Source organism: Aethalodelphis obliquidens, unplaced genomic scaffold, assembly GCF_003676395.1.
Source record: "Aethalodelphis obliquidens isolate GAN/ISIS:26980383/991018 unplaced genomic scaffold, ASM367639v1 scaffold50, whole genome shotgun sequence".
Lineage (NCBI taxonomy): Eukaryota > Metazoa > Chordata > Mammalia > Artiodactyla > Delphinidae > Aethalodelphis > Aethalodelphis obliquidens.
This window is the reverse complement of record NW_020837994.1, coordinates 653,179-723,621: the sequence shown is the minus strand read 5'-3', so window position 1 is coordinate 723,621 and position 70,443 is coordinate 653,179. Positions and strand designations below refer to the sequence as shown.

The 70,443-nt window shown below is 51.8% G+C and overlaps 2 protein-coding genes and 1 non-coding gene across 7 annotated transcripts in view; 1 reads left to right on the top strand and 2 right to left on the bottom strand.

The window, feature by feature from the left end:
- ARHGEF17 (Rho guanine nucleotide exchange factor 17) overlaps window positions 1-9,244 on the bottom strand; it is a 58,109-nt gene extending 48,865 nt beyond the window's left edge. For both annotated transcript variants that reach the window (XM_027083323.1, XM_027083324.1), the window contains exon 1: window positions 5,600-9,244. In XM_027083323.1, coding sequence (XP_026939124.1) covers window positions 5,600-8,803 — 3,204 coding nt within the window. In that variant the 5' untranslated portion in view covers window positions 8,804-9,244. The remainder of the gene's footprint in view (window positions 1-5,599) is intronic.
- Window positions 9,245-11,980: 2,736 nt separating this feature from the next.
- On the bottom strand, window positions 11,981-67,001 carry P2RY6 (pyrimidinergic receptor P2Y6). 4 transcript variants are annotated; one of them, XM_027083329.1, is made up of 3 exons: window positions 65,936-67,001; window positions 65,558-65,628; window positions 11,981-17,772 (listed from the first exon to the last, which is right to left on the bottom strand). In XM_027083329.1, the coding sequence occupies exon 3, from the start codon at window positions 17,736-17,738 to the stop codon at window positions 16,752-16,754; it is 987 nt and encodes a 328-aa protein (XP_026939130.1). In that variant the 5' UTR covers window positions 17,739-17,772; window positions 65,558-65,628; window positions 65,936-67,001; the 3' UTR covers window positions 11,981-16,751. The 4 variants fall into 4 exon arrangements, with proteins under 4 accessions (XP_026939130.1, XP_026939131.1, XP_026939132.1 ...); XM_027083330.1 differs by lacking the exons at window positions 65,558-65,628; window positions 65,936-67,001 and adding an exon at window positions 43,608-45,254; XM_027083331.1 differs by lacking the exons at window positions 65,558-65,628; window positions 65,936-67,001 and adding an exon at window positions 21,441-23,960.
- Window positions 54,319-54,391, top strand: TRNAW-CCA (transfer RNA tryptophan (anticodon CCA)). Its single transcript has one exon. It is a non-coding gene; the product is annotated as a tRNA-Trp (tRNA).
- Window positions 67,002-70,443: the final 3,442 nt, after the last annotated feature.

Sequence of the window (70,443 nt, the reverse complement as noted above, 5' to 3'; positions counted from 1 at the left end):
GGTTTTGTCAATCTCCCCTCCTCACTCTCAGTGACCCCTCACACACTGCCCAGGCATAGGAGCTGGAGTAGCTCTTTGTTCACCTTGAATGCTGGAGTCCAGGCCCTCACAAAGCCCTCTGGGCTGCAGCAGAAACCCACCACCCTACTGCCTCTGCCCCAGCCCAAGCCACCATCATCTCTTGTCCAGATTATTCCAGTGGCCTCCTGATCAGCCTCCCTGATCCACCCGCGCCCCCCGCCATGGCCTCTGCAATCTACCCCCACAGAGTAGCCCGAGCAGACTTGTGAAAGCCTAAGTCAGATTAGGTCACTGCTCTACTCAGAACCTTGCAACAGTGCCTGCCCCAACTCACCTCAAGTAAACACGGGAGACCTCCTATTGGTCTGCGAAATCTACCTCATCTGGCCCCAACCCACTTCCACCCTCCCTTAATTCTGACCTCATCGCCTACTTAACTCCATCCACAGAGTCCTCTTGACTTCTACCTCAAGGCCTTTGCACTTGCTGTTCCTCTCTTCACCTCCCAGATAGCCACCTGTCTTGCTCCCTCCAGGCCTCTGGTCCAATCTCACGTCCTCAGAGAGACTTTCTCAGATCTCTTAATCTAACAGAGTACCCCTCCCTGTCATTCTCTAGTCCCTTATCCTGGGTTCTTTTGTTCCCCAGCCCCCATCTCTCCCTGTAGCACAATGTATCCATTTACAGATAGGTCTCCTCACTAGTCTGGAAGCTCCATGAGGTCAGGCCTTTGTTTTGCTTGCTGTTGTATCCCAGGGTCTCGGAGAGTGCCTGAGTGTCTAGGGGTTCAGTAAGTATTTGCTAAATGGACGAATGCATTGCCTTATCAAGGCTCACCCAAGTCTCTGAAACAAACTCCTAGGGCACACAACTTAACATATTCTTTCCCACCTACCAGCCTCTGCCCATGCTATGCTCTCCTCCTAGAACCCCTCCCTCTCTTCCCTGGATGTTCAAATTCTCCCAGTTTTCAAAGCCAAGCTCCAGACAGAGGCTCCTTCAGGAAGCCTCTCCTGCCAGCCCCCAGGCCACTCCCTCAACATCCTACAGCCCCTTCCAGGCTGCTACTAGATCCTGAATTCTCTTGAGTGTTTCGGCTCCCCAGGCAGCCTGGGGATGCCTCCACCCCACTGCGGGGCAGCATGTGTAGCCTGAAAGATCACAGATGGGCGGGAAGGAAGCAGGAGGGGCAAGTTCCTACACTGGGAGCCCCCTGGGGACAGGATTAGCAGCAGTCTCCCAGCCTCCCAAACCCAGCTGGTCCTGGAAATGTGGGGCTGGAAAATGTCAGGCTCAACTCTGGTCCGTCCCCCAACTCTTCCCTGTGGTGAGGGGAGGACAACCCATTCCTGGGCCACACTCCCCCAGTAGCCCAGGGCGCTTAGGAAGGAGTGGGTGGGGGCAGGGAATAAACAGAGGAAAGGGACAGCCCTGTGCCTGTCCTCCCCCTCCCACCCTCCTCCTGCTGGTGACAAGACATTTAATTATAGATATTTGGTACCACTCATAATTCCAAATGTCCTAATCGCCTCCTCTCCCAGAACCAGTTTCCATGGAAAAATCATAGCAAAGAGCCAAGGAGGGAAAGGAGAGAATCCCCACCCCTGTGGGTTCCCTGCCAAGGAGACAGAGTGAAGAAAGGTGACAAAGAGCTGCAGCCTGGCGTTCCTCTGCAAGGCAGGGAGCTGGCTGGGCAAGCTGGGGATGGGGGCCATGTCTGCTGGGGGCAGGGGGTGGTGCATGGACCTCGCTGTGCCCTGCCACACTATGGGACCTTAAAGTCGGCATTCTCCTTTCTGAGTCTTGAAGTTCTTCCCACCGCAAACATGGGCTCCAGTGAATTAAATAACTACCATGAAAGTGTTCAGACAGGGGTGTGCAGGTGATGCCCCCAATGCCCCCTGCCCCTGCCCCATTACTCAGATGGTAGGCCAATTCCACCAAGAAACAGGGACCCTTCGGGCCTCTTCGCCTCTAAAACAATGACATTCTAGGATTCAGTGGGAATCTGAGTCTGCAGTTCTAAGAATTCAGTCTTGTGAGATTCTCACAGCTTTCTTTTTTTTTTTGCAGTACACAGGCCTCTCACTGTTGTGGCCTCTCCCGTTGCAGAGCACAGGCTCTGGACGCGCAGGCTCAGCGGCCATGGCTCACAGGCCTAGCCGCTCCGCGGCATGTGGGATCTTCCCGGACCGGGGCACGAACCCATGTCCCCTGCATCGGCAGGCGGACTCTCAACCACTGCGCTACCAGGGAAGCCCATAGCTTTCATTTTTGAAGAATGAAACATTCAGAGTGTCTGGCATATAGTAAGCACTTAATAAATGTTAGCCACTCTTACTGCTATTTCAATATGCTAAAGTTCTCTGAGTCCATCCATCTGATTCTGAGACTTAAGTCACTTCCTATTTCTGGACTAGAGTTGTCACTTCTGTCAAACGGGTATCAGGTACCTGAGGGCAGAAGGTTAGATCATGAGACTGTACTTTAGGGCAGGATGGGAAGCCTTGGGATGAAGAGTCGCTGATCATCCAGGCCACCGTGGGCCTAAGTGGAAATGACAAGGGCTGTGGGAGGGAGCAGGGCAGGGAGGCTCCACAACTGGGTCTCCTCCCCCTAGCACATCCGTTCATGGAAAGCAACCATGAGTTATCCCTCATTCCCTGGGCTCCTAGGTTCTTACAGCTGATGCATAGAGCTGCCTTTCTCTCCCTTCTGGCCATACCCCGACTCCTCCTGTTTCCCTTGACCACCCTGCAGGCTGAGTCTCTGCTACAGAGCTTCAATGACCAGGCAAAGACCACCCACTGTACAGATGGGAAAACCGAGGCCCAAGATGACTCTGTCCAGATCTCAGGGCAAGTCAGAGGCTAAGCCAGGTCTGGAACCAGGCTTCCTGCTCCCAACAGAGAGGCAGCACCACACAGAGTGCAAATACAGATTTTGGGGTGGGAGAGACCTGACTTTGAGGGACTTCCTGCAGCCCAGGGGTGGGTCAGGGACTCCCTCTGTCCCCGGGGCCTTTCCTGCCAGCCCCCTGGCTGGGCTCACACTGGCTTCTGCCTCATCAGCAAAGCGTGACAGACTCTTCCCTTCTTATTCTGGAGCCCACACCACACCATCTCCACCCACAGGCCAGGGAGCGTGACTGGAGCCCTGGGCCCGAAACAAGGGAACACTGTCTCCTCCGGGAAGGCCAGAAGGAGGGCTGGACAGCTGCTCCCCATCCTCCTGGAGCCAGAAAGAAAGGGACAGACAGCAGGAGGGATTCAGGCTAGCAGAAGGAGGAACTTCCAGGCTTTATGAGTGGGTGGGGAATTAGGGGATGGGGAATCTCTTCTGAGCTGACTGAAGTCCACCAGGTTATACTGAGGCCCAGAATGCCCAGCCCTGTGCTCAGAAATCAGTAGGGGGCAGGGAGGAGGGGCCAAGGCTGCTCCCTGAGAAGCAGCTGAGGCAGTGGACCCTGTTTTTTTCCCTCTCCTGCCCCCAGGGAGGGCATGATCACACCACCCACTCACAGTACACAAGCCTGCCAGGCAGAGACCATTAACCTCATTTTGCAGAAGGGGAAGGTGAGGCATAAAGCAGGGATGTGACTGACCCTAGGCCACACAAGGATCTGGAGCCAGGGCTCAGACCCTGTTCTTCCAATGACAGACTCACCAGTTCTCTCCCCTAAGGGGTAAGAGGGGATAGCGAGCTGGGCCTGGACAGATAGGAGGACTGGAGCGAGCAAAGGCTTGGAGGCTGGAGAGAGCCTCCACTGAGGGCAGGGAGAAACCTGTGTTATGGGCAGGTATGTCCCACCTCACAACCCCTAGGGGCAGCTGGGGTGGCAGGGCTGAGATCCCTGTTCCACATGATCCCTGAGGATCACGTGGGACGTGGAGACAATATGGTGAGTAGACCAGGAGCCAATTCTGCAAAAACTCCCACCTCCTCTCTGGGTCTCAATGCCGCTTCTTAGGAACAGTCCCCCTCCCCCCAGTCTCCCCGAGTCCCTTGGTTCACCCCTGCTCTCTCCCAGAGGAGATAATTATAAGGGAAAAGCACCTGGGGATGGGGCCCCTGGCAGGAGCTGCCCCTGCTGTCACCCTCCCCCACCCTGACATTCCAAAGACAACTGGCACTGGAGTTAGGGGCACCTGAGCCGCCCTACCAGGCTCTCAGAAAGAAGGACAGGTCCAAAATGTCCCCTCTCCCCACTCCCTGCCTACTGACTCTGCAGCCTCTGTGAGAGACACCAGAGCCAGGACCGGGGAACTAGAGACAGCAGAGAGAAACAAAGAGAGAGAGAGTTTAGAGGGGCCGTGAGGGCACTGAGAACCGGCAGTAACCAAAGTAGTCCAGGGTTTAGGGTTTCCAGGCACCTCACTCTGGCAGGGAACACAGTGGGAGCACAGGCCACGGCTGAAATAACCCCAGGCCATCTCCACTCTAAGCCCAAAATCCAGAGCCTCGAATCTAGCTTCCAGCTGGGATGCCACGGCACCACACTGCCGAGAACCCATCTGAACCCACAGCCCAAACTCCAGGGACAGCTGAAGCCAGAAGGAAGAAGTGGAGGCCGAGAGCCTCTCCCCGAGAGCGAGTCCCCCGGGGCCTGGGGTCTGACAGGGGAAGGAGGAAGCATCTCAGAGTCACCAGGAAAGGGGTGGGGTGGGGAGAAGATGCAAGCCGGCAGGATGGGGGACCAGCGCCCCCATCCTGACCCAGAGAGGCAGCCTTGCCTGTGGGGGCCAGAACCACTCCCAACCTCTCTCAAGGCCCCTCTTTGCTGAACTTCAGCAGCTCCTCCCTGACCCTGCCCTCCCTCAGAGGTACCCATTCTAACTGGAGGAGGCTTTAGCAGATTTCAGGCCCAAAGAGTGTCCCAATTCCAACCCATGGACTCCCCACAAATCTGTACAGCACAGCTGGAAGGAGATAGAGGCACCACCTTGTCCACAACCCCTCTGATTTTACAGATGGGGAGACTGAGTCACATAGAATAGCCAGGGCTGCCAATGTACTTTATGGAGCCCTCTCCACTACTGCATAAAGTAACGCCTTGTACCTCTCCAATTCTCCCAGGCCCAGGCTCAGACCCAGATTTTCATCTGACATGGGAAAGCCACATTAGTAATGGCAAACCCAAGTCAACTGTGGGCCCCTGAGCCAAACATCCTACAAGGGGTTTGGCCAATAAGGCAGCAAGGTTTTTGAGAAAGTTCCATCACCCTCACATCTCCTTATGTATTGATAACAAAGAACCAGATAGGAATCTTTAAAACCAGCCCCTGAAAAACATCTAAAGGACCTGATTAGAACCCTTTGTAATTATCACCCAGAATACCTTAGAGCAGATAAGAACCTCTGACATTAGTACCAGCAGAAGCCTGAAGCCTCTGGGGCCTGAGAAGACAGGAGCCTTGTGTCAGTAACACTCTTAAAACTGCCTGGGCACTTCCAGAACCAGAGAATCTCCCTCAGACCTGGGCACCTGCCCAGTGAGCACACTCAAGAGACTCCTGCATAAGTCACTGTCCCTGGCCCTCCTTCGTCCCCACCCCAAAGGCCCCCCACAAAGACTCACCACTTGTGGCTTGCTGCAGCACTTGCTGGCTGGAGCAGGCTCATCTGGAGCCCGGACCGTCTCAGGGGGCTTGGCCTCGGCAGAGGGCGGTGCAATCGGAGTCAAGCAGGGCATATCCACTGGCACTGGGGCAGGGACCTCACTGGAGTGGAGGGTCAGCACGTACTGCTTAGTGACGTCCTCAAGAGATGGTGCCTGCAACGTGGGGTGGGCTTGGGCAGGGAAGCCCATGGGCTCTGGTACAGCCACGGGGGGGCCAACGGAAGTCGGTGGCTCAGGCACCATGATAGGCGTGAAGGTGGAGGGCACACTGGCATGACGAACATGTTTGGAGGAGGGTCGGGCCCGAGACAGGCTGCCAGCCTGGTCCTGAATGCCCTCCTCTCTCGGTAGCTCCTGATGACTGCTCCGAGCTGGGCGCTTCTTGGAACCACGGCGCATGAGCCGTGGGGACAGAACATCAGCCAGTTTGGGGTCAAGGTGGAAGTCACGGTGGGCAGTGGAGGAAGCAGGCGGGGCCTCAGGTAGGGCCATCTCAGACTGTGCCCGGCCCCTGGCAGGACTGGGCTCTTCTGGTTCTGCCCGCCGCTCTGTGAGGATGGGCTCACTGCTGGCCGGAGGCAGCATGGGCTCGACCTCTCTGATGGGCTCCCCTCCAGGGCCCTCGAATCCAGGCCCAGCCAGCTCCCCACGGCGGCTGGGGTCACTCAGAGATTTCTTCTTGGGGGCTTTGCCAGCAGCCCTGTCATCGACCACACACCCTAAGGCACCAGGGCCCTGAACAATGCTCTGAATAACCTCTTGATATCCTTTGCTCTCTTCACTGCCCACAGACCAGTCACTGTGGCCGCTGGTCAAGCCCTCGTCCACAGCTGGGGCTGCCGGAAGCCCTGTCTTGGGGCTCAGCGAGCCCAGGAGGTTGCTATCCACGGAGAACCCAGAGGGCTCCTCAGAGGGGGCAGCCCGGTGGCGCTGTGGAATTGGGTCACTCAGAGATCGGTAGGCCTCACCTGCCTCCCCATTGCTCAGTTCAGTCCCACCAGGGCCCGAAGGCGGGGCTTTGCGTCTCCGGCGGAGGGCACCTGGTGTGGGAGGGGTATCAGAGGACACCAGGGCCCACCCTCCCAGACTGTCTTCAGCCCCAGGGCCATGGTGGTTGGTCTGGGCTGAGGATGAGGAAAGGGGTCGCCACACCCCTGCGGTATCCAGGCTGCAAAATGCTGAAACAGGAGGCTCAGGGTCTGCCCCAATGCCCTCATCTGTCAGACTAGACTCAGGGCCGGAGAGCTCTTCCTGGGACCGCTGCCCTCGGATCACGTCTCCTGCCCAGTCAGGACTTCCAGGGAGGACATCACTTCCATCATCCTCCTGGGCACCCATGCGCTGGATCTTCTCAAAAACCTGACGGGCCTCTTGAACATACTGATCCTGGACGACGAGGGGCAGTGGATCCTCCTCGGCACCTGGGCCTGCCAGCAGGAGTTCAGATGAGCTGGGCTTCAGGGCACTGGTGCGGAGTAGGCGGCGGGCCATAGGCTTCTCAGAGCAGGTAAATGACTTTGCCCTTCGAAGGGTGGCCGTCAAGTCCTTCAGTGTGGGGCGGGTGCCAGATGATGCTGGGGCTGGGGAGGGCATGGGCTCAAGTTGCCCTACAGAGCCACCTGCTGATGGCGAATCTCTGCCATCTAAAGGGCCGCTCCCAAGGTCCTCATGTCGCCCACCAGGCTTTCGGACCCTCAGCTCTGAAAGGTCTGAACGCAGGAAACTGAGTAGCGTCAGGGTCTCTGAGGCAATATCTGGATTCGACAAGGACTTCCGTTGCCGGCTCTTGTCCAGCTCCAATCCTCCATCCCTCAACGCTCTCGTGGTGCCCACAGGTCCCTTGGTGCGGGTTCGAGCCTGGGGCCTTAGAAGCCCTTCCCCAGCTCCAAAGCTAGGGGAGCGATACACGCCCCAGCTCCCAGAGCTCCGGCTAGCCCACAGGTCCTCTTCTTTGAGAGTTTCTGTGCTGGAATAACGGCTGCTACCACGGGAGCCTGCTGGGCTGGCCAGGTACGTGGGAAAGCTCACCTTGGCCACGCGGAAAGTTCCCCCCACAGTGTCTGACAAGGACCGAAGTCCTTCTTGGGGACCTGGTCCACAAGGAGGAGAGCCAGTACCCCACTCCTGGGGTCCTTCCTCCCTAGGGGCTCTTGGAGATGTTGGGGGATCGGGGCTCCTGGCTCCCCTTGCCGAGTCCATGCTGCCCAGATTTAACCCATAACTGTCTGGCCTACAGTCCTTATCCAAGAGGGAGCTTCTAGGCCTGGGCCCCGGCCTCCCTCCCCAGCAGTGGCCGCCCTCACCGTCTTGGTCCTCGTCACTACCTGAGGAGTGGCCGCCGTGGTAGGCCGGACTCTGCGCCCCGGGCTGCGGCGGCGGCGGGCCCTCCTCTTCCTCCTCGCTGGAGCTGGCAGTCCGACTGCTGCTGACACGATAGGAGGAAACGATGGAGGAGGAGGAGGAGCGGGAGGCCCGGGCCCAGGCCTGCGGTTGGGAGAAGCTATGCCAAGAATGTAAACCATCCGCCGGACGCTGCGCTCTCTCCTGTTGCTGCTGCTGCTGCTGCCGCCGCCTCCTCCCCTCGGTCCCTGGGCCCGGCAGCGGCCGCGCCGAACGCAGGCCCGCCAGGGGGAAGCACGTCCGAGGAGGTGGCGTCGGTGGCTGCCGGGGTTCCCGGGTCGTGGGCTCCCACGCGGCACCGTCGGGGCTGGGCGTCCCCGAAGCCTCAGAGTCGGCACTGGGCCGCCTGGATCCAGGGCCACCAAAGAGCTTGCGCATCTCGGTGACGCTGGGCCAGGCCCCGCGCGCGGCTCCCTCCGCCGCTTCTTCCGCGGCCCCGGGGGAAACGCCCCCGTCTCGGGCCCCAGTGGCGTTGTCGTCCAGATGCTGCGCGTCGAAGCGCCTGGAGAGCTGGCGCACCGACGGCGAGAGGCTACGGAGCGGGCGCGGCTGCGCGGGGGCGGCCGGGGGCCCAGACGCCAGCTTGGACACGCGCCGGGAGGGCTGGCCCGCGACGTCCGAGACCGGCCGGCACGAGGCGCGGCGCCGCAGCCCGGAGGCGTCCGTTGCCTCCTCCCTCGGCCCTGGCCCGCCGCTCCAGCGCTCCAGCAGCTTGAACGAGACGCTGCGATAAAGCTGGGGCCGGGGCGCCCCGTCCGCCATGGTGGCGGCACTCACTCTGGGGGGGCTGGCCTCGGGGAGCCGCGGCCAACCCCCCCTGCGCCCCCGCCCCAAAGGAGCGCAGCGGCCGGCGTCCGAAGGCCTGGGTCCCGCAGCCGCAGTGCGAGGCGGTTAGCGGGGAAAGGGTGCAGGGACCGGAGCACAGGTTTATCTGCTGCGGCTCAAGTTTCTGCGCCAGCGGGCCGCATCGGCTCCATCCCGCGCGACCCCTCCCGCCTCAGAGTCGACTCCCGGGCCCAGCCCCCGCCTCGCCCGGTGCGACCCGGAGCATCGCGGCCCGACCCGGTACTGGCTGGATCCCAGCGCTCCGTTCCTCCGCTCTGCGCCCGCCCGCCAGCCGGCCTGCCTGCCTCCCCTCGCGCTCCCGCTCCGGCTCCCGCTTCCTCCCTCTAGGCTGCCTGCTCCTCGCTCCCTTTTGTTGCAAATAAACTTTCTGGCGGAGGAAAGGGGGTGGGGGGCGGGGCCTCGCGCCCAAAAGAGGGGGTGGGCTCCCGGCGCGCTCTAGTCTGGGAATCGGGAGTGAGGGAGAGGGGAGGGAATCGGGGAGGAGCGGAAGGAGAAATAAGACTGCTTGAGCACAGGCTGACTGAAGCGACCCTCCAGATGAGCCCCTCGGGAGCTCAGCGGGCAGAGCTGACCCCCATCCCCCCAGCACTCGCTGCAACACGCAAACTCTGAGTGTGGTCGGCTCCGCAGGCGTATAGTCGGGGTGGCGCACCCTCTGCATTCGGGCGGAAACGCCTCCTGCCCAAGGGACCCCAACATGGCAACCTCGGACCCACAAACTCTCGTACACAACACCGACACTCAGGTAAAAGCAGAAACACTCTCCCAGCTGAGAGACTCGCCTCCAGGGGGAGCGGTGCGCGCCGCAGACCAACCCGGGCGCTTGCAGCTCCCTGTCCCGCCCCTTCACCCCGCCCAGGCCACGCCTCCTACCAGGTCCTTCGCTGCGAATCCCGCTGTAACTGCGACCGGGTCCAGCCCCTGGCGCCCTCAAACGCCCCGCCCCTCCCACCTCTCCGGCCAGTCCAGCTCTGACTGTCCCCCCACCCTCCCCAAGCCGCTCCAGGGGCCCCCACCCTTTGTGACCACGCCCCCACGTTTCCAGCCGCGCGCCTTGTACCCCGCCCCCTCCTTCTCCAGCTCTCTGGGGTACGCGGCTCTAGCGCCGTCTACCGGCCGGATTCGCCCACCCCCGTGGAGCCTTGGACGACTAAAGCTGCACCCGCCACCAAAAAAAAAACCCGGAGAGTTGGGAAGACTTCACTTCCTTTACTTCCTTCTAGTCGTTAACTAGTCCCTTCAGGAGCCGTTTCAAACCTATTCCCTTCACAAAGTGCACTGCCCTTCCTTCGACTTCACACACAAAAGGCGCTTTGATGGGAACGCCCTCGATTTACCACTGCCGAACCTACACTCCTACCTCCCATCCGCCCTCCTGTCAGGCAAGGTGTGGGTGGCTTCTACTGCTTCACACCACCCTTGGAGGGAGATCTTACTGCCCCTTCTCTGTGGGTCATGAAGAAGAACTTTGACCAGTGTCAAAGTCAGGAAATGGCAGCTCCTGGTATGACTCAAATTCAGATTTCAGGAGCTTCAAACACCATGCTTCTCCAGACAGCCTGTGCTGGTTCCATATCCCTGATGAGCCCCCAGCAGTATCCTCCTCCTCCCTGGGCCTGGGATCAGCCTCCCCAGGAACAGCGGACACTCATGTTACCCTTAGCCCAAGAGGACTGTGGGTGAGCCGCATTAGCTAGGAGGCCCTGGAAGCAGGAGGCCCCGGTCCAGATGAATAGGCAGGGCTGGGCGTAGGGCAGGAAGGTAGACACTCAGGGATTGCCTGACTACCGCATGAGACACGGAGGACTCAGCGAGAACCCCAGGGCCCTGCTTGCTGCTCCCCTTGGGTTGTGGGAAATAACTGTAGGGAGAAAGCTCTTCCTCTTTGAGTTGAGACCAGCCTCCAATAAGTCCCTCAACTCAACCTTACCTCCTCTCTGTCTCAAAGGGGCCAGCGTATCGCTCACTCTTCAATGGGAAATTGATAGCAAGGAAGAAAGCTCTGTCTGGCCTATTGTCTCTCTGCCCTTTCCTTGCTGTGTGACCTTGGGTAAATACCTGCACTTCCCTGGGCCTCAGCTGCCTCATCTGAAAAGTATGGAGTGGATTTAGGTTTCCCCAAGGGTGCCTCTCTCTGACTCTATTTGCAATCAGACTCTTGTCTCTTCTAGGTTGTTTTGGTATGGTGGGGGGGACCCTCATCCTGGAAGTCACTGCCCCCCTCCAATAATAGTGATGGCCCTTGCCATCTGAAATTGGTAATTTTCCAAGCTCTGTCACACCTGGTCATTTTCTGTCTTCACGTCACTGCTGGGAGGATAGAGGTTTTTATTCCCAAATCACAGATGGGGAAGCTGGTGGAGAGGAGCAGAGACAGGTCACAGGCTCCCAGCGCCCTGCAGTTTGGCCTTGAGGTGGGCTCCTCAGGGCCTTTGGACCAGGAATCCCCTTGGTGGGGAGGGAGGGTGTTTAAGGAGCTACGCTGGGCCTCCACCCAATGGGAAGCTCACCCAATCAGAGATCGGCCTGGCTGCTTACAGATGTCATGAGTGCTCCCCGCACCAGCCCCTTCTGATTCAGGATGAGACAAAGTCATCTTCCAGGCACAGAGAGGGCCTGGGTGTTTTTAACCCTCAGAATATTCATCTAGAAGGGGTCTGGAAGCACTGGGTGCCAGGGCGGACAGCAACACTAAGCCGGGCCCAGTGCAGGCACCCTCACAGACGTGACAGGTGGCCCTCAGCATGTTGCTCTTTCCCTTTGGGCCTCAGGCTCCTCACCTGTGAAAGGGGAATGAAAACAATAACCCATCTACCCAGTGAGTTGTGGTGACCCAGCAATATCAGGGCTGTAGAATCCCTTGGGGAAATGAAGATAGAAAGATTGTGATGGTCACAGTCAATGCCAATGATGGGCCTCAGGCACTTACCAGGGAGAAAGATGAGGAGTGAGGGGACTCCAAGAAGCAATGAGCTCTGGACAGGAGCTGTCTTAGGGGGAGTCTGGCTCCTAACTCCGTTCCAAAGTCAAACAGAATTGACCCGAGATGGTCCCCTTTCCTGTATAATTAGGCCTCAAGTGCACAGAATTGGATTATTTGTAACCTTTTATTCATGACACATTCTTACCAGTTATTTGATTCCCATCAAAAAACAAAACAACTAGGGCCTTTACAATGTTCTATATCTCATTATATAGTTCTCCCACCACTCATTCTCCTGCTGCTTTCCCGCCACCCACGGTTACCGTCACCTCCTGTGTTCAGCATTCCCTTGCTTTCCTTTTCATATAGTTTTAGTGCATCTGTGTATTCCTTCAAAGTATATATTTTCATTCTAGTTATTTAAAACTTTATAAAAAGGGCATCTTGCTGTGTATAATTTTTTGGGATTTCTTTGTACTTAATATACTGCTAAGATTTATCCACTTTGCATGTCGGTATAGTACATTCTGGCTGTGTGTTAACATTCCAATGTGTGGATATAGCACAGTGTATTCATCCACTCTCTCATGGATGGGCATTTGGGCGGTTCCAGCTGTTCGTGCCTGTGAACAGTGCAGCTCAGTGTTGTGCGTGACTTCACGTGCACATGCGCAGAAGTGCTGGAGCAACAGCTATGCTGTTGTTCAACGTTGGAGAGGCATTGTCAAGCTGGGGTCGAATACCTCTTCTATGTTTTTTGATGATGTGTTTCCTTTTCAGTGAAGTGCCTGTTTGTGTCTCCTGCCCATTCTTCTCTTGGGTTATAATACTCTTTTGTACTTTATGAAAATTATGCCCTAACTTTTCCACACTCCATACCTCTGGGGGCATAGGGAGGGCTGGTAGTATTAACGTTATTTTACAGGTAAGGAAACAGAGGCTCAGAGAAGTGAAGGGGGCTTGTTCAAAGTCAGAGTCAGAAACAGCCCTTCTGCACTGAGGCCCAAAGTCCTCAGCTAAGAAACCTTCTCTTCACCTCAAGCTGGGTCAAGGCTCCCCTGGTCCTCAGCCTCTATTGGTCCCTGACCATTCCAGGAGCTTTTTATCTCCTTAGTGACACCTTCCTTGTCCCCTGGCCCTCTTTATGTTCTTCTGAGCTCTCCTGCCTGGTTGTAATGATCCAGATATGTATGTGTTTATTTCATTATTGCCATCCTCCATCAGACTAGAGCTCACTGAGGGCAGGGACCCAATGCTCAGCATGATGCTTGGCATACAGTAGGTGCTCAGTAAATGTTGTTTGCTGGATGAACTGTTTCCTTGTCTGCACCCCCAGCCCTTGGATTCTGAGGGTTGGGCTGGGTCTGAGCTGGAGGGAGGAGCCAGCAGCATCCTCGCTAGGACAGATCCAGTGACCCTGGGCTTTTCCTGCTTGGCATGGAAGTCTCCTGAGACAAACGCTGGTTCCTGACTCTCTGGCTCCCCCATCTTGGCCCTGCCCCTCTGACTCCCTGTCATCAACTTCCAGCAGCCAACACTCACGCGTTTCCTGTCTTGGAAGCTCCTTCCCTGGGCCTGGCCTCCTTTGGAATCTTCCTCTCTCTCTTCTTCCCCACCCAGCATCTCCACTTCCTCCCCTCCAGCTGCTCCTTGACTCACCTACCTCCACTGCGCCATCATGCCACCATCATTCCGAAACCCCAGGCTTTGACCCTCTACCTCTCCGGCTCCTCCTCCTTCCCAGCGCCCTGATGCTAGAGTTCCCAGGACTCTATCCAGGGCCTCTCTTCTTACTCTCTTCCTCAGGAAGCCCAACCACTCCCTCAGCTTCAAGCCAAAAGTGGGATGAGCACTCCCCAGGCTTTGCCACTCTTCTAAGAAGCCTTCCTGGTGTCTCCAGACCCTGTTGACTCCTAGCTCCTACTTAGGTGGAGGCCTCAGCCCTCCACACCAGGCTGGACCTTGTCCCCCTTCCAGTCCATGACACTGCCTGGCCTCCACCGAGGTCCACCATCTCAGTAGGCATACTGAGTAAAGGGATTAGTTCTGGCTGTGGGTAACAAAGGCCTCAAAAACTGGTGGCTTAAAAAAGGTAGACATTTATTTCTCTCTCATGCAAAAGTCTGGATTTAGGTGACCCCAAACTGGAATGGTCAGAAACGCAAGCTGCTTTTCATGTTCCAAGATGGTGCTCCAGCTGTGATGTCACAATGTAAGCAACAAGAAGGGAAGGGAGGCCAGACACCACCTGTCTCTTAAAGACATTCCCTCCTCCCATATTAAACTGCCTTAGGGCATTTGGCTTATATCCCATGGACCAGGAGTAATTTATCTGGCCATACCTAGCTGCAAGAGAGGCTAGGAAATGAAGTTTTCATCCTAGGAGACTGTGCCTAACTAAAAGAGAATTGACATTGTGGTTGGCACAACTTCCTAGGGGTCCCCAGTTACTAGGACTGGGTGGGGCAGGTGGGCACTTGGAAGTCAGGTGAAGAAAGGAAAGGGGAGCGAAGGGAGGGTGAAGCAGGGGAGGATCTAGTATCTGGGTTAGAGAAAGGCTGTGTGACCTTGGTAAGTCAGTTCCCACATCCGGGTCTCAGCTTCCCCATTATAAGGTATTATAAGGATTAAATGAGAAAATGAGTATACCACACGTTGCATGGTTCCCAGAATGCACAGAGCCCGGCCTATGGCCACTACTGTCCTTCTGGCTCCCCAGTGCTTTCCTGGCCGGCAGCCTTTTCCTCTCTAGCCCTGTTAACCCTCCAGCTTTATATCAGGCCACAGCCCCGCCTATCCTTCCTCCAGCAGCCTCCATGCCTTTGTTTGTGCTGTTCCCTGCACCAGGGAACACCCTTACCCTTTTTCCTTCAGTGTAATTACATCTATCCTTTAAGACCCAGCTGCACCGCTCCTTCCCCCAGGAAGTCTTCCGCAACCCCTTTGGTTTCTCCTGCCCCTCACTGCACTCCACCCCTGTCTGTGTCGTCTCTGTCCCCATGCCAGCAAACAGACCTTCCCAGAGTAAGCCCCCCACCCCTGCCCTGCCCCTCCATCACTGAGAGTGCTCTGGGTTAAAGTGAGAAGGGAGAAGGGCGGTGAGGAAGAGGAAAAGAACAAAAGGAGGGGAAAGGGAAGGAGGAATTCAAGCCCCTCAAATGGTGCTTGGAATCCCTCCCTGGTCCTGGCATGTAATAAATGATTTTTTTCCTTCTTATAGGAACAGATGGGGCTCATGGATTATGGCTCTTATTCTCAAAAAAGTGTGCTGAATTTTTTTTTCTTAAAAGACTAGCTGCCTCCTAGCTAAAGGAGGAAGAAAAACCCTTGCAATCTCCCCTGCTTAAAGCTCCTTGTTTAGAAACCTCCTACGCCTATTCCTAGAGACAGACCCTAGAGGAACTTGTGTGAGCAAAAGGCGAAACCATTATAACAGTAACATTCATTGCATGCCTACTATGTTCCAGGCGTTGTTCTAAGTGCTTTGCACATATTAGTTAATTTAATCCTCACAACAACTTTACAAAATAGGTACCATTATTACTCCCACTTTACAGTTATGGAAGTTAAGGTATGAAGAGGTTAAATAACTTCCCCAGAGTAACACAGCTAGAAATGATAGACCCAGGATACACACCCAGGTGAACTGGTTCTGGGGTCTGAACCCTTTATGCTATTCTGCCTTGCAAGGGAAGCTGGGAATGGAATTTACCTGCGGCCCACAATTTCCACTCTTGGAAAAGTAACCAAGGGGTCGCAGTTCTTGGCATCCTGCTGGGACAGTCATCTGGGACTGGCTGCCGCGCTCAGCCTGGGCTGTTGGCGGAGGCCCTCTGCCTTCTGCTCCCCCATCTCTTACTCCCCCGTGACAGGCAGCTGAAGAGCCTGGTCTCAGATGCAAGATGGGTAACACCTGGACTGCTTGGCACAGCATTGCACTATATGGGGACTAAGAACTAGTCTGTCTTCTGATGTCCCCACACATCTACCTCGCTGTGACCCAAAGAATCAAACTGCCTTCTGTCCAAATTGTCAGCCTCTCCAGCAAGGACACTTTCAATGGATTCCCAAGATGGGCCGGGGCCTGGTTTTCCCCCTTCCTCTACCAGCTGCAAGCACACCTCAACATTACTGTGGAGTTGAACTCCTGCAGAGCCCTCCTTGGCTGAAGAGCCCTGGAGATTAGGCAGGGCTAAAAGAAAAATGCTGAAGAAGTTGTACAGTCCTTCCCCTCCCTGCCTTGTCCCTCTGCCCTTTCCTCTCTCCGCTCTAACCTTCTAAGGTGGAAGGCTCCCTTTGCCATGGCTGGCTCTGCCAGTACTGGGTCTGTGTGGCATACTAGCAGCCATGGGCTGGCCACATTGTTCCACAGGAGGAAAACTGAGATCTGGGAGGAGGGAATAAGGAATGGAGGAGTAGTGAGCGGGGGTGGGGCGGGAGTGTGTGGAGATGAGGACAAGGAGCAGAGAGGACCAAATGAATGAATGGAACACAGCACATCCCCCAGAGATCTCATATTCATCCCTCAAAACCCAGCTCAAATGGCCCTTCCCAGAAGCTCTCACTTACCCCTCCCATCTTCTCTTACTCCCTTTATTGGTGACTCCAAAGTATGCAGCATACTCCTCAGTTACAGTACATGCCGTACTATATTTTTGTGAGCAGCTTAACTCTCTCCCCAACTCTCCACGGCTTCTTGAGACCTTCTGGAGAACCAGGCCCAGGCTTGTCTCTCTCTGTACCCACAGGGCCTGTTTCAGAAAAAGGGCTTAATAAATAGTTGCTGGTGAAGTTTTGGGGTCGGGGGGGGTCTCACTCTATGCCCAGCTGAGCTAAGCTCTAATTCTCTGCATGGTTTGGGGCTGGTGGAGCTTTTGATGCCCCAGCCACAGTGGCAAACACAATGGTTGTCCAGACTCCACGTGTCCTGCCCCAGTGGACTCAGCAACCCTGTCGCTGCCACTTGGCTGTGAGTTTCTGTAGCAGCTCATGTGGCCGCCGGCGGAACTTCTTCTGGGTAAAGTAGAAGAGGATGGGGTCCAGCACGCTGTTGGCACTGGCGAAGGGCCGTGTTCCCTTGTAGGCGGCCGCGAAGGCCTCCAGCACAGGGCAGGGGAGGCCAGGCGTAGAGCGCACCGCCAGGTAGGCTGTCTTGGTGATGTGGAAAGGCAGGAAGCTGATGGCAAAGGCAGCTGCCACCACCACAGCCATGCGGGCTGCCTTGCTGCGCCGCTCCCGGGCCACAGGCCCTGCTGGGCCGTCCTGGCGGCACAGACGACGGGCCAGGCAGCAGTAGCAGGCCAGCAGGGCAACAAAGGGCAGCAGGAAGCCGATGACTGTGAGGGCCATGCCATAGGGCATGTAGTGGGTGGCCAGGGCAGGTGGGCTCAGGTCATAGCAGACTGTGCGGTTACGCTGGATGCCTGTGGCAGCAAAGAGGGCTGTGGGCAGGCACTGGGTCGTCACGGCCAGCCATACCGCCCCACACACTAGCCAGGCAGCCCGGCGGCCCCCACGCTTGTGCCAGGGGGCCAGAGGGTGGCAGATGCCTAGGTAACGCTGGAAGCTGATGCAGGTAAGAAAGAGGATGCTGCCGTGTAGGTTGGCGTAGAAGAGGAAGCGGACCAGGCGGCAGGCGAGGTCTCCGAAGGGCCAGTGGTCGCCTTGGGCATAGTTGTAGATGAGCAGGGGCAGGGAGCAGGCATACAGCAGGTCCGCCAGGGCCAAGTTCAGGGTGTACACGGCCGTGCGGGTCAGGGCCCGGCGGGATGTGCAAATCTGGGCAATGACGCAGGCGTTCAGTGGCAGGCCGGCTGCCAGCACCACCGAGTACACGGGCGGCAGCAGTAACCGCTTGAAGTTCTCTTGGTAGACGCAGGTGGTGGGCGGCAAGCCCAGGGCCTGGCCTGTGTCATTGTCCCATTCCATGGCTGTTCAACTGGACTTCCTACATTCAGAGATGCTGGGGAAGCAACATACAATCTGTCAGTGGCCACACTCATTGACCACCCAGTAGGCCCCTGTCCCTCTCTGGGCCTTGATCTCCCCACCTGAACCATCTCTGATACTCACCACCCCACGGAAGCCCTCCACAGCCCGCACTTTAAGGAAACCTGGAATACGATAAAGCTCAAGCTTGGGAGAAATCCAATCCACTTTCTTGCTGTAATATTCACTTCCTACCAACCTTCTTGGTGAATTTCTATTCATCCTTCAAAACCCTAGTCAAATGTCTCCTCTGTAAGTGAAGACTGACAGACTTTGGTTTGAATCCCAACTCTGCTACTTACTAGCTGTGTGAACTTGAGCGAGTGATATGATGTATCTTATCTGAGTCTCAGTTTTCCCATCTGAAAAATGGGGGATTGATGTACCCACCTGTCAGGATGCCATGAGGTTAGAGGCACTAAATCATGCTATGCAGGGCTTCCCTGGGCTCCCTGGAGTTTGGAGATTGTGGTCATGGTGGGCCTGCTTGTCTATCTCTTCCCCACAGACTGCGAAGCTCCTGAGGAGAAGTGCCAGGTCTGGTGCCTCTCTGTGTCTGAGAGCCCAAAATTGGGGCCCAGGGCAGGGAAGGCCCTGGTAATTAATCAGCATGAGTAGAATGTCCACACTTCTGAGCTAAGGACAGTGCCCACCTCCTCAGCCTGGACTCCACCTTCCAAAGCCATGGTCATTCTTTTGGCTGCAGTCTTCCTATCTGTAGAATGGGGGAAGGAGGTGATTTAGGAGTTCCCTAAATCCTTCCACGGGACTTTTGGCTACAAAGGCGTGTCTGGCTGAGCCACTAGGGCCACAGCGTCCCCTGGTGGCAAGAGTGAAAACCGCTTCCCCCGAAGGCAAATGGCTGAGGGACCAACCAACTCCACAGCTACTTTACAGAGAGGGAAATCCAGGCACAGTGAGGGGCACTGACCGCTCAATCTTAGTGAGTTAGAAGCAGAGCCAGAACCAGAACCCAACCGACTAAGAGGAGGCAACTTAGTGTGACCCATGGACATGAAGTATAGAGGTTATAAATCTAGCTTCAGAGCTAGGCAGGCCAGGTTCAAATGCCGGCTCCCCTACTTCTATGCTGTTCTACAAAGGGGAGGTTGCTTGCCTTTTCTGGGCCTGTGTCCTTATCAGTAAAACTGTCATAGACCTGATATTCAGTAGGTGCTTAATAAATGCCATGCCATGCCATTGTATCCTACACCTTATCTGTCCACTCATCCCTTCAAGCTAGGTTTTGGGGGAGCCAGCAGCACAAATGCCTCAAGAGTTTCCCTGGTGGGATCAGTCTGACTTATTGATACTCACCTCCCAACTGGCATTTCCATATTTACTGGTGTCCAGAGAGAATTCACAACTTAAATCCAATGGTCCTGGAAGCCTTTGGGATAGTGAGTCAAATCACCCCCTCTCCCTATTTTACAGATGGGAAAAACTGAGGCCCAGAAAAAAACATGAAGTCCTGCAAATGCACTCAGAAGGTGACAGAGGGTTGAAGCTGCGTATAAGGGCTCTGGTCCAGATGCCCATGTTCAAATCCCACGTAAGCTTAGCGGCCTTAGGCCCGTTACCGAACCCCTATGCTCGGCTTCCACACCTATAAAAGGGGATAATATAGTACCTGCCTCATAGGGTTGTTGTGAGGATCAGTGCCTAGCACAGGGTAAGGTGAGCTATTCGTTTTTTCTTTTTTTAAATTGGAGTATAGTTGATTTACAATGTTGTGTTAGTTTCAGGGGTACAGCAAAGCGAATCAGTTGTACATATACATATATCCACTCTTTTTTTAGATTCTATTCCCATATAGGCCATTACAGAGTATTGAGTAGAGTTCCCTGTGCTATACAGTAGGTTCTTATTAGTTATCTATTTTACATGTAGTAGTGTGTATATGTCAATCCCAATCTCGCAATTTATTCCTCCCACACCCCTTACCCCCTGGTACAAGGTGAGCTATTCTTAATGTGAATATACCTGCTAAATAAAGTTATGAGATTTTTAGAAGTTAATTAGAGCAAAACATAACTCCTCAAACTAATTTCTCCCAACTTAAAATTTGATTTTGATGAAAATAGTTTACCCAGATTCGGGGCAACTGCAAAATGATGATGTTTGGAATTTCTAGTCTGTAACCCACATGCTACAACACTTTAATTATCAAAGATTCTTCCTGTCCATGTGCAGGAGTGCTGGGCACCCAGCTAAGCAGTTAAGCATGAGGTAGAGGCCAGAGGAGGAGGCACAGCAGTCCCCCCATTGTCACCAAGAAGCCAAGATTAGTACAGGCAAGAGAAAGTTCATTCATCTCTTCATTTGTTTGTTCCAGCCATTCTTTCATTCATGCATTCACTCTTTGTTTTCACACGCCAAACATTTAATGGGTACTCGCTACTTGCTCATTGCATGTGGCATAGTGTACAGATGTAGATAGATACATATACAGATATATGCATACACATACACACATTCATATACACATACAGATGCTAGTCTGAGGGGGGAGACCAGTGTGAGCCACGGGATGGAAGAAACTTTTCAGAGGAGGATGAAAGATGGAGCAAGTCCCTGGTGGTTGAGGAAGATTTCCATGGATGGAGAGGGGTGTGAGGCCCCCGGGTGGGGGGGGGCCCAGGTGAGGAGGAAGAGGGCGCAGGCAGGGCCTGAGAGGAGAGCAGCGTGCTAGGACAGAAGGTTATGGTGAGGATGGAGAGCAGGTGGAAGGAATTGTGCTGCGCGCCCCCCCCCCTCTTTGGGGAGGTCTGTCGCCCTTGGACACCACCCCGAGAGAGAGCCCTCTGCCTCAGGCGACTGCAGTTTCCAGGTGTTTTCTGCCTCACGCTCCCTGGCGAGAGGGGCCCTCCCGGAAGGAGGCAGGGGCTGCTCTAGGGAATCCAGGCAAGCCTTCAGGTCTGCTCCAGGAAAGGTCACACTGGCTTCCCGATCCACTCGCCTTCTGAGGACCTAGGAGTGGTGAGCTGTTCTCCCACTTCCCGGCAAGAGCTGGTCCCAGGGAGGGCTCGTGTCGTCCCTGCCTCTGGGCAGCAGCTGACACTCCTTCGAGTTCCCACACCTGTCACTCACTCTTGGGCCCTGTGCCCTGGACCAGCTCAGACCCCAGCCTCTTCCTGGGCTCCAGCTGCTCTGCCTGCGGTGGAGGGCTTTCTAGCTGGTGGCTCTGACTACACCCTTCCCTGTATCCCTCTGCCCTTTGAAGAAAAGCTCAAACTCTTGTCCTGACAGTCAAGCTCCCTGCCGAGCCCTCCAGCCTCATCTGAAGTACTCCAGATGAGGTACTTCACTCTGCCCCTTCCTCTCTTGCCACACTGTTCTCAAGACACACGGCCATTCATGGCCAGAGATCCAGACTTCCTCTCGGGTTTCCCCATTTTTGCTGTTCCCGTCACACAAAATGCCATTTAACCCATCTCGCTTTGTCAAAACTCTAAGTGTCCATCAAGCTCCAGATCTAATCTTACTTCTGTCTTTTCTGATCCCCCAGTTGGGTGGAGTCCCTTCCTCTCTGCCCACCTCCCAAATCTGTGGACCTCCTTTAGGTCAGCGCTGGACCCAGCCTGCCTGCCCCCCACCCCCACCCACCCTGGCCCACGGCCCCCGAGATGTGCCAACACTTACATGCAGCCTCCTGTCCCTGAAGCGCCTTGGCGGCCCCAAGTGTGTTAGGTCAAGGGGAGGCCAGACATGCCCTGAGCCCAGGCTGTAACACCTCCGACAGGGCAGCTTCCTCTGTTTCCTGGCAGGGCTGTCTCCGATTGAAATAGCCCCTGCGGGGGCCTCCCCCCGCCGCATCACCCTCAACACCAATGCCTAGCGGAAACTGAATCTAAGGAGCGAGGAGGCAGAGAAAAGATCTTCTTCCTGGAAACATCCCCACCCCAGCAGACGAAAGCGGGTGATGAAGAGGCAGACAGAGGTGGGGGAGGACCAGAGGCTGCTGCTCTAAGGCCAGCCCCACAGACCCAGCAGCTTCCTTTCTCCTCAACCCTCTCTCAGTCTATCCATCTATCAGATGGGTAGTTTGGTGATTAAAGAACTGTTGGTCTCTCTTTAGCTATAATACCCAGAGCCGTTTTCCTAGTCACTCCTCCCTCCATCCCTCCTTTCTTCATCCACTCAGTAGCTCATTCACCGACCTGTCCATTCTTCTCTGTGGCAATCCACTTATGCACTCACTTATTCAGCCACCTTCTCCCTCCCTCCTTCCCTCTCTCCTTTTTTCCACAAGCGTGATCTTCCCACATTTCCCCACTTAGCAGTCACTGTTTCCTTGGACACTGCAGGCCCAGAGCTCCCTGGGAGTGAGGGGCGTGGGTTGTGGGGATAGAGGTGATGCCTGAGAACTCACCTGGGTGCATTCTCCCTGCCTGTGCCAAGCCCCTCCCAGGCCCCTCCGCACCACCGCACCAGGACTCAGAGCTGTTAGGACAACCAGAGGAGGAGATGTGGCTCCTTGCTGTCCCAAGGGGGGCAGCTCCAGTGGTGGAGAGAGTACTCAGGGGCTGACCTGGAGGAGGTGGGCTTTCATTTGGAGTAGCTGAGGCAAATAGGGACAGAATGGTACAGGAAAAGGTCACTGCCCAGGGAGTGTGAGGCCCAGGTTCTTGTTCTACCTTGGTACCTACTCACTTTGTGACTCTGGACAAGCCCCTCCCCCTCTCTGACCCCCGCTCAGTACAATGTGGTCATACTGGCCACCAGTGTGTTGTGAGGGTAACCTGCCAAAGGGAGGGAGGACTCTTTTTACCTTGTAAGGTATAAGCACCAATCTCACCCCAAACCCATTTTACAGGCAAGGGGATTGAGGAACCGAGGTGGGGCCAAAAGTTTGGAACAAACTGAGAAAATTCAGGTTTGAACTGCTGGTAAGCACTTGGTCAGTTGTGCATGGGTTGGTCACCTACTGCTTATTCAAGTCTGTGCTAGGAGGTCGCTTGTGCCTGCTGAGAGTGTGGACCTCCTGGTCTGATTTGCGCTGTGCTAGGGCTCAGGAGGGCAAGGAGGCCTGGCCTTCATCCCAGCAACCAGTTCTCTGCTGGGTTCCCAGGACAACCTCCTGTGGTCACCCCCACCGGGGTGTCTGTCCCAAGAATGGGAGCAGGTCCGAGGACTTGCTGAAGAGGTCAGCCCCAGCGTAGGGCTTGGGTCTCAGTTCCTGCCATCTGGATGGGGCCCTGAAAGGAGAGCTCAGGTCTTAGGGGTCATGGGTACACCTGGAAGGGCTCCTGGAGAAGGCATGTCTGCCGCTGGGCTTTAAAGGGCTGGGGTGACTTGGACACATAAAAAGAATGAAGAGGGCATCCCAGGCAGGAGGCACAGAGGTAGGGAACGAGCCTACCCTGTGCGAGAAATGAAGAATAAATATTGCAGCCAGAGCGTGGGATGAGTTGTGCGAAGAGGGGACAAGATGGGAAGCCTGACGGGGGTGGCCTGTCATAAAACTTCAGGCAGAGCCCAGGTGCCACTGCTTTGCTCCCAAGCCTGCCAGGGCTCCCAGCCCAGCCTCAGCCTTCCCCACCAGGCTTTCCAGCCCTTGGACCTATCACATTGCTGTTTCCTCTGCCTGGGACGCTCTCACTCACCTTCTCTAAATAATCTCACTTATCCTTCCTTGTAGTTTTCTAATCTGTAAAATGAGAGTGATCATTGGTACCCTACTACATAGGCTGTTGTAAGAATTAACTGAAACCATGTATGTGAGAGGCCCTGGTACACAATAAATACTCAATAAATGGTCTTTTGTTTTTTGTTTTTTGCCGCACCGCGCGGCTTGCAGGATCAGGGATTGAACTTGGGCCCTTAGGCAGTGAAAGTGCAGAGTCCTAACCACTAGACAACCAGGGAATTCCCAGACATTTGTTAACTGAATGAATCAATTCCAGGCCCCGCTTTGGGCTCCCTCAGTCCACCCCAGCCTCCACTGATTTCTGAGTCCTCAGCGCCAGGTGTCATTCACTTAAGGACCTTCCCTGTGCCGGATGTTTTATCTGCAGTTCTGGGCTGGTAGTGGTTGAGATTATTCTCTCCATTTTATCGAGGAAGGAAGGCTAGTGAGTTTCCCAAGGTGTGCGAGACTGGTGGCATTTCAACAAGGTCCTCCTCACTCTACAGCCACCTTCCCCATTGTTGCCCCCAAATCCATGCTTTAGATGGTCAAGCCAGAGAATTCCCCGGGGGGTGTCCTCCCTGCACTCAGGGCCTTTGGCCGTGAGATGGCGCCAGGAGACTGCTCAGGATGGCCCGCCTCGCGCCTTCCGACAGCAGCCCTAAGATGAGGGCTGGGGGCAGGTCTCCAGACCGCAGGGTCCTCCCCTCTGTGGCTGGCACTGAGCAACCTCAGGGATGGGTTCCCCACCTCAGTTCCTCCTGACCCACTCCCTAGCCTTTCTCCCATTTATGCCTGGATAAGCTCAAGCCTTGTTCTCAGATCCCTCACCTGGGCTCTCAGGAGCCACTGGGGACATTGGCAGGGCGTAGCGCCAGTGCTGAGCCCTATCTGGCTGAGGGAGAGGCCTGGGGAGTGTCTCCCTGACACCAAGCTTTCACCGTCCATCTCCACTCCAGGCACACCTTCAGCGGAAACACTGAAAGCCCTCACCCCACCTCTGCCATTTCCTTTTTTCAATTCAGGCAACAGCGCATAGGGTTTGTTTCTGCCTATAGCAGAAGCAATTAAGTTTAGACATAAGGAAGAACGGATAGGGGTTGAAGCTCCTTGGGCTGCTTGGATCCTGTGGTCTCAGGATACCCCTTTAGACGACTTGGCAGCCTCACTCCATCCCAAACCCCGCCCCAAGGCCCTCTTATCTGGAAGGGATGAAGAGGCCTGACTACCAGAGGCAGCAGCTGGAAGTCTGAGCCATCGCCTGCCACCTGGCCAGGAACCAACTCAGACCAGGCTGGACGTGGGAAGAGACCTCCTAACCTTGGCCTGACTGCCTTCTGGGTAACAAGACCTGGAAACCCCCTTGTCTGCCCCTTGCTTCTAAGCTTAGCAGCAAGGGCACAGGATGACAGAGACCAAGACCAGGCTTCCTTCCTCTGAGGAGTCAGACAGGCCGGGATGCATCACCGACTTGCTGTGTGACCCAGGGTGAGCCACCTACCCTCTCGGTGCCTGAGGTGCCACCAGAGAAACGGGCTTCCTGAGACCAGTGCCTCCCAGGCACCCAGGGAACAGGGTGCCCCAGGGAGGCACCCAGGGAACTCCTGGAGGAGTTTCGGTCTCACCTGTGGTGTCAGGCTGTCCACTAAAGCAGGCAAACTTGGCAGTAGGAGGGCACAGGGAGACTTGATTTCTCTTTTCTTTTTCCACTTCCCCTTCTTGCCTCCTGCTCAACAGGAAGAAGTTCAAGCTGGAACTGAAACAGTCATTTTGAGTACAAGGAAGGGGAAGCTGCAGCCTTGGGGAATTTGGGGGTTGAGGCCGCAGAGCCCCCAGCCTCCGAGCCTGCACGCCATCACTCCCTTTTTTTTAAAACTTTTTGGCCATGCTGCATGGCATATGGGATCTTAGTTCCCCGACCTGACCAGGGGTCGAATCTGCCAGTTTTTCTCTGGCCTCCACAGGTTGAGCAAAGAGGAAACTTGCATCTCCTGCGGCTCTACTATGCACAGGCCCCAGTTGCCCATCCGTGAGCTCATGTAATCCCCATCACAATCTGGACAGATGTTTTTACTGTGCAAAAATACTTCATATGGGGACTTCCCTGGTGGCGCAGTGGTTAAGCATCCACCTGCCAATGGAGGGGACACGGGTTTGAGCCCTGGTCCGGGAAGATCCCACATGCTGCGGAGCAACTAAGCCCGTGCACCACAACAACTGAGCCTGCGCTCTAGAGCCCGCAGGCCACAACTACTAAGTCCACGTGCCACAACTACTGAAGCCCACATGCCTAGAGCCCATGCTCTGCAACAAGAGAAGCAACCACAATGAGAAGCCCACGCACCGCAATGAAGAGCAGCCCCCACTTGCTGCAACTAGAGAAAGCCCGCGCACAGTGACAAAGACCCAGTGCAGCCAAAAATAAAAATAAAAAATAAATAAATTTATTAAAAAAATATACTTCACATGCCATATCTCATTTACTCTTCACAGTTACAATTCCCACTTTGCAGATGAGGAAGCTGAGGCCTGGCAAAGTTAGCAAGAGGTTCTCTCTTAGGCATGTGTATAAGGAGGTCTGAGATCACGGTGACCTGGTGGGCCCAGGGCTGAGAAGTCACAGGTCAGTCTCGGGGTGAGGAACTGTGGGACAGAGCACAGGGTCCCAGAGAACAGCTGTGACAGGGCAGCCCCTGTCAGCAGGAGAGTCCATAATGGCCAGCTTTCCAAGTCCATGCCCATGGGGCTGTAGCAGCTCCCACCCAGGGTCCTGGGAGATCCCAGGACCTTTCAATAAACCCCCTTCCCTGGAGCTAGTGTGAGAGGGTTCCTTGCCTGGAGCCCCAGGCTGTCCCATTTTTTAAATCTCCCCATGGAGGTGTGCCATTTGGATCCCCCTTCAAGAAAGACCCTGCTGTTTAGTTGCAAGGAGTACAGTTGGCTGACAGCCTCCATTGGTGCCTTCAAAACCCGCCCATCCTCCCAGATAACCAGGCTCCAGTCCGCTGGGGAAGAGATGGCCTGGGTCCAGTTCTCTGTCCTGTCCTGCAGGCCATCATTGTTCCTCTGTCATTTCTCCCACCCAATTCCCAGACCCCCTTCATGATGATGGCCTCCCTTCCTTCCTCTCCTGGAGTCTTTTTTTTTTTTTTTTAACTTTTTGGCCATGTTGCATGGCATATGGGATCTTAGTTCCCTGACCTGACCAGGGGTCGAAACTTCTCCCCCTGCAGTGGAAGCACGGAGTCTTAACCACCTGACCACCAGGGAAGTTCCTCTCCTGGAGTCTTGAGGATCTGGGAGAGGTAGGCCTGTGGTGACCTAGGTCTGCCAATGAGACAAGAGTGGGCTCCTCAAGCCCTGTAACTAGCTCAGGGGTGGATGGGCAACCTTCACTGGGCGCCTCAAATTCTGGAGCTTTTGTTGGAACACTGGGAAGGAGACAGGTTTCCCACTGAGTTTGCAAAGCTGGTAGGACGTAAGTCTGGAGCTGCTGCAGCCAGGCTAACTGTCCTACGAACTGAAGATACTACCACCAGGGAGGAGACTGTCCAAAATAAAGCCAAGAGATGGCAGAGTTGAGAGGTGGGAACACGCAGGTTCCTGAGAACACCATTGAGCACCTGCTTCCGGCTGTACCTGAAGCTTTACCTTTCACTGGACTTTTTGAAGGCATGAGCTAACAAATTCCCTTTTTGCCTCAATCTGTTTGGCCTAGGTTTGTCACTTGAAATCAGGAGTCCTGCCTATAGTCCTGTGCCCCCATTCCTCCCCTTTCCGCTTTCAACAGCCCATCTTTACAGCTTTGGCCTCAGAACCCTAATATCCATGCAGTGGAGGCTGGAACTGGCAATGAACCTGGAGGTCACCAGCAGAGGAGCAGGTAGGGACTGAGGGACTGTCAGGTCAAGCCTGGTTTCCATGGGGCAGCCAGGGAAGCTCCCCAATTCACTTTCCATGGGGAGATCCCCTCTTCCATCAGCTTCCAGGGTAACCACTGTGTCATCCCAGTAGCTCCCGAGAAGGAAACTAGAAAGCTAGAAATCCAGGGTCTAGTCCTAGATCCATCACCCACTTGCTGTGTGATCCTGGGGCAGTCATTTCACCTCCACAAGCCTCATTTTTCTGAACAACTTCACTGCTACAGTTCCTTGGCTACCCAGCCAGTGCCATCCACTGAGCTAAGTGCTTTTGCGGCAGGATCTCTTTCACTCCTAGCCCTGTGTGGTGGCCTGTTTATCCCCGTGTTACAGACAAGGAAATGGGCTTCGGGAAGGCTGGTGTCTTGCCCAAGGCGACACAGTGAGTCAGTGGTGAGCCAGGACTAAGACACGGCTCTGAATAATGATAAAGTTATCATGCTCAGGAAGAGAGATGACATTTCCCTACAGGAAAATTGAGGCCAGAGAGATCAGGAGCTTCCCCAAAGTACACAGTAAATCCACCATGCCACCCTGTGTCTCGGGAACACAGTGTCCTGAGACAGGACAAAGGAATGGGGACTGGGCGTCAGGGCAGAAAAGAACAGCCCAAGGGGCGACGTCAGCCAGACTCCCTCCCTTCTCTTTGTCAGGAATTTGGGACAAGGTCTGCTTTCCCTTTGTGGTCCCAGAGACCAGCACAGGCTCCAGCTCCCAAGAGACACTGGGAAATGTTGAATGAGTGGACCCCGTCTGTAAAGATGAGCCTCAGGGTTCTGTCCTTGGTGCTTGCCTGGCAAAATAAAACAAAATAAAGCAAAGCAAATTTTTGGCTTGGCGGATGACATAGAATACGCGTCAGGGGGAATGAAGGTCACGGCTACAGGAATAGCACCTCTGAGACTTCTTGTGTCCCCCAGCCCCTGACCCTCAGGAAGGGCAGGCCACCAACACTGCCTGAGTGTTCACTGTGGATCACGGTCCTACCCATTTCACAGACAGACACTGAAGCCCCAGAGGTAGGCAACCATGTCCACAGCTCTCACAGGCAAGGTTTAGGTGCAGAGAAAATCTCAGAAGACCCCTCACTGCCCACAGAAGGCAGCCCTCTGCCTTCACCCTGCTCTGACTATCTCTGGTAGCTGAGCCCACCTGGCAGACACAAGAGACTCAACTGGACCCCAGAGTCCCGGGTCAATGACAAGGCTCTGAGATCTGGATCCTCGGGCCGGAGAGGCCTTAAGAGCATCTGACCCAGAGCTCTCCACAACCCCTCAGAGAAGGGAGGCTCCCTGAAGCCTCTTCGATAGGCTTGTCTGGCCCCTGCTCACATATTTCCCATGACAGGGAGCTCACCCCTTCTCTCCCAGGCCACTGAATTCCACCTTGAGAAAGCTCAGTGAGACATATGCTTTGCCATAGCAAGCCCTGAGAGCTGCCCCATCACTGCTTCTGTTCTGTAGTCCAACCTGCCTCTGGGGCCCCAGAACTTGGCTGCCCTCAACCCCCTAGGACATCCTGCAGAGACTGTCCCATTCATCAGCTGGTCTTCATTCCCATGAGCAAGTCCAGTCACGTCCAGGCCCAGGGAACCTAGTAGCGGAGCCCAGAAACCAGGCATGAGGCCAGGAGGCCATAACCATTTCCAAACCTGAGGACAGAGCCCTTTTCCTCCATCCTGTCTCATTCCCTGCCTGGGGGCTGTGAGGGGGGCATGGCCTCTTCCCTCACCTTCAGATGTCAGCCATGTGGCACTGGGGCCCCCATGTGTGGCCAACCCAGTGTGGGAGGAGCAGCACTTTGTGGGCATCTGAGAGGTGGCCTAGGGGGAATAGATCAAAGTCAGGGCAGCTGCCAGGCTCAGGGTGTCATGTGGAGGGGTCAGCGGGTGGCACAGGGGGTCCTGCCACGGAGCACGTTTTTGTGTGTGGAGTGTGTATGAAAAACACAGGACAGACCTCATCCCCTTCAGGTGGTCACTCAAACAGCACCTTCAGGGTGAGGCCCTCCCCCTCCACTCTAGTGAAAATTGCAACCTCCCACTAGCACACACACGCCTCCGCCTCTGCTGTATTTTTCTCCTTAGCACGTATCATCTTTTTCTTTTCTTTCTTTCTATTTTTTTTTTGAGACATCAATGGTTTGTTGGACAGGGAAGCATGCACCATATTTAAATGTATTATTTTATTCGTTTGCTTATTGTCTGCCTCCTCCCACCAGAACATAAACTCCACCAGGGCAGGGGTTTTCATGTTTTCTTCACTACTGCAACCCCAATGCCTAGGATGGTGCCTGACACATAGTAGGTACTCTATAAAGTATTTGTTGGATGGATGGATGGATGGATGGATGGATGGATGGATGGATGGATGGATGGATGGATAGATGAATTTCTAGGGGTAGCTCGAGAACAGAGAAGATACAGGGACAGAAATCTGACTGGGGGCATAGGGGACTTGGCTCAAGGCTGTGTTTTATCGCAAGCTGCAGTTGGTACTTGCAACATGTGTTTATTGGAGATTAGGGGCCGATAGAGACCTGTGGGGCTGCCTCTAACTGGCTGTGTGTGTGAGATTCAGGCTGTGAGCAGTCCCAGCTGAGAAGGGTGAACAGGACATGGCCTGATGGGCCTGGACTGCCTGCCTCTCCCTCCTGCCCTGTCCAAGGTCTCCATCTCCCCAAACCCCTACACTGGCCCTGCTTTCCCCCAAGAGCCTCCAGCCTCCAAGCCTGCACACCATCACTCCCTTTGCACCAGGGCCTCTGATTTGGAGGCCTCCAGCACCCTGGGCCAGCATCTTCTTGGCCCCTCTCCCTTCCTCTGACAGCCTGGACCTCCACGCCAGGACCCCCGACTCCTGAGAACACAGCTCATCCATTTGTATCCCTCATGCCTGGTACCAGCAGCCTGCTCAGCCCTGCACTACAGAGCTGAGTGTGGATGGAGGAATGTGACCCAGCCCAGGGCCCTGAGGCCCCACAAACTGGTTGCCACCCCACTTGGCTGGGCTCCCAAACTTTCACCTGTCCCAGAGCGGCCCCTCTCCCTTCTTGTCCAAGACTTTGCCCTATCTTTCTTGTCAGGCCTACCCTCAATCCCAATAGCCCTCAACTCATACTTCAGAGCAAAGGAAGGCCTTTCCGAGGGGCCTTTCAACTTCCTGGCCATCTAAATAAATCCAAGCCTGCTTCCCTCTCTCCTCATTCCTCCTATGCCTCAGGCCACCTCCTCCTGTGTGGATGCCCACCCTCTGCCAGCTCCACCCCTCAGCCCACAACACTTTCCATCCTCACCTCTCACCTTAGCAGCACCTCCTCCTTGACTCTGTGCCTCTCCAGCTGTGTCTTCTTCCTCCCTTCACAATCAAGCTTCTGAAAGAGTCCTTGCTGCTCTGCCTCTACTTCCTCCCTCCTTGCCCCCATTTCTCACACCCCTACCCGAGAGCAGGGTAGAGCAGGGAGTCTTTGGGCCCAGCTCAGGGGAGAGCATTGGGCACCCTGTCCTTCTAGGTGAGGCTGGGAGCCTGTGACTGTCTGAGCTCCATCATAAGCAAATCTCAATCTCAGAAGTGACCTTGATGCAATAGACGTTTGGAAAAAAACAAGCCACTTCTGTTTGACGTCGCCCCTGCTGAGGCTGGTGCAGGACTGGGGGAGGGGAGCCACCTCTGTGGCTTCCAGAAAAAGGCCTGGACTCTGCTGAGAATTTGGGGTGGAGCTTGGGATAGGCATGGCACCTCCAGAACATCTGTTTAGGTGGGAACTGGGTGATTCTGGAGGGGCTAGGCGAGAGGACTGATACCTCTGCATAGCTCATGATATGGGTTTGAGAAAACATCAATTGTCTGTATCACAGAATAGGATGGGCTGTCGATCATCGGGCAGGTGTGGGTGGGAGGCACAAAGCTCGCCCAACTACCCCCCGGCATCACTCCTGATCATACAAAATACGAGGATCCACTCCCGAATGGGTCTCTCCTCAGAGCTCCCTGGAAAACCCAGAATCCTTCAAGCCCATTAATTCCAATTCTCCAAGTCAGTCCCATACACTCTCCGCAACCTACCCCTACCCCTGGGTGGGGTCCAGGTCAGTGAGAGCCCAATGTCCATTCCTGGCATCCGCACCCCTCTGCCACCCATCACTGCTCCCTCTGCAGATCTCGGTACTTGGCAGACCTGGTTTCCACCCTGGCTCTGCAGCTTATAAGCAGTGACTCTAGCTCTCTGAGCTTTAGTGCCCTTCATTATAAAATAGAGATAACCATACCCATCTCACAGTACTGTTGGGGCTCAAATGCAGGAATGATCTAGAACGCCCAGCCCAGAATCTGGTGCAAGCAGGTATTCACTCAGTGGGGCTTTTATTATCACTCATAATTTTATCACAGACCAGCTTAGAAATGGCCTCACTTTCAGTCTTTGCTTATTTACCCACTCACTCACTCACTTATTCACTCATTCGTTCATTTCCCATGCGTTTGCAGGGAGCCTTAAAATGTGCAGGGACTTCACTGGGCTTTGGACCTCGTCCTTGAAAAGCCTCAGCTGGTGGGAAAGACAGATGAGGGGGTCTCTGGGAAGACAAAGGAGGCCCCTATTCTTGCCTGGGTTATCAAGGAAGGCTCCCTGGAGGAAGTGACTCTTTGATGGACTGTGGACAAAGAAGCGGAGGGTGTTGTTCCCCACAGACAGACCTGCTAGAGATAGGAGGGCACGGGTATCTGCCAGTGTTCGTGTTTGCAGGAGGTGAGGCAGAGAGGTCAACAGAGCTAGGTCCCAACAGGCCTCACCCAAATGCCAGGCTACAAATCTGGCCTCTGCGTGGTGGGCGTCAGCCAAGGAGCCCTCGATGGTTTGTAAAGCAGGGCAGGGGGTGAGCAGAGTTGGGGTTTAGGAGGTTCCTTGTGCTGCTGGATGGAGGATGGATTGGATGTGGTTAGAGTTCAGGTCAGAGACAGTAGCCTGAAGCGGCTGGGACAGGGAGGCTGCAGGGCCAGCTGGTGGTAGGGCCAAATCAGGGGCCTCGAATGCCTGGCTCACGGCAGCCTCTCACCCCTCCTCTGCACACCCCTCCACCAGCCTTGACGGCCATCATGCTAGAAAGACAGATTGGAGGGGTCAGGTTCTCAGAACACAGATGAAAAGCCAAGGCCCAGAGCAGCTGGAAGGCTGGTCTACAGCCTTGGAGAGGCTACAGGGGTCTTCTACCCCTGAACCTGTTCCCAAGCCTGCTGCATTAGTCTGACCCTCCTCTCCAGGGGAAGCAAGGGTGTGGCTTTGGTAGATGGAGACTCAGAGGAGTCTGGAAGGATGACTTGTTCCAACTGCCTGGGCTGCGTAGGCCCTCCCGTCTCAGACTGTGGAGGGGGGCCTTAGAGCTTCCCGAGTTCTCTCCTCTCCTCCTTCATACCCATTTAGCAGCTGAGGAAACTGAGGCCCAGAGAAGAGAGGCATCCGGCTCCTGAGATAAACACAGCTCTCTGGGTCTTGGGATGGATGTCAGGTGTGGGAGACAGAATCCTTGGGTCCTAGCCTCAGCCCTGCTGCTGCGCAATTGGATTCATGATTCCTAAGGACACTCAGCTGGTGAGGGTGGAATGCCTGTGGCACCAGCATCTGGCCCTGGGCCTGCCCTTGTGCCCAGCACCGTTCCCAAGGCGCTTCTCTTCCATTCCAGCCGCTGGAAGGCATGGCTGAGGAGGACAAAACAGGGAGGAACCATCTGCTCCCAGGAACTGAGGGTCTGGGCTGGTCCCTCCTTTGCCAGAGGAGCCCAGGCCCCACCCTGCCTGAGGGGACAAATGATCCCATCAGCACAGCTCAGCCGAGCTGTGCCTCAGCCCCACAAGCTCTCCCAGGGTGGGCTTGGTAAGGATGCCCAGCTCTGGTCCCTGGCGCTTGCAGACTTAACCAAGCCCCCTCAGCGTCTGGCTTGACCTGGACCCTACCCAGGGGAGGGGATGGACTGTGGGGAGGGTATGGGATTGCACGACAGAGACGGGGTTACTAACTGGTTAAAGTGGTCAGTGCTCATCGCATTTCCCCGATGGGAAAACCTGAGGCCCCACTTCAAATTAATTACCAAGCCCTGTTCGTTCTCCATCTTTACACCTGTCAGACTGTCCCCTCCTCTCATCCTGTGGTCCCTGCCTCAACCCAGTCAGCAGCCACTTCATGCTCTGTGTCTTCTATGCAGGCAATGCATCCCCTTTCTGCAGTTAGAGAGGTCCTTGCTCAGCAAAAATCTAACTTCTTCACTCCCCTGCCTAAGCATTTTATGGCTTAGGGCAAGCCGGGGCCCTGACGACCCCTCTGTTCTCAGCACTAAGGCCTGCCCCTCACACATGACCCACTAGGCCCTGAGCTACTTTCACTTCCTGAGACCAGCTGTGCTCTCCTTTGCAGCCCAGTCAGTGCTGTTTTTGCCCCTGGATTGCCCTCTCCCCACACTGCAGCTGGCAGGCTCCTGCTGGGAACTCAATGGCACAGGAGACCCAGGTCCTGCCCTCAGGAGCTCAGCCTAGACAAGGGACATGTACCTGAAGACCCACAGTCTGAGGCAGACATCCTGCTCCAGAGCCCTGTACAGGGAGCCTAGACAGGGAGCGATGGTTCTGCAGGCCGGAAAGGCTCGGTAGAGGAGGTAGCAATGAAATGGCCAAGTGTGCACAGAGGCAAAGGTCATTTCAGGCAGAGAAAACAGCAAGGGCAGAGGCTGGATGAGGCACACTGAAGGATGGTGAACACAGCTGGAGCAGCCAGTATACCAGCAAATGTGGTCAGAAAAGAGGCTCCAACTTATAATAATAATGATACAAGCACTGAACCCTTACTGGGTGCCAGATATACAATACTCCATTTAATCCTCATAATGACCCTGTGAGATTAGACTGGTATTATCTGCATTTTATACCTCAAGTGGGGAAACCAAGGCACAGAGAGGTTAGCTGACTTGCCTGAGGTAGCACAGGTAGAAGGAATGGCTACTGGGCTATGAACCCAGGCAGTCTATATTCCTAGCTCCTACAGTAAGGGCTGGGGTAGGGAGGTTCTCAGGTGGCAGGGAAATCCAGCCCCTCCATTGCTCTGCTCAACCTGCCTGGGACCCAGCTTGCTTAGGCTCACCTGCTCACTAATCACAGGGTCCCATAAACATTGCCTCCTCCAGGAAGTCTTCAGGAACCAACTAAAAGGATTCTCTCTACTTCCAGTAGCCCCCATGGGAAATCTGAGATGAGGCATGTCCTTTCAAACACAGCCTCCCAACCCCAGCTGTCTATCAGATTCCTAGACCCCTTCTGGGGAGGAGTTTGCCTGTCAAGCATCTCTGCCTATAGGGAGCCCTGTCCTCCATTCCACAGTAATCTTGTTCATTCAAGGTGGACACCTGAGCCAGAGCTGATCAATCAGAGCATCCATCCAGACCCCTTACCAGTGACTGGTTCAGGGGGAACCAATTAGCGTCTACCCCAGGATTTTGGTGGAACCAGCGTGAAAGTTTCTCTCCCAGGATTATTAGCCATGAGGGCCATGGAAGCCTGGTGCTTCTGGAAAGAACTTGGATGAGAATGTAGGAAGCCAGTAGAAAATCAGGAGAAATGATACAAAAAGAGAGACTGCTGATGGCATCACTGTAATTGCTGAATCTAACCATGTCTGATCTAGGTCTACTTTTGAATTTTCCTTTACATTCACTAACACCGTTCTTGCCCAGATTAGTTGCATTTGTTGTGTGCAATCGAAACAGACCTGACCAAGATGACACCAAAAGCACAGGCAACAAAAGAAAAAATAAATTGGATTCCAACAAAACTAAAAACTTTTGAGTGTCAAAGGACACCATCAACAGAGTAAAAAGGCAACCCAAAGAATGGGAGAAAAATATTTGTAAATCACACATCTGATATGGGATTAATATCCAGAATATATAAAGAACTCTTACAACTCAACAACAACAAAGAAACCAATTCAAAAATTGGCAAAAGACTTGAACAGACACTCTCCAAAGAATATATCCAAATGGCTAATAAGCACAGGAAAAGATGCTCAACATCACTAATCGGTAGGGAAATGCAAACCAAAACTATCATGAGATACCACCTCACACTCATCAGGATGGCTATTATAAGAAAAAACATTAAATAACAAGTGCTGGTAAGGATGTGGAGATATTGGAACCCTTATGCGTTGCTGCTGGGAATGTAAAATGGTGCAGTTGCTATGAAAAACAGTATGGCAGTTCCTCACAAACAAAACAAACATAGATATACTAAAAGATCCAGCAGCTTCACTTCTAGGTGAAAAGAATTGAAAGCAGAGACTCAAACAGATATTTATATAAATGCCAATGTTCCTAACAGCATTATTTACAATAGCTTAAAGGTAGAAACAACCTAAGTGTCCACGGATGGAAGAATGGATAAACAAATGGTGGTATATATATACAATGGAATATTATTCAGCCTCAAAAAAGGAAGGAAATTCTGACACATGCTATAACATGGATGAACCTTGAAAACATTATGCTAAATGAAATAAGCCAGATACAGAAGGACAAATATTGTATGATGCCACTTATATGAGGTACCTGAAATAGTCAAATTCATAGAGACAGAAAGCAGAATAGTGGTTACCTGGGGTTGGGGAGAGAGAAATGGGGAGTTATTGTTTAATGGGTACAGTGTTTCATTTGGAGATAAAATAGTTCTGGATTTGGATAGTGGTGATGGTTATACAAAAATGTGAATGTGCTTAATGCCACTGAATTGTACATTCAAAAAAGGTTAAAATGTTTTATGTATGGCATAAGAAATATATATTTTATCTTTGCCCCTGGTTCCTCACACAGAGCTCCTAAATCCCTTGGAATTTCCTGAGTGATAGGAGCAACTTTTGTTAACAAGTTGACTCTTGGCAGGCACCTAGAGAATAGAGAACTTCAGGATGGGGGCGGGTTGCCAGAAAGAACAAACCTTGATTAGAAGCTTAGAACTTTCAGCTCCACCCCCTAAACTCCAGGGAGTGGGGAGGGACTAGAGATTGCATTCAATCACCAACGGCCAATGATGTAATCAATCATGCCTCCAAAATGAAGCCTCCATAAAAAAATACCCTAAACAACAGTGTTCTGAGAGCTTCTAGGTTGGTGAACACAACAAGGTGCTGGGAGGATGACCCACCCAGAGAGGGATGGATGTTTCTCGCCTCTTACCTTGCCCTATGCATCTCTTCCATTGGCTGTTCCTGAGTTATATCCTTCATAATAATCTCGTTATAGTTAAAGGGCTTTCCTGGGTCCTGTGGGCCATTCTAGTGAACTATGGAACCTTAGGAGGAGGTCATGGGAACTCCTGATTTATAGCCCGTCGGAAGTACAGGAGGCCTGGGACGTGTGACTGACATCTGAATTGGGGCAGTGGGTGGGGGAGACAACTGAGCCCTTAACCTAACGGGTCCAGGCTTACTCTCAGAGTTGGTGTCAGAATTGGTTGGTGTTACTAATACTACATATAAAATAGATAACTAATAAGGACCTACTGTATTACACAGGGAACTCTACTCAATACTCTGTAATGACCTATATGGGAAAAAAATCTAAAAAAGAGTAGATACATGTATAACTGATTCACTTTGCTGTACAGCAGAAACTAACACAACACTGTAAATCAACTATACTTCAATTAAAAAAAAAAGAATTGGTTGGTGTTAGGAGGAGAAAACTGCACACATTTGGTGTCAGAAGTGTTGTGAGTAAAAACAGTTCATTTTATGTTATATATATTTTCCCACTAAAAAATGATTAAAGGGACTTCCCTGGTGGCGCAGTGGTTAAGAATCCGCCTGACAGTGCAGGGGACGTGGGTTCGAGCCCTTGTCCTGCCACGGAGCAACTAAGCCCCTGCGCCACAACTACCGAGCCTGCGCTCTAGAGCCCGCAAACCACAACTACTGAGTCCACGTGCCACAACTACTGAAGCCCGCACGCCTAGAGCCCGTGCTCTGCAGCAAAGAGAAGCCCGCGCACCCCAAAGAGAAGCCCGCGCACCCCAATGAAGAGTAGCTCCAGCTCGTGGCAACTAGACAAAGCCCGCAAGCAGCGACGAAGACCCAACACAGCCAAAAATAAATAAATAAATAAGTAAATAAATAAATAAAATGATTAAAAGGGTAAATTTTATGTTATGTATATTGTACCACAATAAAACACAAACAAAAACAGCCCTGACCATTACACCTATGTGTCGGGAGATAATTCTCCATGGGTCTCTCAGATTTTGGCAAGTCTATTAAGCAGAGACAGATAGCCTTCGTTCTAGACCATCTTTTCAACGGTGTTTGCATAGCAAACAGACTTGGAAGAGAGTGACAGTGTCTCCCTTTGGAGCACAAGGCAGTTTTGTTGGCTGTCTGGTATGACAAAAATAATGTCTTCCTTTAGGGCAAAGGTCAAGCAGGCTCACTGCCCATTATAAAGGATTTGAGTTGCCTCAGGTCTAGGTTCTTCCCTTGTAATGAAAGGCATTGCATGGGCAGGTATTATCTGGCCTTTACATTACCCTGTGGGAATTGGGGCTTGAGGAACCAGTGCTAACACTGGTATTCTCCCTGCTACTACTGATGTGAGGAACAGAGTTCTTTGTCTCTAACCAGGAGTCTTAGGTCTTCTGCCAGCCTCCATGAAACTGTACTAGGCTAATTTAGTAGCCTGTAAGTGTGGTACAATCTCATGCCCTTCACAGTTCTTGATGCTATCTGCATCAGAATCTCAGGTAGGAGATAAAGGAAATTCCTGTTTTTGACAATTCATTATGATAGCCAACTCAGGCTTGTGGGAATCTTGCCCTAGAGCTACACCCTGGAAGAGCTGGTTTCCCTAAGGTGCTGCACTTTCCTCCTCTTGGAGGCTGCTCCTCCCTGTTCGCTCCAGCTGCCAGGAAGCACACAGTTGAGTTTCCCTGACCTCCTACTGTAGGACCCATGTTAGTTTCAACTTCTTTTTAACTGTATATTCCTGCTCCTGTTGTTTTTTAAATTAAGATGTAATTCAACTACCATAAAATTCACCCTTTCAAAGTGTACAGTTCAAAGGTTTTTAGTATACTTTTTTTTTTTTTTTTTTTTTTTGTGATACGCGGGCCTCTCACTGCTGTGGCCTCTCCCGTTGCGGAGCACAGGCTCCGGACGCGCAGGCTCAGCGGCCATGGCTCACGGGCCCAGCCGCTCCGCAGCATATGGGATCCTCCCAGACCAGGGCACGAACCCATGTCCCCTGCGTCAGCAGGTGGACTCTCAACCACTGCGCCATCAGGGAAGCCCGGTTTTTAGTATACTTTTAAGATCGTGCAACATTAATCCCAACTATTCAATTTCAGAACATTTTCATTACCACGAAAGAAATCCTGTACCCATTAGTAGTTACTCCTCATTCCTCTCTCCTTCCATCTTGTGGAAGTTACTTATCTACTTTCTGTATATATAGATTTGCCCATTCTGGATGTTTCACATAAATGAAATCATATCATAAGCATGAGTTTGTTACTGGCTTACTTCACTTAGCATAATGTCTTCAAGGTTCATTCAGGTTGTAGCATGCATCAGCATTTCATTTTTGTGGCTGAATACTATCCCATTGTATGGATATACCATATTTTGTTTACCCATTCATCAACTGATGAACATTTAGGTAGTTTCCAGTTTTTGGCTATTATGAATAACATGGCTATGAACATCTGCATACAAGTTTTCATGTGGATGTATGCTTTCAATTTTCTTGGGTACATACCTAAGAATAGAACTGCTGAGTCATGTGGTTACTCTATGTTCAACTTTCTGAGGAACTGACAAAGTTTTCCAAAGTGACTGCACTAATTTACATTCCCACCAACGACATATGAGAGTTCCAACTTCTCCAAATCCTCACCAACACTTGTTATTGTCCGTCTTTTTCCTTACTGCCATCCTAATGGGTATAAAGGGGTATCATATTGTGATTTTGATTTACATTTCCCTAATTACTCCTTTTTTATGTTGTCATTTATATTTTACCTTTTTGGTATATGTATTTCTGATCGGAGGCCTGACGTCTTTTGTGGACCAAGTACCCCGTGGAGTAGGACAGCCATGGGTTTCAGGGCCAGACTGTCCTGGTTTTGAATCCTCCCTCAGCTTCTATTAGCTGTATGACCTTGAGCAAGTTATGTAAAACTCTGAGTCTCAGTTTCCCCACTTACTAAATGTGGCTTACAGTATTAACCTTTCATGGTTGTTGCTGTTATTATAAAGATAAATCTGTAATAAAGCCACGGTGTGGGCCTGGCATAAAGTAGGTCCTCGGTGAATCTTAGTAAGTCTGAGAGTCTGACAGGGAGGTTTCCAGCTTGGTCAGGAGACCTAGGCTGGGGACTGTTCAGATTTTAATCTATTATCTCTTTTATTGAAGCAACTTTCTACAGCAGAGGTATTTTAGGCTGCCTCAAACGTCAGCCTCTCTGTGTCTCGATTTCCCTTTTGTGACATGAGAAATGAGGCTGTGCACCATAATGTGAATGTTGGTCAGCCTGGAGGGTTCACTGTAACCCCTTACAAGTTTCGTCTCTTGCCTCAATCATCATACTAGCTGCTGCCTAAAGGAATATCTCCTCCCTCATGAAGGGCTCTCCAGGGTGAGGAGGGAAGTGAACTAAACCTTCCTAAGAACCTACAAGTAATGCGCACTATCTTATTTTATCCGCTCCATGAGCTGGCCAGGCAGGTTCTAGTACCCCATTTCACAAATGGGGAAATTGAGATTCCAAGAAGTTAAATAACTTTTCTGAAATCACACAGCCAGCAAATGCTGGCGCCTGGATTCAAACCCAGCTCTGATTTTAACATCTGATTCCTTTTCCCTGTGCCCTCCACCCCCAGCCTGTCCCCCAACGGAAGGCCCTCCGGGAACTTCTGAATGAATGAGTGGCTGATTCTCCTCCTCCGGGCTCGACAGAGACAATGTCATCCCTTTGAGCTGAGATCTGCCCCTCAGACGCCACAGGTAGGCTCTCTCCTGGGGCCACAGAACAACCCCCAGTCTGTTCCAGGCCACAAAAATCAGCACTGCCCTGGGAGTCAGGATGCCAGGCTCTGCCCCCACTACTACAGACTTAACCCACCCAGGCTTCAGTACTCTGCCCATGAGTTCTCTAAGCGAAGGACTGGATCTACTCGCCTCTAGGTCCCTGGCATCCAGCACAAGGCTGGGCACAGATGCCACTGACCCAGCCTAGGCCATCTCCACAGACCCACAGCTGCATCTCGCACAGGCCTGCCCTCTCATGGGAGCTGTTAATGACAGGGCTGGCCCTGGGGCAGGGGGAACAGGAAGATACCTCCACATGTCCAGGCCAAGGCATTGGCCCTCACCAGATGTGCCAACAGTCAGAAAGGAACAGTCAGAGCTGGGCCAGCAAATCCCCACCCCAGACTGAAATAGAAACCCATTTCAGAGACAAATGGGGAAATGGCCCCAGGACAAGAGGGGTGGGGTGTGGGTGTCATTGGGGAGGGCCCTGGAGACACAGTTTCCTGAGAGCCTTGACTGCTGCAATGGGTGGGCACTGTCGCCAGACTCTGCTAACTCACCCCTCCTCTAGGGAGGACAAGTTAGAATTCCGGGTCCCATCCTGGATAATATGCTTTAACCTCTCTGAACTTCATCTTCCTCAACTGCAAAATGGGCATAATGATAATCTTGGCTGCATTTGCTTTTATGTGAAGCACTTAACACACAGTGGGTGCTCAATAAGTGACAGCCATTGTTATTATCGCTTAACCTTCTCTTTCAGCTCAATATTGACGGAGTGATTTATTCATTTGTTTTTTCATTCATTTACACATTCAGCCAACCAGTCAGCACACCCTCGCTAGGTAGGCCGCAAGAGTTAAGGATAAAGATTTTGGAGTTAGGTAGGAGTTGAAACCCCAGCACTGCCACTAGTTGGGCTGGGTAACGTTGAGAAAGCCATTTCCCCTCACTGAGATTTCACTTCCTTGCCTGTAAAATGGGATTAATAAGAGCACCCGGAGGGTGGGGGTACTGGGATGTTGTGAGGAGCCAGTGGAACAATGATGTGAGAGTGGCTGGCACAGAGCCTTGGAGGGAAAAATGGGTGGCAGGTGGGCTGCGCAGGGGAGCCAAGCAAGCTGCCAGCCCTGCAGACTGGGCAGCCGGGCCTCCAGGGGCCGGATGAGGTGAGGGTGGGCTGGAGGGGAGAAGAGTGGGCGGGCTCAGAGACAATTGCTAGGTTTCTGGACCACAGGTTGCTCCCTTCTGATAAACTAAGGAGCAGTGAGGAAACACGGAAAAAAGACTGGAAGAAGTTTAGAGAAGAGTCCCAGCCAAACAGGGAGCTTTGGACAGCATGGAGTTACTGCCCCAGCCAGGCCAGGGAACGTGAGCACGCACACCACGTGTACACACGCTCACAATCTGCACATTCTCACTCATGCATACACACCCGAGGGCTTGTACACACACACACAGATGCGCCATCAGAGGCACAGCACTTTATAGTTTACGAAGAGCCTTCTCTTTCATCTTCTCATTTGATACTGAGGGATGGAGAGACTGTCCCTGAATTGGTGTAGGACCCATTCTAGAGTTGGCAAGAGATGTGCGTCCCTGGTATCTTCCAGAGGCCAGGGCCCATACCACGGGCTGTGCTGCTCAGTTTTTCCCTTGTGGTGGTGTCGTGGGAGTTGAATGGCAACAGAAACGCCAGAAAAGTTTTAACACAGCTCCCTCAGATATACTCGTTCACCCTGCCGCACTCCCCTTTAGCAGATCGCACCAGGACTCAGAGACTCACTTTCCCCACCAGCCACGTGAAGGCAAGAGCTTTCCTAAGGGCCTCCTCTGTGGACTCCTATCTGGTCCTGATCCTTCCCAGCCTCTTCCCACCACAGGCTCCTGGGGGCACAGCCTCCTCTCTGAGGGGCACTCACCAGCATAGAACACTTAACAGTTTTTCAAAACTCAGGGGGAGATCGTTGTTACCCCCATGTTACAAATTGAGGCCCAGAGAGGGAAAGTGACTCAAACCCAGGCCTGTGTGGCTCCCAGGCCCGCCTGCCCTGTCCCCCTCCTCTACCGTGGCCCAGCCTGGTCCCCAGGTCGCTGTCTCCTCTGCCCTACACGCTGCACAGGCTGCAGCTCTAGGTACAACCAGGCCAAGGAAGGGAGGAGGACCCCAAGTCCGCTCCCACTCTCTCTCCAGCTTGCAGTGAGCCAAAGTGGCTGCAAGCGGTCCATCTGTCAAGATCGCTGAGCTCTGAGGGGAGGTGGGGTCTTAGCACTCTCAGGGCACGGACCCAGAACACTCACCCAGGAGGGAGTGAGCGCCACGCAGCTCTGTCAAGCGCTGGGGGAAATTCTGACTCCTGGAGCAGCCCCTATTCTAACCAGTTCTGGTGCCACAAACTGTCACATGCACATCTCAGAGTCGTCCTGGGAGACAGCCAATGAGGAAACCGAGAAATCCGAGGAGGGGAAGTAACTTGCCTCAGCCCAGAGCTGGCAAGCTGGCAAGCAAGGGCTGAGACCCAAATCCAGAACATTCCAGCTCAAGTCCCTAACACCAAGGCTGACCAGCCACTTCCCAGTCACTTTGCCGTCTGAGTGTGCTCACCCCCAGAATGGGTATCGTCAATTCAGCCCCAAGGGCTGTTGGGAGGATTGAGTGAGGTGGCATTGAAAGACCAGGGCTTGGGCTTCCCTGGTGGTGCAGTGGTTAAGAATCCTCCTGCCAATGCAGGGGACATGGGTTCAAGCCCTGGTCCGGGAAGATCCCACATGCCGCGCAGCAACTAAGCTTGTGTGCCACAACTACTGAGCCTGCGCTCTAGAGCCCGCAAGCCACAACTACTGAGCCCGTGTGCCACAACTACCGAAGCCCGCGCGCCTAGAGCCTGTGCTCCGCAACAAGAGAAGCCACTGCAACGAGAAGCCTGCGCACCACAACGAAGAGTAGCCCTCGCTCTCCGCAACTAGAGAAAGCCCGCGTGCAGCAACACAGCCAAAAAAAGTCCCAATGCAGCCAAAAAAATAAAATTAATTTAAAAAAAAAAAAAAACACAGACAGACCAGGGCTTGGCCCGGGGCCTTGGCACCCAGCGGATGACCGCTTTCTTCCTCATCTCCACCCCACCCCTCAGCCCTCTCCTGGCTTTTCTCAAGTCTGAAGAGAGTCCTGGCACTGCTCATTGCTGCTGCAGGGAATGACTAACCTGGTTTTCTCAGCAGTGCCTGGAAGGTCCATTAAAGGATGCTGAGACTCTGAGATTAATGGTTCTGTTGTCTGGCTCTTGCCCCACGGGTCCAGATGCCTTGCCTTCCACCTGTGGACTGAGTATGGCTCCTGAGATTGAGGGTGATTTGGGGGGAAAAGTCTGAGCCCAGGCCACCATCGCCTTCCCCAGCTCCAATCCATCCTTGAGCTTGGGCTTGATGAGAAGGCAGCCAGGGTGGCTCTGCCTCTGGCCAGTGGTGGGTCTGGGCCAGCCACTCCCCATCCGTGAGATTAGTCCTCTTCCTCTTCCTCCTTTTTCTTTTTTTACAAGTACTTATTGGGCACCTGCTCTGTGCAGGTAATGTTCAATGCACTTGAGAGCACAAAACTCCCTGCCCATGTAGCACCTACATTCTAGCAGGGGAGACTAGTTTATTTTAGTTCATGAGTAAATATATAGCAGGTCAGGTAGTGATAAGAACTATAGAGAAACATAAGGGAGGTTAAGGGGCAGAGATCCACAGGGCTTGGGGGCACTGTCTGGATTTTCTGGGTCCTCTTCTCACAACACCACCTCCCGCCTAGCCTGGAGGAGACCCCAGACCCTGAGCCCCAACGCTGTGCCTGGCCCTGCCTTGGTGGGTCTCAGCAGCAGGCCAGGGGCCAAGGCGAGGGCTCCCTGGGCACAGGCCACAGCTCAGGACCACTAAGGCTGCAGCGCGGAGCATCCTGAGCCTGCCTTCCACTCGCAGCCTGCAGAAGCTTTCCCCAGGCTCGGAGAGGGAGTGCGTCCTCCAACCAACCCTGATGTTTCATTGTAGAGACAGGGTGCTGGGCCCAGAGAGGGGCAGGGACTTGCCTGGATCACACAGCAAGGCAAAGGTGTCTTGTCCCCCTCCTGCCCTCTCCTCTGGCATGTCCACAATGGTGCACTAAGGGCAGAGCACTGGCCTGTGAGGGACTGCCTGTGTCCTCAGCCGGCCCCATCCTCCCAGCTCTGACAGGCCAAACTCGTCTTCTCTCAGCCCCAGCAGGTTGAAGCCACTTCCCCTCAGCCCAACCTCAAGAGGTTAGGATTTTGGTCGACTGCCTCATCTTGCTCAGATGTGATTTCAGGTGGGTCCTACCCCTCTCTGGGCCTCAGTTCCCTCATCTGCCAAATGGAGGAAATGAAGGCACCTGCATCTCGGGTCTGTCAATGAAGAATGAGCACAACACTGGCAAGAGGGCAGTTTGCAGACTTTTAGGTACCACTCCAACGACACAGGTTGTTATATGTTCAACACTCCTGTTTATCTGAAAGCCAGCCTCCTCATGCTTGTGGGGCCCTGAGGCAACCCCCAGAGCAGGGCAATAAGTGAAAATTCCACAGAACCAGTTCTACAGAAAAGACAAAAACACCCCGGCTCCCAACCAGCGGGCCAGCAGCGGACAGGAAAAGCCCTTTCTCTGTCCTTGTGGTGAGAAGGTGAGCAGGGAGACACGGAAAGGGATAGGCCTGGGAGGACTGGGAAAGCTTATTCCGGGAGAAGGCGTAAGCCCGAGGTAACTGTAAGCCTCAAGTCCCAGGCTGGGAGAGGACATACCTACACGAATGGCAGGTACATGCATGTCTACGTGGCGGGGGTGGTGTCAGCTATGAGTGGGTCTGACCTGGAAGAGGCACACGTATTCATAGGGGTGCATGTGTTTGGAATTGCACCCATGTGTATATGGTACACGTGTGTGTCCGTGAGAGTGGCCCTGGAGTGTGTACATTCACACGTGTGTTTGCCTGTGCTTGTGTCTCTGCATGTAATGCACACATGGGCCCACTCCTGGGGTGCCCACAAACCCCCAGTTTAGAGGCCTTGTTTTCCCAGGCTCAGCAATCCTTGCCACAATCCCAGGCAGGCCAGATGCCGTGGAAGATTTGTGGGGTTCCTGGTCACAGCAGGCTCTCAATTTCCCTGGGGAACAAAAGCCATTACACAAGAGGAGGAGGAAGGTTTAGAGGATTAACTTGGCCTGCTCAGCCCTGGATATAGGCTTCTCATAGTGGGGGAGGGGTGTGCCCAAGGCCGAAGCCCTCCTCCTGGGGTCCTCAGCTGCCTGTGGGCACTGACCCCTTCACAGCTATCCTCCTGCCCTCAGTCACTGGCAGGAACCCCTGTCCAGGTACAACAGTCGAGCACTTTACAGTTTACAAGGATTCTATCCACAGTCACGTCCTCACAGAGTAGACTGAAGCATGGACTTTGCACAAAAGCTTTAGCATCCTCTGAGAGCAGGTCAGGAATGTGCCTGGAGGCCTCACCTTGACCAAGTGAATCAGATCCTTAAGGGTTTCAGGCAGACATTGACTTTTGAGAAGCACTGATATAGAAACTCCATACAGAGCCAGCCCCTCATCCCCCAGGTTCTCCCAGGATGGCTAAGACCCATTCAAGCAATCTATACTGGCAAACACAGTGCTTACCACAGTGCTTATACTATCTCATTTAATCCTCATAAACCCACGCAAAGTAGGTACCATTATTATCTTCATATTACAGATGGGAAAGGGAGGCACACTGAGTGGTTAGGTAACTTGCCCAAGGTTCCTGCAGCTAGTAGTAGCAGAGCCAGGATTTGAACACTGCTTCATTCAGCTGCAATGTCTCCATGTCTGGGTGGGAGTCAGTCTGGTGGGAGAGGCAAGAAAAAAAAAGCGAAAAATCCAAGAAGCCAGTGGATGTTCTCATAAGAATCTAGGGAATAGCAGATTTTACTTATGGATTGCTTTAGAATTTCCAAGCCCATAAAAGGCTAGAAGCAGCTCAGACAAAAGCCACATATGCCACATGATCCCATTAGAGGCAGAGCAGTGCAACAGCAGCAGAAACCTAGACTAAGATGGTGATTGAGCTTCCTGGCAGCCAAAGTAAGAGGCGGGAGGTGGGGAGGCTGTGAGGATTCCAGAGCTGGGCCAGAGTCACAGGACTGGAGACAAGGGGACCACTAGAGAGATATTCGGGAGGCAGGTTCAGTGGGGCTTGATAACTGAATGGTGGAAATGGGGAATAAGGAGAAATGAGGAAGAAGCCCAGGATACACCCAAACCCCTCCTTCCTGCCAGGGTGGCTGGAGGACAGAGAGCACACAGGCAAGAACTGGGCACAGTGCCTCACACAGCAGGTGCCTGGTGAGTGTGTGCTACCGGCCCCCCGTTTTCATTCATGCCAACACCTGCTCAGACCTGGGCCACTCCCCCCCTCACCCTGCCTCACATGGCCTGAGGGCTCAGGACCCTTCTGGCTCTACTCTTCCACCAATCTCTTGGGGGCTCCTGCTTACCATCCCAGCCTCCAGAGCCACTGCCCCTGAAGCTACAGTTCCTTCCTTCAATCATCAGCTCGGGGGCTGAGGGGTGATCATGGGGAAATAATCAGGGAGAGCATCGTGAATCAGCAGGCCTGCTGCCGAAGGCTCAGGGCAGGGCTGGCAGTGGAAATGCTGCAGGGCAAACGGTGACACCCAAGGAGTTCCCACCGCCCAATCTCTTAAACTCTCCACCAATCCAGGTCTGTGCCACAGGAAACCGCCCCCACCCCTCCACCGCACCCCCCAGTTCTTTAAGTTCTGAGACCAGTTTCTCAGATGTGGGCTGAGGCTGAGTGGGGAGGAGGGAAGGGGTTCATAATCATGGTGCCTTAGGCTATATTTTCACATCTTTTCATCTGATCATTCATTTGTTCATTCCCTCCTCCCTCATTCGACTAATGTTTATAGACTTGTCCAAGGACCGGGTCTCCATGACAGTGATGATGTCCCCATTGGTCAGAGAGAGAGGTCAGGGAGTTTTAGTCCTGTGTGCTAGATTGCCAGAGGAGGAAAGTGAGGCCTGGAAAGGGAAAGGGACTTGTCCAAAGTCACACAGCTGAAGCGGGGACTGGCCCTCAGTTCTCCAATTGCCAGCCCATGCCGAGTTCAAACACGACTGCACATTAATGGCGCTGTTCTTACTAACACCACAGGAATCTTTTCTACTAAGGTGCCTGGAGAGTCTCTCAGACAGAATGAGGTTTGCCTTTGGGGTCTCCTCAGCCCCATTTCTTGTTCTTTCCCTTCTTCCTCTTCGTGTCCCCTCCAAGAGCCCAGTGATCCCACAATTCCTTCATCCTGTGGGGAATGATGACAACTCGGTATCTGAACCATTTCCTCTCCTGAGACACCTTCCCCTGAACCCAGAGCTACTCCAAACACCTCCATTGCCCCGATGAGAAGGAACCTCTGGGTTCACTGTCAGCCCTCCCAGGCAGCATATGGCCATGGACCAAGGACATTCCCTCAACACATAGGAGCAGCTCCAGTGCTTGTGGCTGGCTGTGGAGGACCCTTTCCTGGGGGTTTCTCAAATAGCTGCAGAAGTGACCTCTAGTATACCTTTCCTGGTAGTTTATACACTTGAAAGTGTCAGACTGCCAGACTGGTCAGAATCCTTGAACACGTGAGCTGGCATCAGGGAATGTTATAGCTGGAGAATAGAAAGTTGGAGTTTGGATTATAGACTCTTAGAATGTTTCAGTTGAGATTACAGACTCTTAGGGCTAGGGCTGTAGAGTCATAAATAATTATAGCTGGAATTATGGATCAAAGGAAATCAGGGACAGAAATGATGCCAACATTATTCCATCCCCCCCTCTCTGACAGCTGAGAAGAGAGAACTGGCCTTGTCACCCAGCCAGTGGTGGCTGGGCCAGGCCTTCTGCTGCCCAACAGGGCTCTGTCCTCCAGATCTCCTGGAGAAGCCTCCAGGGCCTCTGGGGCCGAAGCACTCCTTGCCTGGGGACAGTGGGGACAGTGGTCTGCCACTCCTCTAGCCCAAGCCTCACTGCCAGCCCATCACAGCACCCCGCCACCAAGGCGGATATATTTAGGTGTCCTCCCTGAATATGTTTCCACAGCTCTGGACACTGCCTTCTATGTCCTCTCCTTCTCCAAGGCCTCTGGGCACTTTCTCTAAACTGACCCAATGAAGTCACCAGGAACAAGGGCTCTTGCTCTGCCAATGCAAATATTTCTCCCCCAAAACGAAGCCCAGCCTGAGGGGTCTCCTGGTTCGCTTTGGTCTGGAGCTCAGACCCACCTGCTCTAACCCTGATGTTGCAGCATTCCTCTAACTCCCAGGGCCTGCTTTGGCCCAAGGACGACACATCCCTAACCCTACTCTTCTTAACTTTCTTCATTCTAGGCAGAGGGCACTCCTGCCCCTGCCCCTGTCAGTCTCCAAACACACACACACACAAACACACGTGTACACACTCGAGGGCACAGGCCAGCATTTTTCTGTTCCTCCCATGTTTGTCAGGAAAGAGGCCTCCATCCAAGCTCCATGCCTGCACTGACAGCTCTCCCTTCAGCCTCTCTCCCACGCCCCATCCCAGACCTTGCCAGAGACTCAACATCTTCCCCTTTCAGACTGTATCTTCCCAGGAGCCAGAGAGTCTCTGAGAGTTCAACAGCGATAGAGGTTGGGGACAGGAAGGGATCCTTCAGACATATTTAAGCGGGAGACTCTCAGATTCCCACCTGCTCAGCTCATGGGAAATCACTGGCTCTGTGGAAACGGAGAGTTCTTAGAGCAGGAAGGGACCACTTATATGGCAGCTCCATCACTGTCATTATAGTTTTACAACCTGTTAAGGGTTGTTATATGCCAAGCACTTTATAGCCAGGAACTCAGTCAATCCTCACAATAACCCTACAAGGCAAATACTATTAATGTCTCCATTTTACAAAGGAAGAAACTGAGGCACAGAAAGGTTTTGCCCTAAGTCCTACATGTAGAGAGTGCCACAGGTGGGATTTAAACCAGGCTTGGATGTCCCAGGTGGTGGCTTGCTATAGGAACCCCCTTCACCTTGGTCCCCTGGGGTCCTGCAGCCTCTTCCTGCCCAGTCAGTGCAGAAAAGGTGAGAACGTCATTGATGGTCACAGCTCCTCCTGAGAAGCCCAGCTTCCCTGCCCCTGCATTAGAAATGACAGACAGACCCCATCACAGTTCCCCCATGCAGGACACATCCCCACGCCCCTGTGACGCCTTCCTTCACATACAGTGCACATGGCCATACACAACTCCAGCTTCCCACCACACAACTCGGCTGCACGTCTGCACACACAGCACACAGCACACACCAGACATGCTGCCACACTCCCCCAGGAGGTCTAAGTCCTGCTATCTCAGTTTGGAGGACAGGCAGCGGAGTCCTCCTACTTTACCGGTGCCGAAGGGGCCCCAGCAGGATAAACCCAGCTCATCACCAAGCCTTGAGTCAACTCTCTGGATGGGAACTTACCAGAACAATATTTTTACATTAAAACAAATGCAAAACTATTACAGAGAGGAATGCAAAATCCACATGAATTTTGAAGATTAAACAATGAGACTTCAAAGAATCTTCGTGTGTGTGTGCCTGTGCGCACACCCACACGTGCCTGTGGGAGGGTGAGCGTGGGACTAGCTGTACTTCCTCCACCCAGGTCCGGGGAGAGCTTTCACTCTCCCAAGCCCTTAGGGGCGCTGGGTGGAAAAGTCAGAACCACCCTAGGGAACATTTCATGGAAAATGTTCTGTCATAGTAAGAGCTGCACAAATGCTTCTCGTCTTCCAGCACACTGCACAGAGCCATGGATGTGCCACACACACAACACACATCTCACAACAGGCACCACATGCATGCATGCACCATCGTGTGATTGCTCCCACCACACAGTGGGCACACACCCTGGGCACACACGTGGAACCCCCGGGTTACCCTGGCACAGTCAGTCATGGCTATAGGTAGGTAGGTACCACACTTCTTGCACGCAGACAACACCACAATTCATTGGTCACACTCGACACACCTAGCACACACCACACACTAACTGCATACAACCCAGTACACACACATTGCCCACACTAACCTCTTACATACTGCCCACGACATACCCACCACACTCCTTCCCTCACGTACACACTCACTCCCCCTGGAGAACCCCACCTGGGGCCCGCAACGCAAGCCTGGCGTGGGCAGAGCTGCCCTCTACCCACTCACCCTGGCACCGCCTGCTCCTCGGTCCCCACCCCACCCCCACAGTCCTCATCTGGACCGCGAAGGCCCCGGGCCGGGGACTTCATTTGCTCCGGCGCTGGCACGAGGCGAATCCGCGAACCGAAGCTCCGCACAGGCAGAAGGCAGCGGCTGCAGCTCAAACCCCGGGCGTCCCCGCTCCTCGCGCCGCAAGAGCAAAGAGGTGGGGAGGTGGTGTGGCCGGGTGGCCTCCAAGCCGGAGCTGGACTCCCGCTCCCGCCCAGGCGGGACCCGGCTGGACTGACGGCCGCTGGGGAACCTGGGGGAGGTGATAGTTCTGGAAGAGGCCGCAGGTGTCAGGAACCGGTGCTCTGGACTGGGACCCAGGAGCCCTGGACTCCAGCCCAGATTCCCTCACCTCTTCTACCTTCTCTAGGCCTCAGTTTCCCCCATTGTATTGGGGGCCTGGGGTGGGGTGGGGGACCTAAGTGGTGATTCCGACTTTCCAGCTCTGACATTCTGCAATTCTGGAATGGTGGTGGGGAGGGAGGGATAAAAATAAATGCTATTTCTTGAGCACCTACTATGTGCCAGGCATCATACTAGGTGTTTTAATACATTACCTCATTTAATCCTCATAGCAATTCCAGAAGTATTATTATCCCTATTTTACAGGAGGCAAAACCCAAGCACAGAGAGATGAAGTGACTTGTCCAAGGTCACACAGCTGGTAAGTGGCAGACCTGAGGTTTGAACTCAGACAGTCTGACTCCAGAGCTCAAGTACCCCTAAAGCATGGATTGGTGGCACCTTCTATACTGTACACTGCTCCCTGATTCTCATAACAACCCCAGGATCTTGGTGTCACAAATCCATTTTACAGATTAAGAAACTGAGGTTCAGGGGGATTATTTTACCCCAGGTCACCCAGCTAGCTGGACATCCTACTAAAGATGGGGGGTGGGGGTGGGAGTGATACTGGGATGGTATAATGAGACAGTGCCTGTCACATAATTGGTGCTCATCAATGTCAGCATTCCTCCTGTCACTCCTCTTCCTTCTCTTCTTTTATCTCCTAAGCTCTCTTATGGACAGTGGCCTCTAATTGCCTCATCTCTGAAACCTCCCCTGACCGGTAGCCCTCAGACAAGCCAGCCCCTCCTCTTGGCTACCGCTGCAGCTTTTAATCAACAGTTGTTGAGTTCCTGTTCTGTGGCAGGTTCTGTGCTAGGACTGCAGATCCAAGTCAATAGGACAGTCCAGATAGCGCTGGCCTCATGGAGTTTATAATTTGGTGGAGGCCCCAGATGTTAAATAAATAGTCACATAAATTAATACAGAATTACACATTGTGGTAAGTGCTAAGAAGGAAAAGTGAAGGGTTAGAGGAGAGATTATAATGGGGGTGGGAGGGGGAAGGAATCTGGTCTAAATTGTAAGATTTGGGAGAATTCCCTGGCGGTCCAGTGGTTAGGACTCCATGCTTCCACTGCAGGGGGCACGGGTTCAATCCTCAGTCGAGGAACTAGGATCCCGCATGCCGCGGGATATTCAGCCAAATAAATAAATAAATGGTAAGATTTGGGAAGATTTCCCAGAGGAAGTGCCCTTTAAGCTGAGACCAGAGTGAGGAGTTGGCCTCAGCCAGGTGACGGTGAGGGAGAAGAGTGTCCCAGGCAGGGGAAACTTAAAGAGGGTGAGACAGGAAAGGGCTTGGCATGTTCCGGGAAATGAAGCACAGCCAGAGTGGGAGGTGCCCCACGAGCCAGGAGGCATGGTGGGAGATGGGCCTGAAGGAGCGGCAGCAGCCAGCCCACACAGCCCAAAGTCAGGACCTTGGCTTTTGTCCAAAGAGCCGTGGGAGTCACAAAACATTTAGAGCAGCGGAGTGACATAAGCAAATCTCTTTTTTTAAAATTGGGGTATATGGGGCTTCCCTGGTGGCCCAGTGGTTGAGAGTCCGCCTGCGGATGCAGGGGACGCGGGTTCGTGCCCCGGTCCGGGAAGATCCCACATGCCGCGGAGCGGCTGGGCCCGTGAGCCGTGGCCACTGAGCCTGAGCTTCCAGAGCCTGTGCTCCGCAACGGGAGAGGCCGCAACAGTGACAGGCCCGCGTACCGCAAAAAATAAATAAATTAATAAAATAAAATAAAATAAAATAAAATTGGGGTATAGTTGACATATAATGTTATATCAGTTTCGGGTGTACAGCATAATGATGCGATATTTGTATATCAAATATCATTTTAATCAATCTCTCCAGCTGCTGGATGGAGAATAAGGAATGGGTAGGAGGGGCGAGGTAGCAGCAGGTGCCCAGCTAGGAGGCTGTTCTACAGTCTGGGAAAAGATGATGGCCGCTGGCCCAGGGAGGATGTGGGAGGTGGAGACTGGAGGACAGAGCCAGGGATATGTGGTGTCATGGGCTGTTGTCATACCCACTTCGCCTGAACCAAGGGGCCTTGAGGCCTTGGCTGGCTCAAGGGGAAATGGTTGCTGCCAGTCCTTTGAGGGGAGAAGGTGTTTGCCTGTGACTCAACGGACTTGGGCCCCTAGAAACCCTCACCTAGGGAAGCTCTTCTCTCCCTTCACGGTAGCTCTTCCAAATCTTCCCTCTCCACAAGCTCTAACTCACTGACACCCCAGCCCCACCTGCTACCTGACTGACCAAGAAAATTCACTCACCAAATGCTCACTGGTTCTCACCTGTGCTAGGTAGACATTAGGACTGAGGCCAGGCTCAGTGGAGGGGGCTCACGTAAGTTCCTGCCCCCGACCTCTCTGCTCAGCACGCCCCTCCCCAAGAGGTGGCTCTTCTTTTATCGGAGGTGAAGGCCCCAGCAGTGCCCAGAGCTGCTCTCTGCTTCTGCAGCCAGGTCCCCACGCCCTTGGGAGTCCTCGTCTCCACCCCTGCCAGCCTGTGAACATGCTCCAGTGTCTTCTTAAGCCTTGGAGCCCCCCTCTCCAGGCACTCCCCCTCTCTTCCCTTCACTGCCGGTGGCCTCAGAAAAGTTGCCTCCTCTGCAGTCCTCAGCCCATTTATCTAGTCTCTGCTCCCAGAGCATCCCCAAAATGGCTCCTCTAAGGACCCAGTGACCTCCGTGCCCCTGAAGGACTGCCCAGGAAGTCACTCGATGGATACTGTCAAGAACTCCCTGTGTGGCCTCCATAGCACCCTTCTCCTCCTGCTTCCCAGACTCCTCTCAGGGCTCTGTCCCACCCTCATCTTCTCTGCACATTCTCCCTGGGGGAGGGCAATGGCTCTCCTTAAATTACCCCTGTGTGCTGGACACTCACAGTTCCCACCTCCAGCCCAGCTTTTCTCCTGCACCTCAGACCTATTGCTCCCTGGACTTCTCCCCTCTGAGGACTGAAGTGCCCTCTTCTCTACAGTAATCTCCCCCATGCCCTCATCTTCACGACAACACCGTCAGCCCCTGTCACCTTAGCCCAACACCTGCAACACTCAGACAACCAGTCTCTCCTTTCAGCTCCCATCGCAGCCTGTATTCAACAATCATTTATTGAATTCCTACTATGTGCCAGGATTAAGGAGGCTTTCTTAAACAAAAACATAAGCAAGAAAAAAGAAAACATCATAAAGGAAAAAAAGTGATAAACTCAAGTATAATAAAAATTTAAAAGTTCTATTAATCCAAAATACTAAAAGGGACTTCCCTGGTGGTCCAGTGGCTAAGACGCCATGCTCCCAATGCAGGGGGCCCAGGTTCGATCCCTGGTCAGGGAACTAGATCCCATATGCATGCTGCAACTAAGAGTTCGCAAGCTGCAACTGAAAGATCCCACATGCCGCAATGAAGATCCTTCACGTGGCAACAAAGATCCCGCATGCCTCGACTAAGACCCTGTGCAGCCTAAATAGATAGATATTTAAAAACAAAAACCAAAATGCTAAAAAAAAAGACCACAAACTGAGAGGAGGTATTACAACATGTTAACAGACAAGGATTATTATTCAGCATATATAAATAACTCCTATATACCAATAAGAAAAAACCCAAACAACCTAATAGAAAAATGAGCAAAAAACGTGAGTAGGCATTTCACAGAAGAGAAAGCAAGCACGGCCAATACACATACGAAAATATGTTCAACCTCACAATCAATCAGGGAAATTTCAAGTAAACCCACAAATTTCAAGTAAATACCATTTCACACACATCAGATTAGCAAAAATTAAAGAGTGATAACACCAACTTTGTTGAGGGTGTGGAGAGATGGGAACTTTTGTGCACTGTGGGTGGGACTCGAAATTGAACATACCAAGTTGAAGAACAATTTGTCAATGTCTAGTAGTTGAAGATGCACATCATCTGAAAGAGTTATTCCACCCCAACATAAATAACCCGGATAAACTTTAGCAGGTGTAGAAAAATGTACATCACAGCATTTTCTCTAAAGCAAAACATTGGGAACAATCTAAATACCCATCAATAAGAGAATGGAAAAATACATTTTCATTCAGGTGTCCCTTTCTATCTGAACGCTCACTCTCCCGATAATTGTTACAATGACTTTCAAAACTTCTTACTAGTAGAAAACCTGACTTAACAAACCTGCAGGTGCTCCCCAGCACAAGTCTGGGTGAGAGGATGTGGGGTAAGCTGTGGTGATAACTCCTCTGTTCTCCCAATAGGATAGGCTCGCACCTCATGCTTGTGTTCCTTAAACTTATTTGGTACGTAATTGTTACCATCTTCCCCTCATTGTTAAGCAAAAATGTCTTCTAAGAAAGTGGGAAAACCTGAGCCTGAGACGCTTAAGAATGCCCATGCATTAGAAGAAAATGTGGAAGTAATAAAGCTCATTGAGAGGGCTGGACACGTGAAAGATGTAAGCTTAGCCAGGCATGTATCCTCCTCCATCACACACAGGAACTGTGCTACATGTGAGAAAACAAACAAACAAAAAGAGCCCATTCAGGGGACTTCAATGGTGGCACAGTGGATAAGACTCCGAGCTCCCAATGCAGGGGGCCTGGGTTCGATCCCTAGTCAGGGAACTAGATCCCACGTGCATGCCGCAACTAAGGAGCCCACAAGCTGCAACTAAGGAGGCCACAAGCTGCAACTAAGACCTGGTGCAACCAAATAAATAAATATTAAAAAATATTTTTTAAAACAGAGCTCATTCAGTGTTAGATAATGAAGCAATCAGTGTTTTAAATGCTTTAGAGCTTTATGCAATGATGGAAACATCCTATATCGGCTGTCCAATGTGATATGATAGCCTTCAGCCGTATGTGTCTACTGAGCACTTGAAATGCGTCTAGTGCAACTGAGGACCTGAAATTTTTAACTTTAAATTCATTTACGTTTAAACTTAAATAGCCTCGTGTGGCTAGCAGATACCATATTGGACAACACAGCTTTATATTGTGCAGAAATCCTTGGTGATCATTAATAGTTTTAAAGAATTTCAATGATATTGGGGTGAAATTAGCGGAAGTTTTTGGATGAGCTGGCAACATATTATTATTTTTCCCAGATAAAATTCTGGAATATGAGCTTTTACTATCTACAGATTTACTATCAGGAATGGGTTATGTTAAGGGATGACTGTATAAGCATGTAATGGAATACTATACAACAGACAAAAACGAATGAACTAGAGCAGCACACGGACAAAGCTAAATCTCACAACTATAATGGAACTGAATAAAGAAGTATATGGGAGGACACACACAGTATGATACTATGAACATAGCGTTCTAAAACATGCAAAATAATACTATACTTATGTATAAAGACATGCATGGGAATGACCAACCGGGTAAAGGTCAGCTTTGACGGGAAAGAGGAGGTGAGATTATAGGGGACACAGTAATAGACCCTGCTTCTCCCCTGACTCCCCAGCCCCCCACATGCTTTGCAAAGACAAAGGGTGATCAGGGCCAGCACAGAGAGGACGCACCTCCTCTCAGAAGCCTTCTCTGTCCCCCTCCCCATCAGACAGTGCCCAGGGCCTCCTCGGGGCTCCCAAGGCCCCAGTGTTGGCCTCTGATGCACCGGATCGCTCTGGCCTGATGTAGTCTCTCTCCACATCGCTCTCTCACCAGCAGAGGTGAGACACTGTTCCAGAACAGTGTCTGGAACACTGCCTACGAACACAGGCACTGTGTCTGTGGTTCACCAGCCCTGTTTTCTCCACACTTGGCACAGGGCTCTATAATAACTAAATGAGGGAATGAATATAGGTCTCTTTGGGGATTTAGAGTCATCATTATCATTCATCTCTTCTCTGACCCTCTCTATGTGCCCAAGCATGGTCAGGGCACCGGGGATACAAAGATGAATTGTCCACGGCTAGTGCCCTCAAGAAGTGTCTGGCTTGGAGAGGGGATAAGCCAGGATGTTGTGGGCAGAGGGATGCAGTGATGTGCACTGAGGCATAGGAACCCAGAGGGGCCCCTGGCCCAGCCTGGAGACATGGGTACAGGGGAAGTCAGGGTACAAGTCCTAAGCTGGTGTTTAAGAACAACTAGGGTCATCTGGGTGAAATCAGGGGAGGGGGCAGCATGAAAAGACCTGGAAGTGAGAGAGAACGTGGCAAATTCTGGGAACCTTATGTGTCTCAGTTCAGTTGGAGAGTCCAGTGGAAGGGAGGAGTGGGACAGACAAGGCTGAAGAGGCGGGAGGGACCAGGTCTTGCAGGGCCTTGAATGTCAGGCCGGGAAGCTTAGTTTATCCTCAGGGCGATGGGAGCCATGGAAGGGTAAAAGCAGGGGAGGGGCATAATCAGAGTAATGTCTTAGAAAGTTTGCTCGTCCCAGCTGCTGTGCGGACAGGCAGAAGAGGAGGCAGGGGACCAGTAAGGGCCAGTAGTCCAGGCAGGTGGCCAAGCTGGTAGGGATGGAGGAGGGGTGATAAGTGAGGAACTGATTAGAAGGGGGATTGTGGGGACTTTTTAGGAAGTAGAATCAGCAGGATTTAGGCAGATTAGATGTGAATGTGAGGGAGACAGAGGGTTATCTTGGTTTGGGTTCGCCCAGAAGCCAACACCGGGGCAAGGAATCAAGTGCAAGTAGTTAATTTCTGAGAGGATCCTGAAAGCATCACTAAGGGCCTGGGGAGGTAAGACAGGGAAAGGAAGGAAGCCAATTCAGGGTGGTTGTATGTTCAGGCCACTCAAGGTAGCTGTTCTCTTGTTGTCTTTACATCCCCTGCCCGACCACTGCCTGCTTCACCTACACCCTACTCACATAACTGACCTTCCTACCTACTTGCCCCAGGCCCCAGCTGGTAATTGTTCTTATCAAAGGGGCAGTGAGGGGTGTGCCCCTCTGTTAGTTTCCCTGGTAACCAATGAGCCAACCTGATGTCAATCCCCTTCTACCCCCTGGGAGTGAAGACCGCTGCCATGTCCTGCTCCACGGTTGCTCCAGGACCTTGCTTCAGACGTGTAAGCTCCCCCATCCATTAAACCATTGATATCTTTGTTGCTGACTCCCGGCTCTTTCTTCGGTCTTGAAGCTGGGCAAGCACAGGCCTTTGTAGGCCTGTGAGGTACAGCCCAACAGTGGTCAATCAACAGATTATCCCTGGGGGTCAATCCCATCGGGAACCTCTAGGAGGCAGCACAGAACATGCCTCAGAGATTTCCCACATGAGTGACAAGGAATCTGGAGCATTTATCTATCAACTCTAGTTGTCACTGGTTAAAAGCTGGTCCCCAAATTTTCTGGCCCTTCTGGCCAACTGTGCTCCCGACGGCCAGAGAAAGCTCCCAGGCAGAGTCCCAGGTACCATCAGTGAGAAGGTGTCGGGGCATAGGGAATAGTGAGCGCTGAGGGTCATGATCAGGAACCTGCTCCAACATCTGCTACAGGGGAAGAGGAGGCCCATTTGCTCCCAACAGGCTGAGCCCTGGTTCTCCAAGGTGGGCAGAGGAGAGGAATCTGTGTTGAAGCTGGGGAGTGGGGGTTGTCTTGATGGCCCTGACTTCTCCCCAGCGTCCTCTCCCCAGTCCTCAGCCTTCTTGCCTGGTCCATCCACTGCCCCCAGATGGTATGCAGAGCCTCATCTGATTTCCGTGGAGACTGTGCTCCAGCCCCTGGAAATGCCTACTCCGATTAGCTTTGCCAAGTTTGGTTTGATCATTGGACCCACGTCAAGTCAGAGAAAATTGGTGGCTCTTGAATAAAATAATATCCCATCACCAGGGGTTGAGAGCAGGCTGGAGACACAGATTTGGGGAACTTACCAACTTAATGTTCGTTTTTCTAGGCCATAGGGCAGTGAGTTTGCTTAATGGAAGAGAGAAGATAGAGAAGAGGGTTTGGGCTGGAGCCATCAGTTAAAGGAGGGAAGAAGAGATGCCCAGGGACAAGACTGAAGAGAAGCAGCCAGAGCAGTAAGATGTGCGGCAGAGCAGTGTGGTGTCACTGAGGGCGAGGGAAGACAGGCTTGGGAGAAGGAAGGAGAGGGCTGCAGGCTCAGAGCTGGGCCCAGGAGCCAGGCGCCATCTACCGGGCTCCAGGAGAGGTCAAAGAGCCCTGCGTCAGAGTGTGTCTGGAAGAACACTTGCTTCCTCCTCTTCCTCTCCCTCCCCCTCCCCCCTCTCCCAGCCTCTGCCTGTGGCCTCAGAAGTCTTAGCAGCTGGCAGACGTCCAGTGAGACCCAGAGTTGACGAGCTATGTCTGACATTTCCAAAGGCTTCTGAGACTTCCCTTGCTCCTGTCAGCCCCCAGCCTTGATGTACCGGCAGCCTCCTCTCCAGACCAGTGCTTTTCTTTTAGCCCCAACCATGGTCCCAAGACCCCCCCAACCCCTTTCCTGAGGTCCAGGAGCCCCATGCCGCACCTGTTTGCTCTGTCAGTCCAGCATCCGTGGGCAGCTTATGTCCTGAAAAGGGCCACCACTTCCGGAAGTTCCCCCTTTCACATTCCTACCACATTCCAGCTGCCCAACCAAGTATTAACCCACAAATTCATAACCCAGGAATTTTAGCCCTGGCAGCTGCTCCTCAGGGCTCTGAATTCCTCCCCTGCCTCCATGTACATTGATGGGAGATGGGGGTGAGTCATTGCCCCTTTCCGGGTCTTAGTTTCCTCAGCTACAAAATCGGGTCGACAATCCTTGCTCTGCCTCCTCCCATGGCTGGCTCTGAGGGTTCACACTTTGTAAATTCTGCTAGTTGTACGTGCTGTTCCCCCTCTTGGAATGCTGTTCCTTTCCTTTCTTCTTTGTGAGTCCTGATCACCCTTCCAAGCTCTACTAATAAAACATGCTACCATTTTTTTCATGCGTGCTATGAGCCAGCATTGTGCTAAGGGCTTTACATATGTTATCATGCTTCATTTGTACATGGAGTCTGAATAGATACTCTGATTATTCCCATTTTACAGATGAGGAAACAGGCTCAGAGAGACTATATGACTTGCTTTAGGAAATGTTGGTCAGAACTAGAACTCAGGACTTCTGAGGTAAGACTGAGGCCTTTCTCATTTCAGTCTGGCTCCTTCCTATCATGCCCACCAGATCTGCCCCTGATTCAGAAGTTAGCTTGTGTTAAAAGGAACACAGTGCATGTAGTAAAGAGGCGATAGTCCACAGAGGTCTGCTGGAGCCTCACTGGCCTCTGCAACACTGCCTGCTGCAGGGGGTCGGAGAGGGTAACAAAATCAATACGAGGAGCAAGAAGCCAAATTACATGAGAGTTGAACCCTGAGATCGGGGGGAAATCTTTCACTGGGTACCAACAGGTCCCTGTCCCTTTACTTTATTTATTTATTTTTATTTTATTTTATTTTTTTTTTGCGGTACGCGGGCCTCTCACTGTTGTGGCCTCTCCCGTTGCGGAGCACAGGCTCTGGACGCGCAGGCTCAGCGGCCATGGCTCACGGGCCCGGCCGCTCCACAGCATGTGGGATCTTCCCGGACCGGGGCACGAACCCGCATCCCCTGCATCGGCAGGCGGACTCTCAACCACTGCGCCACAAGGGAAGCCCCCCCTGTCCCTTTTAAATCAGACTAGTTGAATCTGAGGTACAGTCAGACATTCTTGTTTTGTTAAATAGTTTAAACCGCATAATGAAGAAAGAATTGATGTTTTCATTCATTTCAGCTCTTTAAAAATCAACAAATCAATATCCAAAGATTGGAAATGACCTAAATGTTATTCATAGGGAACTGGTTAAATAAATTATGGCTGTGAACAGAACAAGTAAGCTTTTTGTGTATTGGTGTGAAAAGACTTTCAGGAAATCTGCAGAAGAAAGCTAGAAATATGTGTACAAGTATGTAGCCTTTTGTGTATAGAGAAAGAAAAAAGAGCACACGGCTTTTAGGGCTTGTATATGCATACAGTTATCTGGAAAGATGAAGAAACCATGAATGGTGGTTGTTTAATAGAGTTAATGAGAGAGAGACTCTTCACTGTTTACCTTTCAATATTTGTTTTGTTTGAACTGAGTGAATGCACTCTTTAGTTGAAAATTAAATAAAGAAACATATCACTTTCTTAAATCAAGATGTCACATTTAATAAAGTTGCTGCAGGGACTTCCCTGGTGGCGCAGTGGTTAAGAATCCGCCTGCCAATGCAGGGAACACAGGTTCGATCTGTGGTCCGGGAAGATCCCACATGCTGCGGAGCAACTAAGCCGGTGCGCCACAACTACTGAGCCTGCCCTCTAGAGCCCGCGACACAACTACTGATCCCACGCACCGCAATGAAGCCCATGCGTTCTAGGGCCTGTGCTCCGCAACAAGAGAAGCCACTGCAATGAGAAGCCCATGCACTGCAATGGAGACCCAATGCAGCCAAAAAATAAATAAATAAATTTTAGAAAAGAAAAAAATTAAAAACAAAACAAACCCACAAAGGAGTGTGCTAAGAAAGCATTCTTGAAAAAAAAAGTTGCTGCAAATGAAGGGGTTTGACAGAAAGATAGATCAATGGAACAGGATAGAAAGCCCAGAGATAAACCCACGCACATATGGTCACCTTATCTTTGATAAAGGAGGCAGGAATGTACAGTGGAGAAAGGACAGCCTCTTCAATAAGTGGTGCTGGGAAAACTGGACAGCTACATGTAAAAGTATGAGATTAGATCACTCCCTAACACCATACACAAAAATAAGCTCAAAATGGATTAAAGACCTAAATGTAAGGCCAGAAACTATCAAACTCTTAGAGGAAAACATAGGCAGAACACTCTATGACATAAATCACAGCAAGATCCTTTTTGACCCACCTCCTAGAGAAACGGAAATAAAAACGAAAATAAACAAATGGGACCTAATGAAACTTCAAAGCTTTTGCACAGCAAAGGAAACCATAAACAAGACCAAAAGACAACCCTCAGAATGGGAGAAAATAGTTGCAAATGAAGCAACTGACAAAGGATTAATCTCCAAAATTTATAAGCAGCTCATGCAGCTTAATAACAATAAAACAAACAACCCAATCCAAAAATGGGCAGAAGACCTAAATAGACATTTCTCCAAAGAAGATATACAGATTGCCAACAAACACATGAAAGAATGCTCAACATCATTAATCATTAGAGAAATGCAAATCAAAACTACAATGAGATATCATCTCACACCAGTCAGAATGGCCATCATCAAAAAATCTAGAAACAATAAATGCTGGAGAGGGTGTGGAGAAAAGGGAACCCTCTTACACTGTTGGTGGGAATGTAAATTGATACAGCCACTGTGGAGAACATTATGGAGGTTCCTTAAAAAACTACAAATAGAACTACCATATGACCCAGCAATCCCACTACTGGGCATATACCCTGAGAAAACCATAATTCAAAAAGAGTCATGTACCAAAATGTTCATTGCAGCTCTATTTACAATAGCCTGGAGATGGAAACAACCTAAGCGTCCATCATCGAATGAATGGATAAAGAAGATGTGGCACATATATACAATGGAATATTACTCAGCCATAGAAAGAAACAAAAGTGAGCTATTTGTAATGAGGTGGATAGACCTAGAGTCTGTCATACAGAGAGAAGTAAGTCAGAAAGAGAGAGACAAATACCGTATGCTAACACATATATATGGAATTTAAGAAAATAAAAATGTCGTGAAGAACCTAGGGGTAAGACAGGAATAAAGACACAGACCTACTAGAGAATGGACTTGAAGATATGGGGAGGGGGAAGGGTAAGCTGTGACAAAGCAAGAGAGAGGCATGGACATATATACACCACCAAACGTAAGGTAGATAGCTAGTGGGAAGCAGCCACATAGCACAGGGAGATCAGCTCGGTGCTTTGTGATCGCCTGGAGGGGTGGGATAGGGAGGGTGGGAGGGAGGGAGACGCTAGAGGGAAGAGATATGGGAACATATGTATATATATAACTGATTCATTTTGTTGTAAAGCAGAAACTAACACACCATTGTAAAGCAATTATACTCCAATAAAGATGTTAAAAAAAATGAAGGGGTTTGATAGTGTCTCATTATTAAGAAAAATTGAAAAATTTTATAAACAAAATTTTATATAGGGATTTACCATTTTTCTAAGTAGTTTTGCATAAATTAACATATTAATCTTCTTAAGACTTACTTAGAACAGATGACTACTCTCATTTCTTAGAGGAGGAAACTGAGGCTCAGAGGCAATGGTCTTGTCCAGTGTCACCCAATCTGTAAGGAAAGGAACTGGAACTGGAGCCCCGGGGCCTGATAACAGGAACCACAGAAAATGCAGAACAAAGCCACACCTTTGCTTCTCAGAGTGCTGGTGACTCATAAAAAGGGGGATAAAATAATTCTGTCCTCTTGAGTGGTTTGAAGATTAACTGAGGTAACGTATGTAAAATTCTTAGCACTGTGCCTACCACAGAGCAAATAATCAAAAACTTTCTTTAACTGTTGTTTTATTTAAATTTTATTTAAATAACAGAAGAGGATGTTCCAATTCAGTTGGCATTTCTTGAAATGCCATGAAATGTTCATGAAATATGAACACCCCATATTTCAGCCATATGAACTAAGAAGGGGAGAAGCATCAGAGAACTGAAGGAAGTCTAGGAAGTGATCTTTGCCCTAACGATGCTTATGGACTTATTGGTGAGACAAAGTTTAAGTAGACTCACATACCTTTTCTGTAGTTATTATTGTCAGTGTTCAGGTAATTTTTTCCATACTAAGCCTCATTGTAAAATTAAAAAGGAATTGTCTAATTTTATGTGCAGTGCTTTTAAATGACAAATGACAGAATTTGCAGGGAGAACTAAATGTTTTTTTCAGAATATTTTATTCTATTTTAGATAATATTGTGCACGTTTATACTCTCAACCACCCTCCACCATAACTGAGGTCCTGGGTACATATCTAGTCCCCTAATCATCCTGCATTAGTGAGGGTTTTGGCATTAATGGCGCCAAAATGGCAGTGTTGTCGTGTGTTCTCTGCTTTATCTAATGTTTATTGTATTGACATACACGATGCTCACCTTGGCTTCTGGCAATTCCCAGATTAGAAAAATACTAACAGAGTAATGCTGTACTAATTGAAAACTGTCATATAAAAAAAACAACGGAATTGTTCTTTCCAGTTAATTTTTTTCCCCAAAGTTTGAGAATAAGGGGATTAATTTGCATCTCAGAGGAGAAAGCCCTTATTTCCTGGAGAGAGAAGTGTAAGGAGGGCCGCAAATGTCCTTACTCACCAGGGAGCTTGGTTCATGTGGAAACACTTCCATCTGCCACCACTTGAAGATGTGACTGGCAGAAGCTCTTAGATGTTGCCACTCTCAGAAGTGGCCAAGAAAGGCCAGAAGAACAAAAGGTAGGATAACAAGAGGGCAAGATCAGGAGGGTTTGTGTCCACCTTGAGCTGCTTATGCAGGTTGGAAGGGAGGCATTTCATTGGAATCCTGCTGCCTCTTTCAGTAACCGAACTGACAAGAAAGAGAACCCTTCCAAAGGATTTGGCCCTTCTGGGTTTAGGGAAGCAATCCACAGTGTTCACCTTTTCTCCAGGTGGCTTATGGACTGATGGTGTACGTCCAGGATTTAGAAAACAGCAGGAGACAAAGGGTTCCAAGCAGTAATGTCTAGTGTATAAACAACTACACTTGGTCAAACCTGTATACAAGATGTGCAGGAGAGGAGAAAGCAAAGCACAAGCCAAGATTACCTATGAGGGAAATGATGAAAAGAGTCTCTCATAAGAAAGATCGAACAATCCTCCATCTATAGAATGGACATAGGGACAACATCCCTCTGTGAAAAAACACCAATAAAATAAAAACCTGGATCTCCTTACGTGATCACTGCTTTTCCTGGATTTTAACCAGCATTTTTCTTGTTCCTCAGGCTTTAAATAGGGAGTTCAGCATGGACCCCCGCACTGGAATAGAAAACTCACCAGTTTGCTGACCCTGGTTCATAGACCCTGGAGAATGTTTGATACAGGAATACTACTAGCCAAAGAAAAGAGAAATGGCATTGATGTGAGAGAGGCAGGTGCCACATGATTTTGATTTGCCTTGAGCAAACTGGATGAAAATGAAAAGAAATGAAGACTAGGTACTGTGATAGCAATGCCCACTTCAATGAAAATCGCCACCTCACTGACATAGGTGCTGGTACAAGGTGTTTAGAGGACGAGGAATCTGTCATATAGATAATGGTTGATGACACTGACATTGCAGAAGGTTGGCCTAAGCTTCTGTCCTGTGTGGGCAGTGGCTCCAGCAGATCCCATCTCATACGTGCACACACACACACACACACACACACACACACACACACACACGTGCTTGCACAAACCCAAACCTCAACACCGAACACATCTGATGAGATGTGGTGCTTTATACAATCATGGATTATAAATAGCTACAAAGCAGTCACAGGCCATTAATGTCAACACATAGTATTTAGGAGATGATAATGAAGAGAAAGAAAGTCAGCTGAGTCATGCACCCAACACAGGAGATGATGTTCTTTGATACAAAAGTCAACATCAACAGCAACAGAAATCCATGAAGCATTTGCTGAAGAGGAAACATAGCATTCGGGTGTAAAGGTAAGAACTTAGTCCAGTTAGAGTGATTAGTGCCAGGTTCCCCACCATGGTGACAACTTGTTAACCCAGAAATGGTGAGTTCAGGCCCTAAGAAGTAGTTTCCGCCAGGCATTCCCATATGGGGAGACATGTGCAAAGAAAATGCACCTCCCTTTCAAACTATAAAAGATGGGATGATTCTCATGAGTACCATACACACTAAGTGGTCTGCTAGGGTTGCTGTAACAGAGTACCACAGACTGGGTGGCTTAAACAACAGAAATTAATTTTCTTACTGTTCTGGAGGCTAGAAGTCCAAGATCCAGGTGACAGCAGGACTGGTTCCTTCTGAGGGCCTCTCCCCTTGGCTTGTAGATGGCCATCTTCTCCCTGTGCCTTCATACCACCTTCCCTCTGTTGTGTCTGTATCCAAATAGCCTCTTCTTGTAAGGACACCAGTCCTACTAGATTAGGGCCCACCCCAGTGACCTCATTTTAACTTAATTGCCTCTTTAAAGATCCTTTCTCCAGAAAGGTTACATTCTGAGGTACTGGGTGTTAGGACTTCAGCATCTTTTGGGGGAGGGATTCAGCATAGAAGAGTGGAGAAAAGCAAAATGTAGTCCAGTCTCTTCTCTGTTTCTGATTTCCTCCCCGTTTCCCTTCGAGACAAATGGCTTCTGATCATTTGGGGATTTGGGACTTACACCTTTGTAGCAGTGAGTAGAGATGGGACCCTGGCTTCTACTTCCATTCCTATATTTACTCCTCTGCCATTTTTTCCCCGTATTTTGTTTTGTTTTGTTGTTGGTTGGTTGGTTTTTGTTGTTGTTGTTGTTGTTGTTGTGGCAGGTATCCTGCTGGCTCTTCCTTCAAAATACATCTGGCATCCCTCCGTTTCTCACCACCTCCATTGCCTCCACCTGGTCCTAATCTTCATGATCTCTCGCCTGGATTTCTTCATTGGCTCCTTCCTGCTCTGGCGGCTCCCATCCTCAGCCCACTGTGGTTTATTCACCACACTGAAGCCAGATTCAGCCTTCTAAAATGTAAGGCACGCTGTATCTCTGCAATGGCTTTCCACCTCACTCACTGTCCTACAAGATTCCACCAACCTCTGGCCTCCACTTCACTTCTTCCGTCTTCACCCCGGCACCAGCCTCCTTCCTCTGGAAGCCAGAACTTTGCACTTACTGTTCCCTCCGGCTGGAAGGCTCTCCTTCAAGTCTGTTCAAATGCCCTCTTTTTAGCCTCTCCTGAGGCTTCACCTGACCACCCTACTTAAAAAATCAGGGTTTCTGGGCTTCCCGGGTGGCGCAGTGGTTGAGAGTCCGCCTGCTCATGCAGGCGGCGCAGGTTCGTGCCCCGGTCTGGGAGGATCCCGCGTGCCGCGGAGCGGCTGGGCCCGTGAGCCATGGCCGCTGAGCCTGCGCGTCCGGAGCCTGTGCTCCGCAGCGGGAGAGGCCATGGCAGTGAGAGGCCCGCATACCACACACACACAAAAAAAACAAAAACAAAAATCAGGGTTTCCCTGGTGGCGCAGTGGTTGAGAGTCCGCCTGCCGATGCAGGGGACACGGGTTCGTGCTCCGGTCCGGGAGGATCCCACGTGCCGCGGAGCGGCTGGGCCCGTGGGCCATGGCTGCTGCGCCTGCGCATCCGGAGCCTGCGCTCCGCAGCGGGAGAGGCCACGGCAGTGACAGGCCCGCGTACCGCAAAAAAAAAACACACAAAAATAAATAAAAATAAATAAATAAGAAATCACATCCTCCTTCTCCTCCTAATCCCTCTTCCCTCTCTGCTGTTTTCCCCACAGCACTTGTCACCTCCTAACACAGCACGGAATTTACACTTTATGATATCTGTTCGTTTTTGTCTCTCTCACCCTACTAGGCTATAAGCTCCGAGGGAAGAATCTTTCTTTTTCATTTACTGATGATTTTCAAATACCTACAACAATGCCTACAACATAGTAGGCTCTTGTAAATATTTGTTGAATAAATAACGAATGAATCAATAATAATAAGGTTCCTGCCTCAAAGGGCCCTTGTGAAACTTACACGAAATAATTAATTTGACTTGCTTTGCAAAGGAAAGGAATTATATAATGAGTACCCACTGGTACTAGATGTTCTGCAAAACAGTTACATGGTTTATCTCGTTTATTCTTCACTATGAATCTCATTCATTCATTCAGTGAGTAATTGTTGTGCACCTACTATGCACTAGGCACCGTTCTAGGTACTGGGGTAAAGCAGTGACAAAACTAGACAAAAACCCCTGTCCTCTGAGAGCTTTCAAGAAGAGACAGACAATACAAATAAAACATGAGGGACTTCCCTGGTGGCGCAGTGGTTGAGTCCGCCTGCCAATGCAGGGGACACGGGTTCGATCCCTGGTCTGGGAAGATCCCACATGTCGTGGAGCAACTAAGCCCGTGTGCCACAACTACTGAGCCTGTGTGCCACAACTACTGAAGCTTGTGCGCCTGGAGCCTGTGCTCCGCAATAAGAGAAGCCACCGCAATGAGAAGCCTGCACACCACAACGAAGAGTAGCCCCCGCTCACTGCAACTAGAGAAAGCTCACGCGCAGCAACGAAGACCCAATGCAGCCAAAATATAAATAAATAAATAAATAAATAAACAAACAAACAAGCAAATAGAATGTAAAGTGTATGTGATTATCCCTCTTTTTTATGACAAGGAAACTGAGGTGCCCAAGGTCATCTGATTAATGAGTGGCAGAGCCAAGATTCAAATGTAAGTCTTCAAGGTTTATGTGCTCTGTACCTCGTGGATGAAGGCATCTGGGTTTAGGTGGAGTGAAAGCTTGTGGACAAGGCGTGTGGATCTGGGGTGAGGATGCGGGGTGGTGTCTGGAGGGCTGGCTGAGACTCCCCCCCTTAATTTTTGCTTCCCACTCTATCCCAAGGGCCTCCCCTTCCTCATGATTGAGAGTCAGATGCATTTTACTTACTGCCATGCTGGTGGGATCCAAATCACAGGCATCTCGTGGGTGGTGGGTAAACTCTTACTTCTTCCCAGATGGTGTCACAGGGGACTCTGGGAGGAGCAGCTGAGCTCAGTCACACCTCCCAGTGGATGGAGTCCTGTTGTAGAGGCTGCCATTTGAGGAGGCAAGGACTTCTGGGGGCATACAGAGGGCAGAGCTTCTGGTAGGGATGGAGGCCCTGGAGTGGGGCAGGGTAGCCCTGGAGGGGGGCAAGGTAGGGAGCTGGGGGTGCCAACCTGGAGAAGAGCCAACTCGGGGTCATGGTGACACCTTCCCGTGGCTGCCCTGGGCTGAGGGCAGGTGTGCCGTGTGCCCCTAAGGCCAAGCTGGGGAAACAGGGCTCCTGTGAGGAGGGCTCTCCCACAGGGACGGGGGTTGCCTAGGAGGGAGTGATCTCTCCATCTCTGGATGTGCAGGGAAGATGCAAGTGATGCCAGGGTGTTAGGGGGGTACAGAGAGGACCCTTGTTGGCGGGATAAACCCTTTCAGAGACCCCAGCTTCAGAGAAGGGAGAAGATTCTGACTTCCCTTCAGAAGAGCTCCCAGACCAGATGGAGAGGCTGGTCCTCAAGGCCTAGAGCCCAGCCCCAGATCTGCAAGTCCTTTGGGAGGGCCTCTCTAGCCCCACTCCCCAGCACTCAGCTGTGTCCTCAGACCCAGGGTTTGGGTGTCTTCCTGGCAGCCAGTGAAGGTGGGGGACACCATCTGGGGCCTCTGGAAGGTAAGCAGGAGGTTAAAGGAATACCCATGGCCAGAGGACATCATAGAGCTGTCCTTGGGGACCACTCCTGGCAGAACAAATGAGGGTCAAGTCAGTGCCTTTGAAACCCCAAGCTGGGACATTGGGCCTCAGAGGGGCAGCACCCTGAGGATGGAGCAGATGTATCTGCCCCTCAGTCTTGCCCTCACAAAACCAGCAGTCCGACACATGCTCCTCTGAGGGAATAAAATACCCCACAGTGCTGGTGCAGAGTGGATGGATCAGCTAGGGGCTCTAGGGCGCTAGATGGGGAGTCCTTGCAAGCCCACAGGGGCAGGTTGGCTGGAATGGAGATCTGAAACGTCACCTGCTCTCACCCAGGAAGAGGCAGCAACCTCTTTTCAATGCTGATCAGCCCCCACCATCAGGAACACACCTGTAGCCAACAAGGTCGGGCTTATCACTTGCTGCAGCAAAGACTTCCCATCAGGGGATTCCCTGGGGTGTCTCCAAAGGGAGGAGTTAAGGAAGGGGTGCTTATAGGGTTGTGGGGCTGGAGTGAGTCAAAGGATGGTCTCTGGCAGAGATTGGTCAGGATTTGCAAAGCAGGAAGTTGCTGGAAGAGTCAGAGATCTTATGTTGAGAACACAGGAGCCCTCGTGGAGAATTACTATTAAATCAGTTTGCCTGTGGTTTTCTCTTGGAACATGTGGGTCTAAATACATGGGTGTTTTCAAGTGTGAGCTTAGTCTGAGATGGACATCACGGCTTGGTCAGGCACTGTTAACTGTTTTGTAAATCAGGTATGTTTTGCAAATTGTGTTCCCAGTTTCAATTCTCAGTCCTACCCCTATCTCACACTCTCCAACAACCTGGCTGCCAGCAGGATCATTTTCTTCTCATCACTCCACAGGAGAGAGTCTGGACCCCAGCCCCCATTCCTGCCTCTGCTGCCAGCTCTGGGCAGCAGGGGGCAGCAGGGCAGCATCCATGAACCCAGGACCCACAGTAGACTAAGCACAGCCCGGCAAGGGAGCTGAGCCAGCACTCAGATTGAAGGGATATGTGTGAAGCTCTGAACTGCCCCTTTT

Coding starts and splice junctions, on each gene's coding strand:
- P2RY6 (XM_027083329.1), bottom strand. CDS start 17,738: ATGGAATGGGACAATGACACAGGCCAGGCCCTGGGCTTGCCGCCCACC.